The sequence below is a fragment of the Pan troglodytes genome, chromosome X, assembly GCF_028858775.2.
Source record: "Pan troglodytes isolate AG18354 chromosome X, NHGRI_mPanTro3-v2.0_pri, whole genome shotgun sequence".
NCBI classification, from domain to species: Eukaryota; Metazoa; Chordata; class Mammalia; order Primates; family Hominidae; genus Pan; species Pan troglodytes.
Window position 1 is genome coordinate 52,618,488 of NC_072421.2, and position 72,089 is coordinate 52,690,576.

The 72,089-nt window shown below is 43.2% G+C and overlaps 1 protein-coding gene and 3 pseudogenes across 1 annotated transcript; 3 read left to right on the forward strand and 1 right to left on the reverse strand.

Annotated features, from left to right (window-relative positions):
- Nucleotides 1–29,939: 29,939 nt before the first annotated feature.
- LOC100610058 (protein SSX7-like) lies at nucleotides 29,940–35,234 on the reverse strand (annotated as a pseudogene).
- Nucleotides 35,235–35,400: 166 nt separating this feature from the next.
- LOC100610152 (ornithine aminotransferase, mitochondrial-like) lies at nucleotides 35,401–37,231 on the forward strand (annotated as a pseudogene).
- Nucleotides 37,232–48,850: 11,619 nt separating this feature from the next.
- LOC465644 (putative protein SSX8) lies at nucleotides 48,851–56,741 on the forward strand. The gene is given in 7 exon segments (XM_024353049.1): nucleotides 48,851–48,919; nucleotides 49,357–49,471; nucleotides 50,145–50,240; nucleotides 52,096–52,145; nucleotides 54,120–54,209; nucleotides 54,211–54,256; nucleotides 56,641–56,741. Coding segments are annotated over 7 exon segments (567 nt in total).
- A 14,142-nt stretch (nucleotides 56,742–70,883) lies between these two features.
- The window catches only part of LOC100609787 (eukaryotic initiation factor 4A-II-like), a 1,265-nt pseudogene continuing 59 nt past the window's right edge, over nucleotides 70,884–72,089 (forward strand).

The following is a 72,089-nucleotide window of genomic DNA, read 5'->3' on the forward strand; positions in this document are numbered from 1 at the left end:
CTCACAAAGCCTTTCATAGAGCTCACTGGGGCTTTCGTCTGGTTTTTAATGGACCTCTGAGACTTTTCCAATGTTTGTTGCTTTTTTCCCTCCAGCTTTTATTCCTTGTACTAACACTTCTCGATATCTCAACAAGTTCTGCAGTCCTTGAGCCTGATTTGGGTCCCAGCCAGGCTCTATTTCAGTTGGTAAAGCCTGCTGCGCATACTGCTTAACATTGGCTGTGCCCACAGGGGCGTTGCTCTCTAGCCACTGATGAGCCGTTTGTATTACTTGGCAGCATTCGTCTGTATTAAACAGTGACAGGAAAAGTTGTTTGCAGTCTGCCCAAGTTGGGTTGTGGGTTAGAAGGATGGACTTCATTAGGTCAATGAGAGCCTGGGGCTTCTCCGTATAGGAGGGAGTATGTTGCTTCCAATTGAAAATGTCAGTAGTGGACAAGGGCTGATAGACATAAATCTGCTCCCCTCCCTGAACTTCATTTTGTGCGTCTAAATAGATTTGCCCTCTGGTCTCTTGGAGGGGCATTTGCGTGGCTCGGGCACGTCCGGACCAGAGCCAGCCTGCCCCATCCTGAAACTCCTCCTTTGATTTATCTGGCAGTGGTTCCGGTCCTTCCCACTGTGGGGAAGTTTGGGGAGTACTCTCTTATGAATCCGACCCTCCAGAGGTGGCTACCGGAGCAGCCTCTTGCCTAAGCCTCTCCAGAGATGGGTAGATTGGAATGTAGTGGGGTGGAGTTTCCAACTCTTTGGGCGGGGCTTGTAGGACAGGTTTTTCTCATTTTCCTTGCTGCTCCTTCTCCTGAGTCAGCGCTTTGTGGGTTCTACAGTGCCCTGATTTGCATGAGCCACTAAAGTCTTACAATCATCTTCAAAGCAGGCCTGTAGCCATTTTGGGTGGTTCTGAATTACGCTCAGCCAGGAGTCTACATGTGGAAACTGATCAGGGTGCCCAGGTTGTTCCCCGACTCTGGTTACCACCCAGAACACTCGGCCAATTGTTTCCCTATCTATGGTTCCCTCGGCAGGCCACCCTACATTAAAAGAGGGCCAGTCAATTTCAAAAAGTGTTCTCAGCCTCTGTGGTGTTAACTTCATTCCATAATCACCATCAAAGCCTTTCCTAAAGTTCTTCAACATACATTCTGATGGAGCTGGCTTCCATGCATTTCCTCCCATTTCTTCCCTTTCGGTGCACTTTCACTCTCAGAGTCACCAGACCAGGTCCTATTATGGGAGGTTCAGATGCTGCTTGGCCAAGTCACAGCCAACTACTGCTGTGAAGCTATAAACCTGATCCTGTCGGCCTTATGCAGCGACCTAGGTCTGGCTCGTCCCACACTCACTTCCGAGGACACAGTCTGCGCTGAGAGACTTGTGCCTCCCAACATCACTCCCCGCATTGGCCTCTCACAAGACTGTCTCTTTCATGCTTTTTCACACACCTCCCCCTTTCTCCCAAGAACCAGTGTCCTGAGACTGGCTCACGAACTTTGTTCATGCCCAATGCCGATCTGGGCATGAGTTTTGTCTGAGTCAACAGGCCCCTCCCGTTGATTGCTCTCTAGAGTAGGACTAATCGCCGCACCCTGAGAGGTGATCAGGCTCCCCTTCTGTCCTTATGGGACGGGCTTTCCTAGGGCCCAAATATAGCATGGTTCAGTAGTCTGCCTGCATGCTGCTCCTGTGACTGTCCTGCAACTCCCGAGTCGGTTCCGTTTGCGCTGTCAAGTGAAGGCTTCAAGACACGAGAGAGCCGTTCTCCTTCTGGGTAACTTCACCCAGTGGCGCCAAGGGTCCCAAATCTCCCGCGTCCTGGGGCTCAAGCCCATAGGTAAAGGAGACAAAAACCTACCATCTCCAATCCCGGATGAGCCCCCAGAAATGTTGCAGGACAAATGAGAGATGGGAGAGACAGAACAGAGTTCAGGAGAGCCCTTTATTATTAAGGTGATCACAGGCTCAGTCGGACTAGGGTCCAGAAAGTCTGAGCCCTGAACAAAGGGATCAATCACCTTTTAAGTAGTTTGTGGCGGGAGTTACGTGCTGCAGGAAGCGTACTTGTGGAAGCGAGAACAAAGGCAGTTAATCTTTTTTTTACATTTGTTGCACCACATGTCTTACATCCTTGGGAATACATGTTTTTGTAGCATTTGCTTATCAACCTTGTGACTTCACAGCCGCGCTAGGGAGGGAAGAAAGAACTCGCTGTGCCTCAAGGAATGTGAAACGATGGAACACAGATAAGCCTCTCTGAGCATAGAGGAGAAATAAGCAGTTAATATTCTCTTTCAACCCAGGCCTCTGGGTTGAGGGGCTATATTAAATTCTACCTTTAAGGAAAAGAATAAATTTCTTGACTATTACACTCATAAAATTCATTAATTCCCCCTTCAAGAGTACACAGTTTGTATATAGTTGACTAGGCAAATAAATATATGTATGTGTATGGGGATGTGCACTGTATTTGTATATTCTATATGCAGTGAATGCTCTTTAGTAATTTATTTTATCTCCTTTCTTTAAAATGCTGTTGCTGGCTGACAACATTAACCTTATGATCCACCATGGATTAAAAACCAGTTTAGAAACGACTAAAACCTTTTCAGAGAACATCCTTATGTTGCTATAGAATATATGCAAATACACGTGAGAACCCATTTTTGTCCACCTCCTTAGCAATTCAGTGTTTTTAGACAAAAAGTTCTTCTTTGATATGGGCCACAAAGACAACAACAAAAGGTTCAGTTACTGATGAAATGTTTGTCAGTTATCAGTGTCTGTTTTGCACAGGTGAAGTCTTACTTGCACAGACAGGAACTCACAGGCAAAAGGGACAAAAAATACATGTGACTTCTTGTCCTCTTGGTATCACATGCAGGCTTTGCCTAGGCTGCAGCATAGCTGAATGTCATCTATGGCATCCATTCACAGGGGGACCTCCATTTCCCTACTGTGCTCCCATGTTATGAGACAAGCAGGAGAGTTGCACTGAACATGGTAGGTAGTAAATAATTTGGCCTCAACCACAAAGCAATCTGAGCTCACATGTCAGTGTTTACCCTGTACCCTGAAACTTGCCAGCTGCTCAGAATCTGTAGACTTTGTCCCACCCACCAAACATCCTGTGGAAATCTAAGTTTGGTCATAGATTCCCGTGCATGGAAGATGGGAAGCTCTGCTCATGTGGGAAATTGAGCCCTCCCACAGGTAGACTGGCTGTGTTGGTCCCAGCTCTGTTTCCTCCCTTAGCAGCTAGAGAGTTGCTAAGGTCATGTATCAGGCAACTCTTCTCTCTACAGTGTCTTTTATACTTTCTGTTGCAGCCTGTGAGTCACAAGGGCTCCTTCACAGCTTCCCTGATCCCAATCCTATTATGATCCTTTGAACTCATCCAGCAAGTCTGGAGTTATATTCCATAGGAATGGCAGCAGGAAGTTCAAATTTGACATGAAATTCAAGCCTGCCCTTTGAGCTGGAGTGAGGCCACTCAGGAATCATTAAAGTCCAGGTCTGTGTGTGATGGTTAATATTAGGTGTCGAGTTCATTGGATTGAAGAATGCAAAGTATTGTTCCTGGTTGTGTCTGAGAGGGTGTTGTCAAAGGAGATTCACATTTGAGTTGGTGCGCTGGGAGAGGCAGATCCACCCTCAATCATGGAGGGTACCATCTAATCAGCTTCCATTGTGGGTAGAATAAATCAGGCAGAAGAAGGTGGAAAAACTAGACTTGCTGAGTATTCCGGCCTTCCACTTTCTCCCATGCTGGATGCTTCCTGCCCTCTAACATTAGGCTTCAAGTTCATCAGCATCTGGACTCGTGGACTTCCACCAGTCATCTGCCAGGGGCTTTGGAGCCTTCAGCCATAGACTGAAGGCTGCACTGTTGGCTTCCCTACTTTTGAGGTTTTGGAACTCGGACTGGCTTCCTTGCACCTCAACTTGCAGATGACCTCTTGTGGGACTTCACCTTGTCATCGTGTGAGTCAATACTCCTTAATAAACTCCACTTCATATTTACATCTATGCTATTAGTTCTATCCTTCTAGATATCGCTGATACAATACAGCGATATATATATTGTATATATACATATACAATATATATATTGTGTATATATACTATATATAATATATTAATATATTATATATAATATATTAATATATATTATATATATCTATATATAATATAGATATCAATATATATTATATATAATATATATATCTATATATAATATAGATATCAATATATATTATATATAATATATATATCTATATATAATATAGATATCAATATATATTATATATAATATATATCTATATATAATATATATAGATATAGATATGTATTGTGTATATATATATATAGAGAGAGAGAGAGAGACGGAGACTTGCTCTGTCACCCAGGCTGGATTACAGTGGCAAGATCCCGGCTCACTGCAATCTCCGCATCCCGGATTCAAGTACTTCTCCTGCCTCAGACTCCCTAGCAGCTGGGATTACAGGCACTCATCAGCTCACCAGGTAATTTTTGTATTTGTAGTAGAAACGGGGTTTTGGCATGTTGGCCAGGCTGGTCTCGAACTCCTGACCTCAGGTAATCTGCCCGCCTTGACCTCCCAAAGTGCTGGGATTACAGGCATGAGCCACCACGCCTGGCCTCCCTCACTTTAAAAGACCCACTTTACACCAATTTCAAAATCAGAATAAATATACTTAAATCCCTTTGACCTCTAACATACTAGTGCCCCTGTCAAGGTAGTGCTCTCCCTTACGGCATTATGCAAATAATGTCAGCCCTGCCTTATGAACAGGCTACTTGGCTGATACTTGAGGAGTACAGTATATGATGCAGATAGTCACCACTGCTGTGCATCATGTCACAGTAGACTGCGCCTAGATCCTGTCATCAATATCTATGAATATTTCTGAACCATAATACACAGTGTGAATGACCTACAGGTATATTCAGGTAAATCAGTTACCATTCCACAGATTTAAACGTGCAATAACACAATCTAAAAAAAAGTAAACACGTGTGAATATATTTAGTCTGCAGAAGAGTTTATTCCATTACATTCATTAGAAGCATGGCAGAAAACTGAAAACCAGAGGAAAAAGTGATTAATCAAAGCATGTATAAAAATTGGCCAAGGTGTGAGGACCACTTGAGCCCAGGAATTTGAGACCAGCATGGGCAACAGAGTGAGGCCCCCCTCTAAATATAAATTAATTGCCCAGGTGTGGTGTTCTCATCTGTAGTACCACCCACTTGGGAGGCTGCACCATGAGGATTGTTTAAACCCAGGAGATCAAGACTTTAGTGAGGTATAGGACACATCCTCCATTAAAGGTGACATGAGACTGTGTGTTCACAATGTTTCTCAATGCATGAGATTGTTTGGGCAAACAAAAACAAAAGCTCTCTTTAGTCTCTCTTTCTTTCTTTCTTTCTTTCTTTCTTTCTTTCTTTCTTTCTTTCTTTCTTTCTTTCTTCTTTTTCTTTCATGGAGTTTCACTCTTGTTGCCCAGGCTGGAATGCAATGGCGTGATATTGCCTCACTGCAACCTGCGCCTCTGGGTTCAAGCGATTCTCCTGCCTCAACCTCCTGAGTAGCTGGGATTACAGACATGTGCCACCACGCCCGGCTAATTTTGTATTTTTAGTAGAGATGGAGTTTCTCCATGGTGGTCACGCTGGTCTTGAACTCCCGACCTCAGGTGATCTGCCCACCCACCTCGGCCTCCCAACGTGCTGGGATTTCAGGCATGAGCCACCGCACCCAGCCTAGTCCCCTTCTTTCTACTATAAGCACCCCGTGGATGCGGGTATGAGAACAGCAGGAAAACCATGGCCCACCCTGCAAGTCCTGCAAGTGCCTGACTCAATGGGCATGCCCCTTGCTATGTAAGTTCCCGCTGCCCATGCGCCTTGCTGTCTGCCTTCTGTCCCTGCAGAGCTGTGGAAGGAAACGTCGTGACTCTTTCTTGCCAACTGTGACACAGCAGGTAGGTCTGCAGATCAGTCCTCCCAGAAGTTGAAGTGTCAGTGAGTGTGAGGGAAAGCAGAGGGCTTCCCATGGGTTGGACCACTTGTTCCATGGCCTCATAGAGGTCGTCATCCTTCAACTAAAAGGCAGCAACACCGCCATGGCCTTGCTGTTGTGGGGTCCCGGGCAAGGGAGGAAGGAGGGCCGTAGAGGGGAGGAAGGCCAAGTAAACATGGAATTAGTTGAAGCATGACATTATCTGAGGTATTTCAGTCTCGAAGGCATAAAAAACCACAGAGAAGATGGATTCCAAAGTCCTTAGTGGGGACCTTGGAAGGGGCAGAGGACAGGGCAGGACCGGAGGAGGAAGGGCAGTGCAGCCCTTAAGGCAAGAGAGGACCTCACTGTGCATGCTCCTCGGGTGCCCACCTCAGTGCACATGTTCACTGGGCATCTTTCCATCTGCCCCTTTGCCCATATGGTGAACGCTACGGGGTTGTCAGCCTGCAGCTCGGGACCCTGAGGTCTGGATTCTTTCTCCACTACTGAGACGCAGCCGGTAGGTCCACAGGCCAATTCAACTGGGAGTTGAAGTGTGAATGAGGGTGAGGAGGAGCCAGTGGGCTTTCGGAAGCTCGGGCATCATGGTCGGTGACTCCAAAGAAGGGCTTTGAGGTCACCATCCTTCTCATGCCGCCTGGCGACTAAGGGAGAAGGAGGGCCTCAGAGTGGGTTGGGGGGTGGTGTAGGTGAAGCCAGGGTGATACTGGGGTGCTGTTGGTGGTATCCGAGTCCCAGAAACACCTGAAAACCCCAACAGAGGACAGATTCCAGACTCCTCAAGGGGGATCAGGGCTGGGATGGCTTGGGCGGTAAGGAAGGGGCCTGGAAAGTGGGAACTCTTCGGGGTGGTGACCTTGGCTACAAGGTGTGTATAGTGCCCTGCAGAGGTGCCCAACCAGTGAGGACCACCCAGCGCTGTGTGGCAACTTCTCAACTCCATCTTGGAAGTTCCAATGGGTGGGGCTCTGCGTTCCAACAAAACTTGATTTTCAGGGGGAAATGGGCCTAGCAACTGGGTGTGTGACAAAAGCCATGGTCACTTTAATTTTAATTCTCAAGGTGTATTTTCCTAAATGCGTCATGATGGAGAGTCCAGCTGTGAAACTAAACCTCATCGGAAATACCATGTGTCTTGCCATGAGCATTAAGACATTGCTCAGCTAGCTTGATCAAATTAAGTGGCTGTGCAAGCATTCGATTCAGAAGGCATGCACATTGATACAAGCCCTGTGTCATACTTTTCAATATATTACCAACTTTTTAAAAAATAACAAGTTAACATTTAGCCATGGAAATGCTCAAATATAGTATCCTCTTACGTGCATTTTCCCACAGTATTCTGTTTGCAGAGTGAAATATGAGTTGGCGAGGAAGATCAACATGTAGATCAAGACAATATTTACAGCCTGTTCAGCCGATTGGGCCTCTGCTTGTGAATGTCTTACCATTCGATGTTTTCTATTTGCAGAAAGTTATTTTTCTGATAGTGTTGTTGGACTCGTATAGATACACTGATAAAGGCCTCCCATGTTGATAAAAAATGATTGTGGCATCTCATGAAGGAAAGACTAACCCAAGAAGACTAAGTACTGGTTTTGCGTGGATTTTGCTGATGATTCCTTCCTCATGCTTATCCATAGCACATTACATACATTCAATCCAAGGTAAATTAAAATGGCTTCCAAAGCCATTGAGGATAACTGCCTTAGAGTAACCTCTCTATGGGAAGAGTAACTTTATGAAGAATAAGTATGTGGAATAGTGTTGGGATAGTGTTGGAGCATGTCTTTCGACATGCTTATGATCAGAAGTACCTATGTAATCTGTATATTCATATTATTGACATGTATTGATAAAACTTTGCACACACACAGACACACACACACACACACACCTCGTCCCAGGAGCCCAGTGTGCCAGAGCCTTAACAAGAGGAACCACAAGCTGAAAGTCAGAATGGTACACCTGGTCAGAAGACAGAAGAAGATCAGGGTGCAGCTGAGATTCGAGGTGGTGGGAAGGGAAAGAAAGAATGTCTATGGGGGGAGGAGGCCTGTATGTGCATCATGCCCTATGCCATGACCAGTAACAGGAGGAAAGAAAACATTAGGAAAGGATCTAAAACATTTGCTGAGAGTTGGCTGGAAACGTGACAGGCATAGTTTGCAGCTTCCTGCAGTCCCTGGATATGATGATTCTTCTCTTTTTCTTCGAGATGCATTTTGTAGGCTTGAAAATACAGTTCTTCCTAAATCAGATGAAACTGTTTAATTGGTTGTATAAAAATGTACATTATTTCACTCATTTAATTTGATCTTCTTAGGATGTTGCAGTGTGACCTCCTCAGCCATGCTGTCCACAGTGTTGTAAGCACCCTTTAATAGCATGTGGAGTGCCAAGTCACCCTACCTTTTAACATCCTGAATAAAGACCATTTGCAAAGGGATGTTAGCCCCATTTTATCAATAAGAAACCTGAGACTTGGAGATAGAGGTTTTCCAAGACCACTTGACTCATGGAGAAGGAATTCATATTTTGTTCCAAGGTTTGCATTCTTTCTACCATCTATGTTTTTAGAAAATATGAATGATTTTGCTTACGAATGTTTAATACTCGGATGTCTCTGTACTATAAGATACTTCAATATTGGCTCAGGACAAAACACAGTTCAGTGAAGCAGGATAGCAACCCCAGAAAAGAGCTCAGTGAATGAAAGCCACTGTTGCGTTTTCCTCTGTATTTTTGACAGTATATTTGGCAAAAGCTGGATAATTCAGGACACTAGCATACAGGTAGCTATATTAGTAGGATTTTGAAAGGGCTTTTAAAAGTTGTTTAAATACTTTTGTAATTAGAAACCCCAAAGTACGATAAGATTATCATGAAACAGAAATAATTTCCTCAATGGATAGCATTTTAAAACTAAACATAGACCGAATTTGGGCCATGTATTATTTTAGCAATTCACTGTTGAGGGATTTCCAGAATATGAGTCAACAATGCCCATTAATTTCTTTGCACTTCAGTTCCAGTACTCTCACTGGAAGACAGTGATTTTGCTATTATATTTTGTACTGTTTCTTAATGGCAATCAAGTATGGAAAGTCACATAGAGGGCCTTTGGACCTAAGCATCGCTTTAATTAAGTTTAACTCCAACATTTTCAAGGTACTTCAACACGGGAGGAGTGTCAGGAGTATAAGATTTGTCATAGGGCCACCAATACATTGATCTAATTCTTCAGAAAATTACATTTAAGGTATGATTTAATTGCTTTCCATGGGGCAGTCTTCAGAATTCCTAGATAGCAGATACTCACTGTTTATAATACACAAGGTTAAAGTATAGGAAACAGAGGTGTGGTGTGATTTATCCTCAGATTGTCATTTAAGATAAGGTATCATAATACAGGAAAACAAAGGCGTGGCATCTTTGCATCACATTTATAACCACAGTTGCCTACAGGCTTTTATTGCGTAACACTGAGGAAAAGAATATTATCATTTCCTTAGTTATCTCCTTGTTTGCCTGCTTTAATTAATAACCTTTGTGTTTTTCAGCGCCTGACCTGGCAGCTGATTTCCAGGAGCTGTCTCAGTCAAAGACTGGGGTAAAGGCAGAGATGGTCCTGATGTCCAGGGGAAGATTCTGCCAAAATCAGAGCAATTTGAAATCTCATAAGGAGGTATGTTATCCATTAAGATTCAGAATTATATGCTTTCTGTTTTCCATAAAATTATATTTTTGATAATAAAAAGAGAGAACATCACTGCCTCTTTAAACAGTTCAAATGCAGACCTTTCTTGGAAGGTAGTTCAGACCCAACATGCCTGACTGCAAGACTGAAACACTATCAGATACAGAAACAAACAGGCTCAAAGCCATATTGAATCATCAAATAGGAAAGCATTTTCTTACTTCTGAGTATATCCAACAGCTAACAATTTTCAGATTATTTTCTAATTTCTGCTTTTCATGAATGCATAATACAGTTGTAATGCCATCTTACATGAAATATGCTGATCCCTGAAGGAGATCCTAGTACCAGCTCTAACATAATTTGTGAGATTCTGGACAAATCACATAAATCCTACACCCATTTTTGCTTTTATTGAAAGTAGTGAATGCACATCAGATAGATTAAAATCCATTTCAATGCTGATTTCTGCATGCTCTGGTTCTGTTGGAGAGAAAACAAAGATACTCTGATTTTCATGATTTGTTTTTCGTAACAATCATCTTCAGTTCAATTGTAATATCTGAGTTGAGATTTCATTGCTCCTAAGAAAATGAGTGGGGACTCTGCTTGATCTTTGTTTTTGTGAATGGAGACTTTCATGAGTGTTCTTGGATTTTGTCAGATTCTGAATTCTCAGGCTCTTAAACAATGATTGCATTTTAAATCTTTCCCGCAGTGAAGGCTCGAATGACTGAATAATAACATGGCAAGAGACAGTCAGGTTTCTGTGGCCGATAAGTAGGGAGCATGCATGTAGGTCAGTGATGCTCAAAGTGGGTGTAAGATGCCTGTGCTAAGCATGATCCCTGCCCTCCAGTCCCTTCATGAGCTACTGTGTGTAATTAGATTGAAGACACATATGATAGGATCACCTCTAACCGTATCAGAGGTTACATATTAGAGGTTTCTGCCTTCAGTCATCAGATGATACGATGTAAAGTTCAAAGACTGTAATGTACCAAATCCTGTGTAGTAGACATAAATATCTTTTATACACATTTTCAAAATTGCTGACTTAATTAGAAGAACTTCTGAATTTAAAGGAAGCATTGCATGTTCAACGGAGAAATTACCTAAATGTTTTTACTCTACACTGCAGAACCCTTCCATTCGACTATTTATATTAAAAGATAGTTTTTCAGATGATTTTCAGGAGCCTATTGAAAAGGCATCAGTTGAATTCTTCAGACAGTCATAGCCTTAAATGCACATCTTATTAAAATAGATAGCAAATTACATGATACAAGAAAATAATACCAAGAAATAAAAAAATTATAAAAGAGTCACAGAATGAACTTAAGGAAGAAGGAAGCAGGCAGTAAATAAAAGGTACAAATCATTAACAAAAGGAAAACTAATCCAAAATTAATAAATTTAATAGATTGTTCTTTTGAGAAATAGCTGTGAAGAGAGCATCTAGTAATTTACACAATCTTGAAGAAAATGGATAAAGCACAGCACGGAATATGAGCAAGACACAGATATTGAGTGTAGGGCATAATTGAAAGTGAATACACTCTTGAATACTAATATTTTCAGAGTATGGATGAAATATTTCGCATGCTAGGAATGCCTACATTATTCAATCTATCCTTGTAATACCTGAATATCTGAACATCACAAAGACTCTGTATGAGCTTGTGAAATTTGCCAGTTGTCCCTCACAACAATTACTTTTAGAAGCAAATATTTAGCTTTCCCAGTTGTCTTTCTCTCCTTTTTCATTTCCCTCTCCATTTCTTTTTTTTGCCACACTGTTTATGATGCGTACCTCTTTCATAGTGTAATATCAATAATGATAGTGACAGCTTAAAACTTGTATGACCATTTAATTAATTATACAAAGAGGAATACTTTCTGGTGAAAAAACTATCATTATTCATATTAACATGAGGTCTGCAGGTGAAAACTAGATGCAAATGGTTACTGTATGTTAAAACACACACACACACACACACACACACACACAGAGAGAGAGAGAGAGAGAGAAGAGTAAACTAGCCCAAAGCAATATTTTTACACTTCTGCATAATAGAGAAAAAACAAATGCAATACTGGCCTTTCTATTCATTTCACTTATGTATTTCCTAATGTAACATTAACTATTTTCTCAAAACATAGTTTTCTGAGTATTTGCAGGAGCCCATTGGATATCCAGACCATAGTTTCAAGCCAAAACATTAAATTATACATTTTTCACAAATTCCTTCTGTTTCTTAGGTTTTTTGTGTTCTGGTTGTATTTTGAGTAAAACCCTACACAATGTTTACTATCTAATTTAACCTCTTTCAATAGGTTCACTGGATTTAATGTATTCTGACCTCGGACTGTCTTTTGGTTTCCTTCTAGCACCAAAAGCAGGTTGTGTTTAAAACATGTTGCTAATGTATATGCTTGGAAGTGTATCTTCAAAGTCTCTACAGAGATCTAGTTGAATGCGCTAGCCATAGGGTGACTTTTAGGCTTCTGGTTTTAGTCCACTGTATAAAACTAAAACTTTGGTGTCCTTTGTATACGTTTCATTTCATCTGAATACAGTTCTGCTAGTAATGTTCCCTCCTGTTATATATCTGTTGCAGGTAAAGGGCAACCACAGGTTTAAACGAAGACAAGCTGAAAGAATGCAAGCTGAATTTTTCTGAGATATTTGGCTTTAAAAAAATCTCAATAAAGCTTTACAGCTTTCTCCAAAGAAGTCTTGCACATCTTTTGTTCATTTATTCTCACATATTAGACGCTAATGAAAATTGTGGCTGGGTGCAGTGGCTCACACCTGTAATCCCAGCCCTTTGGGAAGCTGAGGCAGCAGGATTGCTTGAGCTTGGGAGACTGAGATGTGCCTGGGCAACATGGGAAAATACCCTCTCTGCAAAAATAAATGAATGAATGCATGAATGTATTCATGTATGGATGTAGCTGTAGTCCCAGCTACTCTGGAGGCTGAGGTGGGAGGATCCCTGGAGCCCAGCAGGTCGAGGATGCAGGTAGTCACGTTCATGCCACTACAACTCCAGCCTGGGTGACTGAGACTCTGTTTGAATAAAAAATAGTACAATTTTTCAAACTTTGCATTCTCATTGATCTGGTATCCACAGATGTGGTATTGTGAAATATATATTTGGTCCCACACCCCACTTACTGATATACAACTCCTACAATATTTAGAATCTCCACATAGTGATGCCAGTGAGTTGCCTGAAGGCTAGCAGTTCCTAGGTAGCTCTAGGATGGGGGATTAGAGCATTGGGACTTTCAGCCCCATCCCCAACATTCAGGGCAGGGAGAGGGGCTGAAGGTTAAGTTGATTGCCAATGATTGGCCAACGGGTTAATCAATTATGCCTATATAATGAAAACCTCCATCAAAACCCAAAGTATAGGGTTCAGAGAGCTTTAGGCTAGCTGAACACATGGAGGGTAGCATGCCCATAGAGGGCATGGAAGCTCCCTTCCCCTTCCTTCATTCCTTCCCCTATGTAGGTCTTTATATGCATCCTTTGTTAGGGTATCCTATTTGCCACAAAATATGTGAGCATTCCCTAGGCCATATAGCTGGATGAAAGAATTAGGGCCTAGGTAGAAGAAAGGGGAAAGCAACTAGGGCAACTTCCTGAAGCAAAATTACTTCGGTCCTACCTACACTGTCTCTTATAAGTTATGATAGCCATGGGTTTCTATCCTGCCTCTCACACACTGGCCTTGACATGGTGGGCAAGACACATCCTGTGGGACTGTTTACCCATTTCTGAAGTTGAAATTACAATATTTACACTAAACAGTGGCTATGAAGAATAAATGAAATAATATAGGAAGCAGGTATTACATAACACATAAATTTATTAGTTATATTTCCTTAATCCCTTTAAAATTTTAAATAATGTTCTTTCATTTTGCATTATAATTACATCTCTAGTATGTTACCGATGCTTTGGAATTTCAAGTAGGAATATCAATCTACCTTCTTAAATGCATTTGACTTCACAAGCATATTTTATTTAAATAAGTAAATAAAATAGCAATGTAGCTGGTATCAGACATGGCATTGATTCTGAAGCTGATTTGTAAATAACTGAGGTGTGACAAGGCCAACCCTATGGCAGCAGTTTGGGCCAAAAAATTTCTTTGTTGTGTGTGATGCCATGAAGAATAAGTCAATATTCTGGTCAGGTAACACCACATAACTCAAAACAATAGTGTGTCAGTTGCTCAAGCAGTCCCTAAGCAGCCCTGTGGTGGCTAATGGGGCCACAAGGATCACCAGTGCAGTTGCTTTTGGCTTGTCATATATTCATAGATTTGCTGGGTAAAAAGACAATGAACTCAAATTGATCCAAGTGGTTGAACACTTGCAGACGCAGCTAATGCAGATCGACACTGTCTCAGCACTGTGTCCCTACCCCCGCAATACCACACTGAATCAGAGATACTCAGTGATAGCATAGATGTTGGGTCTCTGCCTGGGAGTAGCCCACAGTCATACCCTAAGGCCAAATTGGAAACCACACTGAATCCTGAACCCAAGATCACCCCTGACAGAACTGCGACTATGGGACAGCAGGGGTGACCCAGCTCCCAAACATCCCACACAGAACACTTAGTGATGTCATCCACGCTTGTGAAGAGGAGAAACTGGTCTCAATGAGTACCCTGAACTTACTGCCTTCTAACAGTTTGCCTAAATCAAAGACCCAAATGAATTGTTTGGACTGGAAGAGGAACCCTAAAGGGAAAGGTCCCTCAGTGGGAGGCCACACTGGGGGCCTTGGCCAGCTCCTGCCTGATGAATGTATGACCTGCTGGGGGTGCCCTAACAAGAGTAGATTCTTGGTGCCCAGGAGTACCACCTATGCCCTCTGGGATTGTTTTTACGTGTGTGCACTCACTATCCATCACTGCCTTATCCCTGGAAGGCATTCACATCAGCTTCATCTTCCTGGCCAGAGTTGCGCTGAGCCTGAAATGGTGGCTCGGGCTGGACAAAAATGGTTAACACAGAATCTTAGGAAGGAGGTCCCCTGCCTTTCTAAGATAGACCTTCATCATTAATAGGATTTGTATAAGACGGCTATTATGGGAAATCTGATGTGTCAACTGTGTTATGCCATAAAGCACAAAAAATGTTCACTTTGACCATGGTAGATGTCTCTGTGAAAAGTTTTCTCCACATAAGAACTAACATGTACATTGGCAGACTTTGGGTATACCTAATTGCCCCCCTCTATAATGTCGGTGGGCCTCATCCAGTCACTTGAAGGCCTTCAGAGAAAAAGACTGGGGTCCTTTCAAGATGAAGAATTTCTGCCTCCACACTGCTCTTGGATTTGAGCTCTCATATCAGCTCTTCCCCAGGTCTGCAGCCTGACATCCTGCTCTGCAAGATTTGGACTTGCCAGCCCACACAGTTGCATGAGCCAGTACCTCAAAATCAATGTCTCTCCTCAAAATCAATGTCTCTCTCTCTGTCTGTCTCTCTACACGCATGCAAACACACACACACACACTCACATGAACACAGAGTAACTCTAACCAATAGGCTGCTTACATCTGGGACCCTTAAGGGGCATAACTGAGATCACTACTGCAGGTTGGTCTCACTCTGCTGCATGGCTCCTAAGGTAGAGGCCTGTGGCATTCCCCTCACATCCTCTGCAGACTGACATCCAAATGGCTTATCACTGTGAGTCTGGGTTTGGTTATCCAACCATGTAGAGATCACTACAATTCCACAGGTGTTCCCTGCCCTCCTTCTGCCTGTGAGTTCTTCTGTTCTATCCTGAGGACACACAGATCTACTGGGTATGTTTCCAAACTTCCAGGAAGGACCTGGGAGCCTGGTGAGGGAGATACACCTGCGAAGGGAACTTCAGTGCAGTAACAGCAATGGGCATAACCGGTGTGTTCACCAAATCATGAGAGATCACACTACCAACATCGCCCACTTGATTTTCCCCATCAACTAACAGCTTATCTTGGAAACGATAGTTTTGGTAGCTAAGTTGGACTCCCCTTATTCTGTTTTCCACAGGAATCCACAGATTCAAAGCAAACTGATACTGAAATGTTGTGTCAAATTGGAATGCAAGAATGGAATGCCCTGTAGTGGTATGATTTCTGAAGCAGTCAATAAGTCTTTATAAGTTCCCAGATGAAGCAACATACAAGCATTCCTCAGTTTACAGGGAGTGACATGTTTGGAAAATCCAGTTACAAGCTTAATTTTTTTTTAACTATAGACTCCATTTTTTTAAAAATTTAGTATAATTTTCTAAATTTTGTATTCTGACTCAGCTGGTATGCACAGTTATGATATTATGAAATACATATTTGGTCCTAGACCATGCTTCCTGGTATAGAACTCCTACAATTTTTAGGATCTCTACAAAGTGGTGTCTTTTTGTATGCTAGTGAGTTGACTGATGGCTGGCAGCACCTAAGTAGCTCTAGGCTGGGGAATAAGAGGGTTGGGACTTTCAGCCTCACCCCCAAACATCAGGGAAGGGAGAGGGGCTGAAGGTTAAGTTGACCACCTGTGGCGGGCCAACGGTTTAATCAATCACGCCTACAAAATGAAAACCTCCATGAAAACCCAAAAGGACAGGATTCAGAGAGGCTCCAGCCTAGCTGAACACATGGAAAGAAGCATACCCGTAGAGGGCATGGAAGCTCCCTGCCCCTTTCCCCAGACCTCACCCTATGTGTCTCCTCATCTGCTTCCTTTCTTAGGGTATCCCATTTGCCACAAAACATGTAAGAAGTCCCTAAGCTACAGAACTGGATGAAAGAATTAGGGCCTAGGTAGAAGAAAGGGGCAAGCAACCAGGGCAACTTGCTGAAGCAAGATGACTTGGGTCCTACCTACACTCTCTCTTTACAGGTTATGGCATGAAATAGTCACGGGTTTCCATCCTGCCTCTCACATACTGGCCTTGAGATGGTGGGCAATATGCTTACAACCTTTGGGACTGTTTCCCTTCTTCCAAAGTAGAAATTACAATATTTACACTAAATACTTGCTATGAAGAATGAAGGAAATAACATACCAAGTAGGCATTACATTGCAGATAAATTTGGATTACTACTTAGATTTCCTTTTTCCCTTTAGATTTCAAACATTTTCATTTCATTTTTCCTTATAACTGCATCTCTAGTATGTGATAAGTGCTTTTGAATTTCAATTTGGAATGTCAAGTTACTTTTAATCTGCATTTGACTTCAGAAAATTATTTGATTTAAATAAACGTATTAGTGAAATAGCAGTGTAGCTGGTGTCAGACATGTTATTGATTCTGAAGTTGATTGGAAAATAACCGAGGTGTGATAAAGCCAACCCCAAGTCAGTACTATGTACCAAAAACCTGTTTGCTATGTGTAATGCCAAGAAGAATAAGTCAATATTCTGGCCATTCAGCACCACACAACTCAATACAGTAGTGTGTCAAGTGCTCAAGCCATCCGTAAGCAGCCCTGTCGTGGCTAACAGGGCCACAAGGATCACCACTGCAGTTATTAGTTTACCTTGTCACATATTCATAGATTTGGCCAATAAGGAGATAATGAGCCCAAATGGATCCAAGTGGTTGATTGCTTGCAGACACAGCAAAAGCAAGATCAGCATTGCTTTGGCACCATGTTCCTAGTCCCATAGAATGACAGTGAATTGGGGGTTCTCAGTGACAGCAAAGATGGTTGGTCTCTCCACCTGTGAGGAGCCCACAGCCGTACCTTAAGGCAGTGGGCACTTTTATACTCCATAACTGTACCCTAAGATGAGGAAAGGTCTGTGCTTACCTGAAACTAGGGAGATGGATGAAGAATGGCCTTGTTTCAGCCTCCAACCAGATAGGGAACTGGTGAGAAATAACCTGTAGCAGTTCCCCCACCATGCTTCCTATCTCCCCTTGCTCCAAGGGCATTCAATGTATTCTGCCAAGACTCAGGTTAGCCTGGAATCTAGTTTTGCATATGTGCCCTATGTGGTGACCTGTTAGAGCTCCAGGGCACCGTGGCAGATGCATTACCCTAGAGTGTCCAGCACAAAATCAAGGATCATATGTAAGGTGCCTAGAAACATATCATCTACAATAATGTCTCCTAAACAGAGGCGATGCTTTTCTGTTAGGATCATTACAGAAGATAGATTATTCAATTCAGTAGACATGCATTGATGGCCTGCCATGTTACAGGAAATATCTGGGGTGCTGGAAATTGGAAGACCAACCAACAACACGTGGTACTTTCTGTGGGGGCTGTCACACTGTGGTGGGGTGGAGAGATCCTTAAACAGAAGAGCAGCTGAAGTGCAAAGGAGAAACACAGGGAAGGGAGCCATGGGAATAAAAAACAATGAATGTAGTGGCCAAAGGGAAGGAAGAATACATCCTTAAGGTATGTGCCTTCTATGCCGATTTTGCTGAGGGATTTAATCATAAAGTGATGCCGGATTTTGTCAAATGCACTTTCTGCATCTGTTGAGATGATCATGTGACTTTTGTTTCTAATTCTGTTTATGTGGTGTATCACATTTATTGACTTGTGTATGTTAAACCATCCCTGCATTCCCGGTATGAAACCCACTTGATCATGGTGGATAGTTTTTTTGATATGCTGTTGGATTCAGTTTCCTAGTATTTTATTGAGGATTTTTGCATCTATGTTAATCATGTAACATAAACCTATAATGTTTGATCAATTCTCCAAAGGAAAGAATAAAGAGATAAGCCAAGGAATACATGAAAACTGACAGAGAGAAGCAAGTACAACAAAATAGAGTAATGTAAATCCAGAAAGACAACTAAAGTACAATGGCATCCCCCAAATAAACACATAGACTGAGAGAAAAAAATGCAGAGCCCAGAAATAAATCCATGCACTTATAATCAAATGAATTTGACAAAGGTGTCAAGCACACACAGTGAGGGAAGGACAGCCTTCAATAAATGGTAATGGAAAAATGGTATATCCACATGCAGAGGAATGAAATTCAACCCTCATCTCTCACCATATAAAAAGTCAACTTAAAGTAAATTAAAACCTTATAATGTAAGACCCGAATCTATGAAATTACCAGAAGAAAACATAGGGAAGAAGCTCCATGACATTGGTCTGGGCAATGATTTTTTTGGGATATGATTCTAAAAGCACAGGGAACAACAACAAAAGTAAACAAATAAAATTATCTCAAACTCAAAAACTTCTGCACAGCAAAATAAACAATCAACAGTGTGCAAAGACACTTTGTCTCCTCCTCCTTAATGCCTCCTCCTTAATGCCTCCTCCTTAAGGCCTCCTCCTTAAGGCCTCCTCCTTAATGCCTCCTCCTTAAGGCCTCCTCCTTAATGCCATGTTATTTCCTTTGTACTGACCACAATATTTCTATTCTTTTGATGTAAATAAGAAGTGTGACTATACTTCTTTTCAATCATAAACTTGTGGTTAATAGCCAGAATATCATCGCCTACTTTGGGATATTTTCGACGTTTCCAAGTGCAGCTGTGGTTGTTGGAATGATTGGTAGGGGCTACTGGCATTTGGGGACTCAGTGTCACAGGGAGGCAAACATCTTTTGCCAGAGTCTTCAATAAACCGGATTTTCCATACATGTCACTTCACTGTAAACTGAGGGAGGCTGGTATGTTGCTTCATCTGGGAAGTTATGAAAGACTTACTGACTCCATTGGAAGATCACATCACTTCAGGTCATTCCATTCTTGGATCCCACTCTGACACAACATGCCAGTATCAGTTTGCTTTGTAGCTCTGCATGCCCGAGGGAAACAACGAAGGGAATCCATCTTACCTACCAACAGGATCTTTTCCAGGATAAGCTTCACCACACACCCCAGCTGGCCCCAAACCACTTGTTATTGTTGTTTCAGAAGGGGTCTGTTGCTCTGCCTGGAGTGCAGTGGAGAAACCATGGCTCACTGCAGCCTTGACCTCCCAGGCTCAAGTGATCCTTCCATCTCAGCCTCCCAAGTAGCTGGGAAAACACACAGGTTCCACCACCCCTGGCCATTTTTTAATTTTTTTGTAGAGGTGGGGTATCCTTATGTTGCCCAGGCTGATCTCAAACTCCTGGATTCAAGCAATACTTATGCCTCAACCTCCCAATGTGCTGCAGTTAGGGGCATGGGCCACCTCACCTATCCCTGAACCACTTTTTTTTTTTTTTAATCACAGAAACCAAGATAGAGGAAGAAGGAGCCTGCAAGCCCTCCTGGGGAAAATTGTGTCCTTCTTCATGCTACCCTGCTATTTCCTCTGCACCAACTCCAACATTCCTATTTTTTGATGTAAATAAGAAGCTTGAGGATACTTTGTTTCAATCATAAACTTGTGGTTTATTGCCCCAATATCTTTGCCCACTTTGGGTCATTTTGGAAATTTTTGAGGGCAGCTGCAGTTGTTGGAATGATTGGCAGGGGCTACTGGCATTTGGGGACTGAGTGTTACAGGGAAGTAAACGTCTTTTCCCAGAGTCTTTACTAAACTGGATTTTCCATACATGTCACTCCCTTTAAACCGAGGGGGGCCTGTATGTTGCTTCATCTGGGAACTTATAAAGACTTATTGACTGCTTGAGAAATCACATCACTGCAGCGCATTCCATTCTTGGATTCTACTCCGACACAACATTCCGGTATCAGTTTGCTTTGTATGTGTCCATTCCTGGAGAAAATAGAAAAAGGGGAATGCAACTTACCTATGAACGTGACCATTTCCAGGATAAGCTGTTAGTTGATGGGGAAACTTAAGTGGGAGATGTTGGTAATGTGATCTCTCATGAGTTGGTGAACACACTGGCTATGCCTGTTGCTGTAACTGATGTTGCATATGTATGTCCCTCACCAGGCTCCCAGTGCCTTCCTGAAGGCTGGAAACATACCCTATAGATCTCTGTATCCTCAGGATGGAACAGAGGACCTCACATACAGAAGGAGAGCAGGGAACACTTGTGGAATGGTAGTGATCTGTACATGGTTGGGTGACCAAACCCTGAGTCACAGTGATGAGCCCCATGGATGTCAGTCTGCAGAGGGTGGGAGGAGAATGCCATGCAGCAGAGTGAGACGAACCTGCAGTACTAATCTCAGTTACGCCCTTTAAGCATCCCAGATGTAAGCAGCCTATTGGTTAGGGTTCCCGTGTGTGTGTGTGTGTGTGTGTGTGTGTGTGTGTGTGTGTGTGTAGAGATTGAGAGAGAGAGAGAGAGATTGAGTTTGAAGACCTAGCTCATGCAACTGTTGTGAATGGCAAGTCCAAATCTCACAGAGCTGGATGTCAGGCTGGAGAGCCTGGGCAGAGGTGATATGAGAGCTCAAATCCAAGGGCAGGGTGGAGGCAGAATTTCTTCATCTTGAGGAGGACCCCAGTCTTCTTCTCTGAAGGCCTTCAAGTGACTGGTTGAGGCCCACCCACATTGGGGAGGTTTACCCAAAGTCTGCTGATTTGAATGCTACTTCTCTTGTAAAGAAAACCCTACACGGAGACATCTACCCTGGTCAAAGTGAACATTTCTCATGCATTGTGACCTAGCAAAGTTGACACATCAGATTTCCCATCATAGCCATCTTATACAAATCCTATTAATGATGAAGGTGTATCTGACAAAGGCAGGGGACTTCCTAAGATTCTGTATTAACCATTTTTATCCAGCCCAAGCCAGCATTTCTGGCTCAGCACAACTCCGGCCAGGAAGCTGAAGCTGATGTGAATGCCTTCCAGCGATAAGGGAGTGATGGGCTAGTCAGGGCGCACAGGCAATCCCAGAGGGCACAGGTGGTACCCCTGGACAACAAGAGTTTACCCTTGTTAGGGCACCCCCAGCAGGACATACAGTCATCAGGCAGGAGCTGGCCAAGGCCTCCATTGTGGCATCCCACAAAGAAACCTTTCCCTCTAGCGTTCCCCGTTCAGTCTAAAAAATTGATTTGCATCTTTGGTGACTCTCAGTCCATTCTGGAAGGTGGGAAGAGAGCCAGCCAGCAGCATTAAAGCCCTACTGTGTGGCAGGGGAGAAGCTAGGGAAAGTCCCTCATTTTCTGTCAGTTAGCCATGGCATCAACCAGGACAGATTATCACTCCCACTTCCCAGATCCAGCACACAGGAAGCAGCTCCAGCTGAATGGCAGAGATGCCTAGCTGAGTACTGCCAGAATTCCCTTTTTATCTTTTCCCAGGCCTTCAATGATACTGCCAAATACTTCTCTGAGAAAGAATGGGAAAAGATGAAAGCCTCAGAGAAAATCATCTATGTGTATATGGAGAGAAAGTATGAGGCCATGACTAAACAGGGTAACTGAAAGTTCTAGGTACAGACAAGTCTGGGGACACATGAGTATCCCTTTTCCTGCTTTGGCTACTTCTTAGGCTGCAGAAAGTACCCCACATTTTCCTTTTGTGCAGGGAAAAATCGCAAGGCAGCTTCTGGGTGCTCTGCTCTTCTGTATTCTGTCAGGGCTGAGGGCAGGGACTGGCCACAGTGGAGCTCATACCTGGATCCTGCACGTTTCTCTCCCTTAGGAGTCTGTTGTGATGAGCCCAACTGTCTCTGTGGCATCCCAGGCCTCCCCCACCCCGCCACCGCCCCCAACACACCCACCCTACCTTCCTTCTCTCGGCTTGTCTCTCTCTCTCTCTGTCTTTTTTTTTTTTTTTTTTTTGAGTCTGAGTCTCACTCTGTCACCTAGGATAGAGGGCAGTAGTGCAATCACAGCTCACTACAGCCTTGAATTCATGGCCTCAAGCAATCCTCCAGCCTTAGCCTCCCAAAGTGCTGGTACTACAGACATGAGCCACCATGGCAGGCCTAAGCGTGTCTCTTAAGGAATAAATGTTTTGCTTCTTACTAGGTTTCAAGGCTACCATCCCAACTTTCATGGGTGACAAAGGGGCCGCAGACTGCCAGGGGAATGATTTTGATAATGACCATAACTGCGGGAATCAGGGTGAGTAGATGGGAAGGGGCTGGAAAGGGTCTCCTCAAGCCCAACTGCTTTTCAGCTCAGCTACCTGGGAAAGACCCTCAAGCACTTGTTCCCTCATACACATCAGGGCTGAGTGAAAAAAAAAATTGCAGGCGGAAAGTTAACTACAGAGGCCATTCATATAAAACTTTAAAACATGCAAAACAAGAATATATATTTTTATGGATAATAAGTAAATGGTAAATGTATACAAACATGAATGTGAATAAAAAGCCATCAAATTAAGGTGACTGGCTGTAAGTGGAGGAGGGAGGGAGGGCAGGGATTGCTGAGTGCTGCACACACAGCTTCAGCTGTGACTTGTCGATAGTGTGTTTTGTTTGTTTTTGTTTTTGAGATGGAGTTTCACTCTTCTCGGCCAGGGTGGAGTGCAATAAGGCAATCTCAGCTCACTCTGACTTTCACCTCCTGAGTTCAAGTGACTCTCCTGTCTCAGCCTCCAGAGTAGCTGGGGTTACAGGTGCCCGCCCCCACACCCAGCTCATTTTTTAATGTTTGGTAGAGACGGGGTTTCACCATGTAGGCCAGGCTGGTCTCAAACTTCCTGACCTCAGGTGATCCACCCGCCTCAGCCTCCCAAAGTGCTGGGATTACAAGTATGAGCTACCACGCTCAGCCTGTTTGCAGTATTTCTAATATTCTGAATAAATAAATCAGACCTAACATAGCTGGGGGTAATGTTGAGATCCGACCAGACTCAATATTATTCCCCATACTTTTCTGTGTGTTTGAAATATTTCTTTTTAAAGGACATGTTGTTCTTCCTAAGCACTGTTAATGAATCAAAGGACAGTTAAGAAAATGTTAAAAGTGACAAAAAAAGAAAGAAAGTATTAAAACTGTGGATCCGCCAAAAACTTCAAGAGGTTGTTTCATTAACAGCAAGTAGGTATTGGATAGTTATCTTAGGAGTGAGGGTGATGAACATATTATGTAATAAAGATCGCTCTTTTTCTGTATCTTATCAAAACCAAATACTCTTCTCATTCCCAAACAACCCCAATTCTCCGTGATGAGCTTGGAAGAGAGTTTGAAAGAGTGATCCCTCATCCAACACAGAGAGAGATTTCCCACTTGTCAGTGAGCAGAGATAACATGGGGTGAAAAAAAGACAGGTTCTTGGCTAGACATCTTTGTACATTTCAGGAATATAAAGGGGACATATGTGTTTACTGGCTCTTCTGCTCTGACAACACAAATATACAAGGTCAGAATGTCCAAACCGTCTCCAATAGACCGATAACTCCCCAACTAAACAGGCCAGATTCTTTCAACTCCCACAATCACTATAAGAGATCTGAAATCAGGTAGCGTGATGCTTCCAGCTTTGTTCTTTTGGCTTAGGATTGACTTGGCGATGCGGGCTCTTTTTTGGTTCCATATGAACTTTAAAGTAGTTTTTTCCAATTCTGTGAAGAAAGTCATTGGTAGCTTGATGGGGATGGCATTGAATCTACAAATTACCTTGGGCAGTATGGCCATTTTCATGATATTGATTCTTCCTACCCATGAGCATGGAATGTTCTTCCATTTGTTTGTATCCTCTTTTATTTCACTGAGCAGTGGTTTGTAGTTCTCCTTGAAGAGGTCCTTCACGTCCCTCGTAAGTTGGATTCCTAGGTATTTTATTCCGTTTGAAGCTATTGTGAATGGGAGTTCACTCATGATTTGGCTCTCTGTTTGTCTGTTATTGGTGTATAAGAATGCTTGTGATTTTTGCACATTGATTTTGTATCCTGAGACTTTGCTGAAGTTGCTTATCAGCTTAAGGAGATTTTGGGCTGAGAGGATAGGGTTTTCTAGATATACAATCATGTCATCTGCAAACAGGGACAATTTGACTTCCTCTTTTCCTAATTGAATACACTTTATTTCCTTCTCCTGCCTAATTGCCCTGGCCAGAACTTCCAACACTATATTGAATAGGAGTGGTGAGAGAGGGCATCCCTGTCTTGTGCCAGTTTTCAAAGGGAATGCTTCCAGTTTTTGCCAATTCAGTATGATATTGGCTGTGGGTTTGTCATAGATAGCTCTTATTATTTTGAGATACGTCCCATCAATGGTACTGGTACCAAAACAGAGATATACATCAATGGAACAGAACAGAGCCCTCAGAAATAACGCCGCATATCTACAACTATCTGATCTTTGACAAACCTGACAAGAACAAGAAATGGGGAAAGGATTCCCTATTTAATAAATGGTGCTGGGAAAACTGGCTAGCCATATGTAGAAAGCTGAAACTGGATCCCTTCCTTACACCTTATACAAAAATTAATTCAAGATGGATTAAAGACTTACGTGTTAGACCTAAAAACACAAAAACCCAGAAGAAAACCTAGGCAATACCATTCAGGACATAGGCATGGGCAAGGACTTCATGTCTAAAACACCAAAAGCAATGGCAACAAAAGCCAAAACTGACAAATGGGATCTAATTAAACTCAAGAGCTTCTGCACAGCCAAAGAAACTACCATCAGAGTGAACAGGCAACCTACAAAATGGGAGAAAATTTTCGCAACCTACTCATCTGACAAAGGGCTAATATCCAGAATCTACAATGAACTCAAACAAATTTACAAGAAAAAAACAAACAACCCCATCAAAAAATGGGTGAAGGACATGAACAGACACTTCTCAAAAGAAGACATTTATGCAGCCAAAAAACACATGAAAAAATGCTCACCATCACTGGCCATCAGAGAAATGCAAATCAAAACCACAATAAGATACCATCTCACACCAGTTAGAATGGCGATCATTAAAAAGTCAGGAAACAACAGGTGCTGGAGAGGATGTGGAGAAATAGGAACACTTTTACACTGTTGGTGGGACTGGAAACTAGTTCAACCCTTGTGGAAGTCAGTGTGGCGATTCCTCAGGGATCTAGAACTTGAAATACCATTTGACCCAGCCATCCCATTACTGGGTATATACCCAAAGGATTATAAATCATGCTGCTATAAAGACACATGCACAAGTATGTTTATTGCAGCACTATTCACAATAGCAAAGACTTGGAACCAACCCAAATGTCCAACAATGATAGACTGGATTAAGAAAATGTGGCACATATACACCATGGAATACTATGCAGCCATAAAAAATGATGAGTTCATGTCCTTTGTAGGGACATGGATGAAATTGGAAATCATCATTCTCGGTAAACTATCACAAGAACAAAAAACCAAACACCGCATATTCTCACTCATAGGTGGGAATTGAACATTGAGAACACACGGACACAGGAAGGGGAACATCACACTCTGGGGACTGTTGTGGGTTGGGGAGAAGAGGGAAGGATAGCTTTAGGAGATATACCTAATGCTAAATGATGAGTTAATGGGTGCATCACACCAGCATGGCACGTGTATACATATGTAACTAACCTGCACATTGTGCACATGTACTCTAAAACTTAAAGTATAATAATAATAAAATAAAATAAAAGAGATCTGAAAATCCAGTGCTTGAATATCTGCCAAGTTTTTGACATTAAAGGAGTGTCTTTATACTGAAAATATTTCAGAGCCACTGGACTAAATCATCCATGGTTCATCACACATTTAACAGCTTAATTCACATACCACAGTATTCACCCATTTTAAGTGTACAATGATTTTTAGTTGTTGTACATTTGAGTGAATATAGTTCAGATTCCCAACCAATCAATTTAATTATTTGGGTAAAAGTAAAACATATGTAATGGAATAAGATGAGACTGTGATGGGGTTTAGTCCAATGTGATGAACCATGAGATGGAAAATTCTGAATTGATGCCACCGATAAATGAACCAACCATGACTAAACATAATTCAGAAGCGAATCTCCAATAACTCCTCAACAATGAGTGGACTCATAACCCTCTGCTGCAGAATGCCCTCATGCAATAGAAGTCTCTCTAGAGTTTGGAAATCTTTACCAACAGAGAAAAATTCTGATGTATTCTCTTTCAGTTGAACGTCCTCAGATGACTTTCAGCAGGCTCCAGACTTCGTGATCTGCACACCTCGGCCTCCCAAAGTGCTGGCTTTACAGGCATGAGTCACCATGCCCGGGTGATTTCCCATGCTCTTTCTACTCCCTGTCCTGTATATCTAAGGGATCCTCCCTACCCAGGATGCTGTGGGCTCCCAAACCCCAGGTCAGCCCTGATATGCAGGCCACACCTTCCTCTAGCCTAGAAATTGATAACCCAGGCGAGGAAGTCACTTTGACATGAGCAGATGGTTCACTTCGAGGAACCGTGGAAGGCGTGTGCAGGTCCTGAGGTAGGGCAGAATCGGAGTGTGCCGGGTCTGCAGGTCAGGAGGAGTTGAGATTGAGTTATCAGGCAGTGGGAACTCATGCCACTTACTTTCCTTATCTCCTCTTGCCTCAGCCTCGGGGATATGACACATGCCCATGATGAGAAACAGAACATGGTCACCATTCACAAATGTGGGCATGGCTGCGGACCCCTCGTCATCAGGTGCATAGCAAGTGAAAGCAAGTGTTCACAACAGTGAAAAGTTGAGCGTCATTTTTCTTAGTGTGCCAAGAGTTCGATGTTAGCGTCTCCATTGTATTTTCTTACAGTGTGCTGTTCTGTTAGATATTATCCTTTTCATTGATGAGCAAGACATACTTAATGCATATTTCGGTTTGTGTATCCATGCACCTACCTTAGAAAACAGGTATTGTCAGGTATTCTCTGCATAGAACAGTACTACCCTCCTCTCTCCCCAGATGTGACTACTGAGGGCAGTTCTGAGTGTTTAATTTCAGACTTTTTCCTCTGCATTTACATACCACACCACACACACACACACACACACACACACACACACACCAAGTACCACTATGAGCATCTCACATCTCCTTTTCTCCATTGCCATGTGTCCTGGTCAAGCCCAGCTCACTCTGTTTCCTGTTCAGCATGTACTCCCCTCATCAGATTCCCCTGTATCAGTCACTGACGTTTAAGAAACCTTTGCAACATTGCATCCAGTTTTTCACATTCGCTGGCTTACAGAGGCTGACAGCTTAGACCCACACCAATACAGGCCAAATGCCAATGAAAGTTTTAGCTTCTGGCTCCTTCCGCTGTCAGGTTTAGATTCCCAACCTCTTCACTTAAGGGAACATTCACCTATACCTCCTTTCATTCAGCATGTATTTAAGGGCACACAGGCATACCTTGTTTTATTGCACCTCATTTTTATAGTGCCTCACAGATACCGCAATTTTGTTTTTGAAATTCTCACCAATTTTACACTTTTCCATTATTATTATTTCTGGTATGGTGATCTGTCATCAGTGAGCTTTGATATTATGATTGCAATTGTTTTGTTGTTCTTTAGTGTTTTAAATCTTGGTTTTTTATTTTTGTGGGTACACGGTAGGTGTATATTCTTATGGGGTACATGAGATGCTTTGATACAGGCATGCAATGCGTAATACTCACATCATGGAAAACAGGGTATCCATACCCTCAACCATCTATCCTTGTGTTACAAACAATCCACTTACACTCTTTATTTTTTTTAATGTACAATTAAGTTATTATTGACTATAATCACCCAGTTGTGTGTCATGGTTTTGGGGGTAACAGGAACTGCGCCCATAGGAGATGACGAACTTAATCGACCAATGTTGTGTGTGTTCTGACTGCTCCACAGATGAGCTCTTCCCTGCCTCTCTTCCTTTTCTTGGGCCTTCCTAATTCCTGACACACAGCAACACTGAAATTAGGATGACTAAGAACCCTACAATGGCCGCTAAGTGTTCAAATGAAAGGAACAGTCACATGTCTCTCACATTAAATCAGAAGCTAGAAATGGCTAAGCTTAGTGAGGAAGCATGCTGAAAGCCAAGGTAGGCTGAAAGCTAGGCCTCTTGCACCAAACAGCCAAGCTGTGAATGCAAAGGAATAGTTCTTGAAGGAAATAATAGTATATAATGCAAAGGGAAAGTTCTTGAAGGAAATAATAATACTAATACTCCAGTGAACACACGAATAAGAAAGCAAAACTGCCTTACTGCTGAAATAGAGAAAGTTTAGGTGGTCAGGATAGAAGATGAAACCAGCCACAACATTCCCTTAAGCCAAAGTCTAATTCAGAGCAACACCCAAACTCTCTTCAAGTCCATGAAAGCTGAGAGAGGTGAAGAAGCTGCAGAAGAAACGTGTGAAGCTAGCAGAGGTTGGTTCATAAGGTTTAAGGAAAGAAGCCGTCTCCATAAAATAAAAGTGCAAGGTGAAGCAGCAAACCCTGATGGAGAAGCTGCAAGTTATCCAGATCTAGCTAAGATCACTGTTGAAGGTGGCTACAGTAAGCAACAGATTTTCAGTATGGATAAACTAGCCTTCTAATGGAAGGAGATGCCATCTAAGACTTTCATAGCTAGAGAGGATTGACTCCAACTTTGAAAGAAGTTCTACTGTGGGTAAAATGCTATCCAATAGCACCACATACTACAGAGATATGCTTCATGAAAGGGAGAGCTAATCGATGTGGCAAATTTCACTGTGTTCTTTTAAGAACTGCCACGGCCACTCCAGCCTTCAGCAACCATCACCTTGATCCACCAGCAGCCATCAACACCGGGACAAGACCCTCCACCAGGAAAAAGAGTGTGACTCACTGAAGGCTCAGAAGATTGTTAGCATTTTTAACAATGAATTATTTTAAAATTAAGCTATGTACATTTTTAGACATAATGCTATTGCACACTTAGTAGACTACAGGATAGTGTAAACGTGTTTTTATGCACTACGAATTCAAAAAAGAAAAATGTGTGTGACTCTCTTTATTGCAGTGGTCTGGAACCGAACCTGCAATATCTCTGAAGTACACCCGTATTGGGTATCAGGCATTGAGCTGAGTAAGAAATGATCCCAGGTAATCACCGACAGAATTGCTTGAGCACCTTCCATATCATCAGACCTTCTAGATTTAATTTAATACCTCCAAACGATTTATGAACTATGATTCTTTATTTCCATCTTATGGACTAGGAATCTGGAGCTGAGAAAATTTGGAAGACTTGCCCCAAATCATGTGGTTTTTTATATGGATGACAACTCCAGTCTGTGTTTCTGGAAGTCACGTTAGACATGGCTTCATCTGGAGCTGGGCAAGCTCCTCTGCCCAGCCTGGACCCAGGCTTGTCTGGGATCAATGCCACACACCCAGTCCACACACCTGAAAATAGCCAGAAAAGCCAGAGGGGTTGTTCCCGAATTCTTTCTTCTTACCAGATCTCTTGTGAATCTTCTCAGAAGTATTTGCTTTTCTTGGGGGGCACGGCTGTTTCCCATCGTTTTGTGGGCCAGATGCTTCTGGCACTCCCTTCGAATCATTTCCTTCCTCTGCTGTCTTCTTGGGCATGATCTTTATAATGTGAAGGTCACAGATAAACAGTATCAGTGACATTTCTATAGTGCTTCAGAGCTTACAAAGTGTCTTCACATGCATTACCTTAATCAATGTTCTCAATAACGCTGGGAGAGTTACACTTGCCTAAATTAGGAGAAACCTGGGAGGTCAGAAGGGAATGGAAGGGCCCAAATGAATGGGGTTTCCAGGGCTAGAATGCTTATCTTCACACTCTTTTAAGACTGACATTCTTGCAAACAGCAAAAATCTCCATGTAGTTGAGAGTTTGGTATACAGGAGATTTGGAGAAAAATAGCATTCTAAGAATTCACAAGGTCTACAAGGGGAAGAGGTTCTGTAAAATACAAGGGATCCCATATAAGCTTGTAGACAGCTGCTGGGAGAGTAAATGTAAAGACATAGAGAGGGGACAAAACACTGCTGGGAAAGATGGTGTGGGGAGATTAATACAGGGAAGGGAGAGGGAAAGAAATGGTTTGCTGAAATTAATCCAGGCAGCAAATAAAGCAGTATCACATATGGCATACCACCCTACCGAGGCATCAACATTGAATGTGGAATTAAGTGAGGTGGTTCCCATAACAATTCTGGTTGCTTTGGGATGTGTCACTGACAAAGCTATTTTTTTTTTTTTTTGACGCAGTCTTGCTCTGTCGCCAGGCTGGAGTGCACTGGTGCAATCTCAGCTCACTGAAACATGCAACTCCCGCGTTCAAGCGATTCTCCTGCCTCAGCCTCCCTAGTGTCTGGGACTACAGGCAGGTGCTATCACGCCCCACTAAGTTTTGTATTTTTAGTAGAGAGAGGTTTCACCATGTTGGACAGGTTGGTTTTGATCTCTTGACCTCGTGAACTGCCCGCCTCGGCCTCCGAAATTGCTGGGATTACAGTCGTGAGCCACTGCACCTGGTCATTAAGCTACTTTTTATTCAGCTCCCTCACTTATGAAATAGTGAACAATACATGTAAAATAGGCTAAGGGAAAGTCCTCTCTGAGCTTGTAAACACGGTTTAAATGTAGTAATAATAACAATTAATACCTTTCTGAATCCTTCTTTGAATTCGGTCTCCATACTGGCAACCCAACTCCTAGATCCCTTTACCCTCTAAACAAGAGTTGAATCTGCAGTTGTGGGGTCACTCATTCAGGGGCCTCCGAGGTATCCCCTGGGCTGGGACTGGGGATTCCCGGATGTCCCAGGTGCAGGCAAAGCCCTCAAGGAGCTCACAGTAGGGAGGGGCCAACAGTCAAAGCGATTCTTAAGCCATGCGAGTGGCCCCAGTAACAGAGCTGAGGCCAGCTGGTCCTTCCTGTTGTGAGAGTGGGTGTCTCAATGGAAGCACCAGCAGGCCCTATGGGGTAAAGCCCTAGTGAGCAACATCTGAACTTCATAACAAATGCAAACGTGAATGAGCTTTAAATGGCTTGGAGCTCTGGATTAGACTACCACTGCCACTGCGCCTCAGGAAAATTCTTTAACATCTCTGTACCCCGATAGCCTCATTTTATTATTATGCTGCTGATAGCTATGATCTAAAACATGAACTGTGATTCTTTACTTCCATTTCATGGACCAGGAATCTGGAGCTCAGAGAACTTAGAAGATTTGCGCCAACTCACATGACTTTTATATGGATGAAAACTCAACTGTGTGACTCGTTATTATTTGGAGATAATAACAGACATAACGTCACAGAGGTCTTCTTAGGGATTAAATAAATTCATCCATGTGAACTGCTTAAAATAGTATCTGGCATCACTATGAAGACAAAAGAAGTAATAAGGATCACAACTGTTAGTATTATCAAACCGTTGGTGCTACACCAGGTTTTGTGATAGATATGGGGAGAAGGAGGCAATGAGGGCATTTTTGATATTCTCCCACTCTTACCAGTGTTCACATCCATGAAGGGACAAAGGTTCTCTGGTCCATTAGATTTGAGAGATACTCACCTTCGGGAAGATTCTCTGGAGCCTGCTGAAAGTCATCTGAGGACATTCAACTGAAAGAGAATACATCAGAATTTTTCTTTGTTGGTAAAGATTTCCAAACTCTAGAGAGACTTCTGTCGCATCAGGGTATTCTGCAGCAGAGGGTTATGAGTCCACTCATTGTTGAGGAGTTATTGGAGATTCGCTTCTGAATTATGTTTAGTCATGGTTTCCATCTCATAGTTTATCAAATGGGGACTAAACCCCATCACAGTCTCATCTTATTCCATTACATATCTTTTACTTTTTCCCAAATAATTAAATTGATTGGTTAGGAATCTGAACTGTATCCACTCAAGATGGGCAACAGCTGAAAATCATTGGGTGATTTTCAAATGGGTGAATACTGTGGTATGGATGAATACTGTGGTAAATGGGTGAATACTGTGGTATGTCAATTAAGCTGTTAAATGTGTGATGAACCATGGATGATTTAGTCCAGTGGCTCTGAAATATTTTCGGTATGAAGACACTCCTTTAATGTCAAAAACTTGGCAGATACTCAAGCACTGGATTTTCAGATCTCTTATAGTGATTGTGGGAGATGGTAGAATCTGGCCTGTTTAGTTGGGGAGTAATAGGTCTATTGGAGACAGTTTGGACAGTTTGACCTTGTCTTGTAATTGTGTTGTCAGAGCAGAAGAGCCAGTAAACACATATGTCCCCTTTGTATTCCTGAAATGTACAAAGATCTCTACCGAAGAACCTGTCTTTTTTTCACTCCATGTTATCTCTGCTCACTGACAAGTGGGAAAGCTCTCTCTGTGTTGGATGAGGGATCACTCTTTCAGACTCACTCCCGATCTCATCACAGAGAATCAGGGTTCTTTGGGAATGAGAAGACTATTTGGTTTTGATAAAATACAGAGAAACAGCGATGCTTATTACATAATGTGTTCATCACCCTCACTCCTAAGATACTTATCCAATACCTACATGCTGTTAATGAAACAAACTCTGGAAGTTTTTGGCGGATCCATAGTTTTAACACTTTCTTTCTTTTTTTGTCACTTTTCACATTTCTTAACTGTCTTTTGATTCATTAACGGTGCTTAGGAAGAGCAACATGTCCTTTAAAAAGAAATATTTCAAACACACAGAAAAGTATGGGGAATAATATTGAGTCCAGTCAGATCTCAACATTACCCCACAGCTGTGTTAGGTCTCATTTTTTCATTCAGAATATTAGAAATACTGCAAACAGGCTGAGCGTGGTAGCTCATACTTGTAATCCCAGCACTTTGGGAGGCTGAAGCGGGTGGATCACCTGAGGTCAGGAAGTTTGAGACCAGCCTGGCCTACATGGTGAAACCCCGTCTCTACCAAAAATAAAAAAATGAGCTGGGGGTGGGGACAGACACCCATAACCCCAGCTACTCCGGAGGCTGAGGCAGGAGAATCACTTGAACCCGGGAGTTGAAAGTTGGAGTGAGCTGAGATTGCCTTATTGCACTCCACCCTGGCCGAGAAGAGTGAAACTCCATCTCAAAAATAAAAACAAACAAAGCACACTATCGACAAGTCACAGTTGAAGCTGTGTGTGCAGCACTCAGCAATCCCTGCTCTCCCTCCCTCCTCCACTTACAGCCAGTCACCTTAATTTGATGGCTTTTTATTCAAATTCATGTTTGCATATATTTACCATTTACTAATTATCCATAAAAATATATATTCTTGTTTTGCATGTTTTAAAATTTTATATGAATGGCCTCTGTAGTTAACTTTCTGCCTGCAATTTTTTTTCACTCAGCCCTGATGTGTATGAGGGAACAAATGCCTGAGGATCTTTCCCAAGTAGCTGAGCTGAAAAGCAACTGGGCTTGAGGAGACCCTTTCCAGCCCCTTCCCATCTACTCACCCTGATTCCCGCAGTTATGGTCATTATCAAAATCATTCCCCTGGAAATCTGCGGCCCGTTTATTATGCATGAAAGGTGAGAGGGTAACCTTGAAACCTAGAAAGAAGCAAAATGTTTATTCCCTAAGAGAGAAGCTTAGGCCTGGCACTGTGGCTCACGTCTATAGTACCAGCGCTTTGGGAGACTGAGGCGGGAGGATTGTTTGAGGCCAGGAACTCGAGGCTGCAGTAAGCTATGATTGCACTACTGCACTCTAGGCTAGGTGACATGGTGAGAGTCTGACTCAAAAGAGAGAAAAGCCAAGAGAAGGAAGGTAGTGTCGGTGAGGGGTTGCCAGGATGCCACAGAGACAGTTGGACTCATCAGAACAGAGGCCTAATGAAGAGAAACGTGCAGGATCCAGGTATGAGCTCCACTGTGGCCAGTCCCTGCCCTCAGCCCTGACAGGATACAGAAGAGCAGAACACCCAGAAGCTGCCTTGCGATTTTTCCCTGCACAAAAGGAAAATGTGGGGTACTTTCTGCAGCCTAAGAAGTAGCCAAAGCAGGGAAAGGGACGCTCACGTGTCCCCAGACTTGTCTGTACCTAGAATTTTCTGTTACCTAGTTTAGTCATGGCCTCATACTTTCTCTTCATATACACATAGATGATTTTCTCCGAGGCTTTCATCTTTCCCACTCTTTCTTAGAGAAGTATTTGGCAATATCATTGAAGGCCTAGAAGAAAAAAAAAAGGAATTCTGGCAGTACTCAGCTAGGCATGTCTGCCATTCAGCTGGAGCCGCTTCCTGTGTGCTAGATCTGGGAACTGGGGATGATAATTCTTCCTGGTTGATGCCATGGCTAACTGACAGAACATGGGGCACCTACCCTAGCTTCTCCCCTGCCACACAGTAGGGCTTTAATGCTGCTGGCTGGCTCTCTTCCCACCTTCCAGAATGGAGTGGGAGTCACCAAATGAAGTGCAAGGTCAGAGACTTGTCTCTAGGGATGCTAGGTGATGACAGAGCGAGGGTGGGAAGTTCCCAAGGATCCAGATCTCCCCCGAGACCCTGCTCCTTGTCTCCAGTGTCTCTGTTCTCCCCTCCTCAGAAACCGGGTCACCCCACACTGTCCCCTGGGCCACTACTATGCCCCCTCCAGGTCACCTCAGCTTTTGTATCTTCTCTGGTATTTGAGCATCATCCCTAGCTCTCTTTGCACAGTCGTTGTCTCCGTTCATGGCACCGGGAGTAGTCTCACCTGCAAGAGAAACAGAATGAGACTTTCCAGCCACAGGACCTTTGGTCTTGTGGAGGGAGAAATCAGTGAAGGCCGGCCACACTCAGTCACCTGGAATCAGGTGCTGCATTTCTCCATCTGGGGCTTATCTGTTCCTGAGTAAGGCCATGGGGAGAAGTCAGATGAAAACAGGAAACCAGGGATCTCTGGGAGAAGTATTGATTGGGGATAACAGGTTTCCTATGGGCAAAGCAGCCTTGAGTCTTTAGGAGGGGGTTGGCTACTCTTGTTAGTAGTTTCCCTGGAGCTAGGCTTACCCCGAAAGATGTACAGACCCTTTTTGGAGAGGCAGGGACATGACTATGTAATTGTATTGAGTGAGGGAGTTCTGACACCCTCACTCAATAAAAAAAGGAAGGGAAGTGAGTCCCAGAGATAACATGGTCTCTGGTGATGGATCTGATCAGGCAGAGGGTTGGGAGGTTCTGTTCTGTTGAAGAGAAATGAGCATGGCTATTGTGAAGGGATTTAGAGGCTATTACTGGGTGATTTGTAAATTATTAGAAGGAAGTGAGCTAGAATTTCTGAGACTGCAAGAGCCCACCAACACTTAGAGAGAATATGGGGTATTTCAAGATGTAGCAATCAGCCAGGAGCGGTGGTTCACGCCAGTAATCCCAGCACATTGGCCAATCCTCCCGCCTCGATCTTGGGACTACAGTACAGGCATGCACCACCCAGCCCCCACTAATATTTTTATTTTTGTTTTTTTTAGTGGAGAGGGTTTTGCTATGTTGACCAAGTTGGTCTCGCTCTCTTGGGCTCAAGCGATACTCCCGCCTCAGCTTTGGGACTACAGGCATGCACCACCCTGCCTTTTGCTATGTTTCCAGGCTGGTCTTGACCTCCTGGGCTCACTCAATGACTTGAACCCGGGAAGCAGAGGTTGCATTGAGCCGACATCACACCACTGCACTCCAGCTTGGGCAACAGTGTAAGATTGTCAAATAAATAGATAAATAAATACATAAGAAAGAAAGAAAGACCAGCTGAATCTCCATAAGAATAGTAGTAAGGTTTGTGGTATTTTTACTTACCCTCGTCCCATCTCATGCTCCCAGCTTGGTTCTGTTCATTGCTGATGAAATACAGATAGGATTGGCCAGAACTGGTAGAGGGCTGGCTGTTGATCATGAAAATGTCAGACCTGATATAGTCCTCCTTGGAAAGGCCCTTTCTAGGGGCTGATACTCTGTGTCAGTGGTGCTGTGAGACAATGACATAATGCTGACCATTAAGCCAGGGGAACATGGGTCCACATATGGTGGCAATCCACTAGGCTGCTGAGTGACCATCGCAGCCCTTGAGGTTTTAGAAGAAGAAAACCTTGCTGAAAATGCAGGAAAAAAATGGGTATTCTCTTGAGAAATGAACCCATGAAGCTACCTTCTGATGTTGTGACTGCTGTAAGAGGAAAATGATTGTTTTATTTATTCATTTAGTTATTTTATTGAGTCAGAGATTCACTCCGGTTGCCCAGGCTGGAGTGCAATGCCACGATTTTCGCTCACTGCAACCTCTGCCTCCTGGGTTAAAGGGATTCTCCTGCCTCAGCCTCCTGAGTAGCTGGGATTACAGGGATGTGCCCCTATGCCCGGCTAATTTTTGTATTTTTAGTAGAGATGGGGTTTCGCCTTGTTGGCCAAGCTGGTATTGATCTCCTGACCTCAGGTGATGCACCTGCCTCGGCCTTCCAAAATGTTGGGGTTACAGGCGTGAGCCACTCTGCCTAGGAGGAAAAGAATTATTAAATGCTATTGTTATTCAAGACAACAAAGACTGTGATGCTTGGAAGGTGTATCTACAACTTCGAGACTATGGATTTCTGGCCCAGCCAATCCATGGTGACATCATCAGTTTTTGCCTCTGCTAGTGGTCAAGGAGGATGAGATTCGAGAGTCCAGCGAAATCAATAACAAGACCATCTTGTCGTTCTGAGTGTAGCAGCCATTTTCAGTGGTCCCTGGGAGCCGACTAGAGAGAGGTGGTCCTGTAAAAGCTCTGCTCTTAATGTGGGCACATTCCACTCCCATGTGTCTTCAAAACCTTTTTCTGGAATATATGTTTTTTTTTCAGTTGATACATAATAGAATAGTGTTTATGAAGCTGCCTTTTGCTTTGTAACATAAGTAAGAGAATGTAATGGCATCTATATTCAGTGAAAGTGTTTTGATGTGCAGAACATGGCAAGGTGCAGTGGTTCATGCGTGTAATTCCAGGATTTTGGGAGGCGAGGTGGGCAGATCACTTGAGGTCAGGAGTTTGAGACCAGCCTGGCCAACACAGAGAAACCCTGTCTCTACTAAAAATACAAAAATTAGCTAGGTGAGGTGGTGGGTGCCTGTAGTCCTAGCTACATGGGAGACTGAGACAGGAGAATCCCTTGAACCCAAGAGGCAGATGTTGCAGTGAGCCAAGATCATGCCACTGCACTCAAGCCTAGATCACAGAGTGAGAATCCCTTTGGAAAAAAAAGGTACATAACACTTCCATCACCACAATGCTATTCCTTGTGCTAGTCATTTTTAGTAATACTCACTCTCCTCCCACCCACCATTCCTAACCCCTGGCAACCACTAATCTGTTTCCCACTTCTACAATTTTGTCTTTTCTAGAATGCTGTACAAATGAAATCTTATAGTATATCACGTTTTAAGGGCTTATTCCACTCAGCATAATTCCCTGGAGATTCATCCAAGCTATTAATATCTGTGTATCAATAGCTCATTGTTGCTGTTGTTGTTGTTGAGACAGAGTCTCACTCTGTCACTCAGGCTGCAGTGCAGTGGAATGATCTCAGCTCACTGCAACGTCCGCCTCCCTGGTTCAAGTGATTTTCCTACCTCAGCCTCCTGAGTAGCTGTGACTACAGGTGCATGCCACCACACCCTGGTAATTTTGGTATTAGTCATAGAGACGGGGTTTCAACATATTGGCAAGGCTGGTCTTGAACTCTTGACATCATGATCTGCCTGCCTCAACCTCCCAAAGTGCTGGGATAACAAGGTAAGCCACTGTGCCTGGCCAATAGTTCATTTTTATTACTGAGTAGTATTCCATAGGATGGATGTTCCACAGTTTGACCATTCACTTATTGTAGGACATATTGATTATTTCCAGCTACTGGCTATTACAAATAAAGCTGCTATGAACAATTATGTACAAGTTTCTGGATAGGCATACATTTTAACTTCTCTGAAGTGTAATTGTTGAAATGTATGGTCATTGCATGTTTAGTTTTGTCAGAAACTACCAAACTGCTTTCCAGAGTGGCTGTAAGATTTTACCTTCCCAACAGCATTTAATGAGGTGTCCAGTTTCTCTGCATCCTCGTCACCATTTGGTGTTGTCACTATGTGCTTTATTTCATCTATTGTAATAAGTGTGTAGTGATACCTCACCATGGTCTTAACTTGCATCTAGTGAAGGAAATGAGGGTTGAACATCTTTTCATGTGCCTATTTGCTTATTTCCTCTTCAGTGAAGTATATGTTCACATCTTTTCATGATTTTCTAATTGGATTATTTGTTTGTATTTTTTACCATTGAGGTTTATTATTATTATTATTATTATTATTATTGAGACAGAGTCTCGCTCTGTTACCCAGACTGCAGTGCAGTGGCACGATCTTGGTTCACTCCAATTCCCGCCTCCCAGGTTCTAGCGATTCTCATGTCTCAGCCTCCCGAGTAGCTGGGATTACGGGCACGCATCATCATGCCTGTCTAATTTTTGTATTTTTAGTAGAGATGGGCTTTTGCCATGTTGCCCAGACTGGTCTTGAACTCCAGGCCTCAAGGGATCTGCCCTCCATCCACCTCGACCTCTCAAAGTGCTGGGAATACAAGCGTGAGCCACCACACTCAGCATACCATTGAGTTTTGAGAGTACTATACATATCCATTATATATTCTGGATGTGAGTCCTTTCTTGGATATGTGGTTTGCAAACATTTTCTCCTAGTCAAGACCCAGTTTTTTCATCCTTTTAACAGGGTCTCTTGCAGAGCACAAGTTTTAAATTGGATGAAATCTAATTTATTTGTTTTCCTTATGGATTATGCTTTTTGAACCATTCACTATGCCCTAGATCTCAGACGTTTGTCCCATGCTTTCTTGTAAAAGATTTTTTTTAGTTTTATATTTTAGATTTAAATCTATGATCCACTTGAGTTATTTTTTGTATAAAAATATGAAGATTAGGTCTTTTTTTTTTTTTTTTAGCCTATGGCTCTGCAACTGCTCCAGCACCATTTGTTAAGCAGATGACCCTTCCTTCTTTTTGTCCCTGTAAAAAATCATTGTGGGGCTATTTCTAGGTTCTCTATTTTGTTCCAGTGATCTATGTGTCTATTCTTCTCCCAGTACTACACAGACTTGATTCCTGTAGCTATATAAGAAGTATTGAAATATGGTAGAGCCATTCCTCCCACCTTATTCTTCCTTTCCAAAAATTGTCTTAGCTACATATATATATATTGAGATGCAGTCTGACTTGTGTTGCCCAAGCTGGAGCACACTGGGGTGATCTCGGCTCACTGCAACCTCCACCTCCAGGGTTCAAGTGATTCTCCTGTCTCAGCTTCCTGAGTAGCTGGGATTACAGGCATGCGCCACCACACACGGCTAATTTTTTTATTTTTAGTAGAGAGGGGGTTTCGCCATGTTGACCAGGCTGGTCTTGAACTCCTGACCTCAAGTGATCCGCCTGTCTTGGCCTCCCAAAGTGCTGGGATTACAGGCCTGAGCCACTGCGCCCAGTGTTGTCTAAGCTATTGGAAACTTGTTACAGCAGCAATCAAAAATGAAAACACATGGAAACATTTATTAGTGAAACAAAATAGAAAGTCAAGAAACAGACTGATCTATATGCAAACTTCAGCATGCATTTCCAAACAGTGGGCAACAGATGATGGGTTGTATAATAAATGATTGCTTGACAAGTGTCTATCCATTTCAAAAACTAAAGATGAAATCCTTACTTTGAAGCACATAAAATAATAAATTCTAAAAATTCAGTGACTTAAATGTGAAAACGTGAAATCATAAAGAACTAGATGAAAATTTAGGAAAATATTACAGTGTAAGACATCCTGAGTTGGCATAGGAACTTCCTGACATTACTCCAAGGCTATAAACAATGAATCTGACATAAAGATGCAAAAATTAAAGTATCATCTAATTCAAAAGACACCATAAACAACTGTTTAAAAAGGCAAATGTTGGGGAAATTGGTGAAGCATCCCCAATAAACTAACAGTAACTATCTCTAATATACAACAAAGCTTTTGCATATCGATAAGAGAAACTGGAACAACTCAATGAAAAAATGTGTTCAGGCATGGCACTACTTCACTGTATAGCACAAAAGGATTATGAAATAGAAAGTATAAAAGAAAAATAATAAAGGAAATGGAGAATAGATCCCAGAAGTTTCAAAGTTCATCCAATAGAAGTTCCAGAGATAGGCCAGGCACGGTGGCTCACGCCTGTAATCCCAGCATTTTGGGAGGCCGAGGTGGGCGGATGAACTGAGGTCACAAGTTTGAGACCAGCCTGGCCAACATGGTGAAACCCTCTGTACTGAAAATACAAAAATTAGCTGGGCATGGTGGCACATGCCTGTAATCCTAGCTGCTAGCAGTGCTGAGGCAGGAGGATCACTTGGACCTGGGAGGCAGAGGTTGCAGTGAGCCAAGATTGTGCCACTGCACTCCAACCTGGGCAACAGAGCAAGACTCCGTCTTAAAAAAAAAAAAAAATTCCAGAGGTAGAGAATAGAAAGACTGGGCTGGGCGCCATGGCTCATGCCTGTAATCCCAGCATTTTGGGAGGCCGAGGCAGGCAAATCACCTGAGGTCAGGAGTTTGAGACCAGCCTGATTAACAGGGTGAAACCCCGTCTCTACTAGGGTTTGGTGGTGGGCCCCTGAAATCCCAGCTATTTGGGAGTTCAGAACAGTCCCCAGTAACAAAACCCTTGATGGTTTGGCCCCACTGGGGAGTGAGATGTCTTCGAGTGGGAAAAGGTCAGAGGCCACAGATGGAGGATCAGCCCAGTTGGAGCTTTCTAAGTTACATTCTTTTTTTCTCCTTGTTTTCTAGATGGCTTATTACCTGTTCTGTAAACATACAGAGCAGACACTTGGCAGGGCTGGCCCAGTGGCAGCCGAAAGTGGCGTGATAACATTAAGGAATAGGGGGCTTGGAAAGCTCCTAGAGAAAGTGCAGACTCATCAAAGCTGGCCAGTAACTGAGCATTCCTTTCCTACCTCTTCCTCTGCCCTCTGAGCTAGGCAATTACAACCAATATCACCCATCCATAGACTCCCTCCACACTGTAAGGCAGAAATCCTATAAGCGTCTCTGGGGGCTCATAGGCTAGGGACTGGAAAGAAGAATTGGCTCAGCTCAGCTCTAGAGGCTCTATATCCTACGACCTATCAATCCAGAAACCCTGAAACTCATATAGAGTGTCTGGGCTGACACATCTTCCCAGGAACAAAGAGTTATACAGAAAAACTATCGGATAGGCTCATGCCTGTAATCCCAGTATTTTGGAAGACCAAGGTGGGACGATCACCTGAGGTCAGGAGTTTGAGACCAGCCTGGCCAAGATGGCGAAACCCCATCTCTACTAAAAATACAAAATTAGCTGTGTGTGGTGGTGCACGCCTGTAATCCCAGTTACTCAGGAGGTTGGGGCAGGAGAATCACTTGAACCTGGGAAGCAGAGGTTGCAGTGAGGCAAGACCACACCATTGCACTTCAGCCTGGGCAACAATAGTGAAACTGTCTTAACAACAACAACAAAAAAAGGCCGGGCATGGTGGCTCACGCGTGTAATTCTAGCACCTTGGGAGGCTGAGGCGGGCGACTCACCTGAGGTCAGGAGTTCAAGACCAGCCTGGCCAACATAGTGAAACCCTGTCTCTACTAAAAAGACAAAAATTAGCCGGGCGTGGTGGTGGGCACCTGTAATCCCAGCTACTCGGGAGGCTGAGGCACAAGAATCACTTGAATCTGGGAAGTGGAGGTTGCAGTAAGCAACCTTGCTTACTACAGTGGCTGGATCCCACCACTGCACTCCAACCTGGGCGACAGAGGAAGACTCCATCTCAGAAAACAAAAACAAAAACCTAATAAATGCAGTTAGGAAACTATCTTAAAACACAAAATCCCCGTTTTTTTAGACTGATTGTTTAAAAGATAAAGAAAAACAGATCAACATGTTAAGAAAACCTATTTCAAAACGAGAGGAGTAGACGTGCCCTGCTGCAGCGCACCCTTGACACTAATGGTCGATTTTTAGATAAACTGATAAACAATTTATTTTCAATCACAACCAATCTGATCATATATAAGACTCCATTCCCAAGGCTCATCCTTCATAAACCCTTAGAAACTTGCCTAGAGATTCCATCATTTTTTATCCCCAGTCTTAGTCCCATAATTTTTCATTTTTATATTGGACTCCAATTCAACTTCTAGTAAAATGTTAGAGGAAAAGGATAAACTGAGGAAAGGACTGTTAAGCAAAAAAAGGTCCAGGGAAATTCTCAGCCTATCAAGAATGCAAAAGACACTAAAATTAGGAGAGGCACTGTCAGGAAGGTATGCTCTAGAGAGAAAGTCAAGAATGTGGCCATGTTTGCTAGTGCTGAAGAGATCAGGCACATGACTCAAGGAGCTCTTCCACTATGCTCAGCCATAGCTGGTAATAGAAATGATATTATCTTGGAAGCTACACAAAGGACCTGCTGGCCTAAAGGTGTGAATCACTATGACATACATTCTGAGAGGAGGGCTATGGGAGAGGGGAGAGCTTCAAGCTACAGAGGATTATTCTGAGTCCTTGAAACCAAATGGAATTTGTCCTGCTAGATTTCAAAATGGTTGGAAGCGGTGACTCCTTTCTTCCAGTTTCTCCCATTTGAAATGGAAGTATCTGTAACTATTATCCTACACCTGTCTCGCCACTTTATTTTTGGAACAGATAACTTGTTTTCTAGTGTCACAAATTCACAGCAGGAGAATTTTGCCCCAGGATGTTTCATAACCAGAGTCTCACCCATATCTGTTTTAGATGAGGAGATTTGGTAATTTTGAGCTGATCTTATATGGATAAGATGTTGGACTTCAGCTAATGTTGCATGGTTTGAGACATTTGAGGATTTGGGGATGGGGTGCATGTATTTTGCATGTGGGAGAGATGTGAATCCTTGGGGGCCAGAGGGCAGGTTGTAGTAGACTGAACAACGCCCCTCCAAAAGATAGTGACATAGTAACCCCTGGAACCTGTGAGTGTTAGCTTACAACAAAAAAAGTGATTATGTTGGCCAGGTATGGTGGCTCACGCCTATAATCCCAGCACTTTGGGAGGCTGAGGCGGATGGGTCACGAGGTCAGGAGTTCAAGACCAGCCTGGCCAAGATGGTGAAACCCCGTCTCTACTAAAAAATATATATAAAAATTAGCTGGGTATGGTGGCGGGCACCTGTAATCCCAGCTACCCAGGAGCCTGGGGCAAAGAATTGCTTGACCTGGGAGGCAGAGGTTGCAGTGAGCTGAGATCACGCCACTGCACTCTAGCCTGGGTGACAGAGTGAGACTCCGTCTCGAAAAAAAAAAAAAGTAATTATGTTAAAGCTCTTGAGATGGGGAGATTCTCCTGGATTATCTGGGTGGCCCCTAAATGTAATAATGAGTGTCCTTATCACATTGAGGCAGGGAGATCTGACACAGACAGAAGAGAAGACGGCAGTATGCCTGCCATGGTTTGAACGTCCCCACCAAAACTTGTGTTGAAATGTAATTGCCATTGTAACAATATTAAGATGTGGGGCTGTTAGGAAGTGATTAATGCCATTATCATAAGAGTGGATTAGTTATCACGAGACTGGGTTTGTTATAAAAGGGAGCTTAGCCACATTTTCTCTGTCTGTCTCCTGCACTTGCTTTTGCCTTTCATCCTTCCATCATGACACAACCCTCACCAGATGCCAGCGCCATGTTCTTGGACTCCTAGCCTCTAGAACTGTATACGTAATAAACTTCTATCCTTTATAAATTACCCAGTTTGTGGTATTCCATTATAGCAACAGAAAACAAACGAAGGCAATGACCATGGAGATAGAGATTAGAGTGATGCAGCCATGTATTAGTCCGTTCTCACACTGCTATAAAGAGCTGCCCGAGACTGGGTAATTTATAAAGGAAAGAGATTTAACTGACTCACAGTTCCGCATGGCTGGGGAGGCCTCAGGAAACAATCATGGCCAAAGGTGAAGAGGAAGCAAAGACTTTCCTCACATGGTAGCAGGAGACAGAAGTGCAAGCAGGGGAAATGCCAGATGCTTATAAAACCATCAGACCTCATGAGAACTCACTGTCACAAAAACAGCATGGGGAAAACCACCCCCGTGGGGATTTGTAATCTGTGGGGATTACAATTGGAGATGAGATTTGGGTGGGGACACAGAGCCGACCCATGTCAAGCCACAAGCCAAGAAATGCTGGCAATCACCGGAAGATGGAAGAGGCAAGGAACAGATTCTCTCCTAGAGCCTCTGGAGGACTACAGCCCTGCTGACAACTTGATTTCAACTCAGTGAAACTGATTTCAGATTTCTGGGCTCCAGAATTGTGAGAGAATAAATTGACGTTGTTTATGCCACAAAGTTTGTGGTAATTTGTTACAGCAGCCAGAGGGAATTTGGGGTGATTGTAAGGAGTTATGTAAATTATGTTAAAGAACCATTGCAGTTGTAAGATGCATTCATTCATTCAACAAACAGTCGAGGCAATATAGAAGAGTAATTAAAAGCACTGACTTTGAGGCCGGGTGTGGGGTGGTTCACTCCTGTAATCCCAATGTTTTGGGAAGCCAAGGCAGGAGGATTGCTTGAGGCCAGCAGTTCCTTCCAGATCAGCGGGGGCAACATAGCAAGACCCCATCTCTAAAAAATATTATTTTAATTAAAAATAAATAAATACATAAATAAAAGCACAGACTTTGGACTCAATTCATCTTGGGGGTGAATCCCAGCTCTGTCACCCACTGACTATGTGAACTTGAGCACACTGCTTAATTCTCTGAGCCTCAGTCTCAACATCTGCACACTGGGGATGATAATAGTATTTAACTCAAGAGAAGATTGTGAAAATTAATGGGAAGATGCACATAAAGGGCTTTGTGCTGGGCTCAAGGGCCATTGCCCTGTCCCTGCCCTAACAGAGCTTGCTGTCATCCTGGGAGGATCTTAGAGAGATCAGGGCTGTAGATGGAAAGCCCAGAGAAGAAAGGGGACTTGTTGGAGGTACTAGGGATGGGGGTAGGGGAAACTTCTTAGACAAATTGACTTATGAGCTCCCTGATGAACACAGTGGGCCTTAATTACATACTCTTTTTAAAACTATTATTATAAATATTTTTAATATCAATGGGTAAAATATATTTCTGCTTCTTTGGTCTTTTAGAAAAAAACATACATAGAAGTGTAGAAGTGGTTTTTTTTTTGTTTAAATTTCTTTTTTAAAAAATTTTTTATAGAGACGGGGGTCTCACTATGTATCCCAGATTGTTCTGGAACTCCTGGCCTCAAGTGATCCTTCCACCTCCTGCCTCAGCCTCTCAAAAAGTGTTGGGATTACAGGCATGAGCCACTGGGACTGGCTCACTGAAATTTTTCTTTCTTTCTCTCTCTCTCTCTCTCTCTCTCTCTTTTTAAAGACAAGATCTCTCTCTGTGGCCCAGGTAGGCAGCAGTAGCCAGATCATGGCTCACTGCAACCTCGTACTCCTGGGCTTAAGCTATCCTCCTACCTCAGCCTCCTGAGTAACGGACTACAGGCACACCACCCCACCTCGCTAATTTTATTTATTTTATTTTTTTGTAGAGAAAAGAGACAGGGTATTGCTGTGTTGCCCAGGCTGGGGTGCAGTGGCATGATCGTGGCTCACTGCAACCTCTGCGTCCCAGGTTCAAGAGATCCTCCAGCTGTGGCCTCCCAAAGTGCTGGGATTACAAGCGTGAGCCACCGCTCAGGCCCAAATTTCTTACATCACTACAGAGTTCCTAGGAAAAATTCCATACCTGAAAAAGTTAGGAACTGACAGGAAGGATTTGAGATGATGACCTGCTTCATATACACTCCTTATTAAAACTGAACAACAATCCACCACTGGGGGGGTAAGGGAGATAGGAAAAATGAAAAGAGAAAATCAGCACATGCATACTCTGATTTTGGAAGAATCTAAAGAGAAAATCAGAGCATGCGTACTCTGAACTTGGAGTAGCCAATCCCAGGGGATGCTTTAGGCGGGAAAATCAGAGTCTCTGCCTCCATTTTGAGAAGGTTCTGTCCCTGGAGCCTGGACTGATAGACCCCACATCAGCTTGGCTTTTCCCACCTACTGTTCTGACTTCTGATTGGCCAGATGGTGAACTCACTAACTGCCCTGATTGGTCCATCATCCTGGGGCAGTGACATTGCAGGATATTTTCTCCTCCTCCAGCCACACTTTGTCACCAAATGCTGCCAACTCGCCACCACTGCTGCTGACCTCGCCACCACTGCTTTGTCTCTGAAGTAGGTTCTCTTCAAGGGACACCCTAGATGGGCTAATCGGGGCAGATAGAAAAGGAGGAAGCTTCTGTAGGGCCGTCAAGTGCTTTGTCACCAAATGCTGCCAACTCGCCACCACTGCTGCCGACCTCGCAACCACTGCTTTGTCTCTGAAGTAGGTTCTCTTCAAGGGACACCCTAGATGGGCTAATCGGGGCAGATAGAAAAGGAGGAAGCTTCTGTAGGGCCGTCAAGTGCTTGGGGTTCCGAAAATCTTGAGGACTGAAAGACAACTAATGCCTTTCAGGACGATCATCATGGAGGATTCTCCCGCCTCGGCCTTGGGTGTACAGGCCTGTATCATCCCACCCCTGGTATTTTTTTGTGGGGGGGTATTTTAGTAGAGACAGGGATTCGTTATGTTGGCCAGGCTGGCCTCAACCGCCTGGGCTCAAGCAATCCTCCCACCTTGGCCTTGGGACTGCAGGCACGCACCACCCCACCCTCACTAGTATTTTTTATTTATTTATTTATTTTAGTACAGATGGTTTCGCTATGTTGGCCAGGCTGACCTCGACCGCCTGGGCTTAAGCAATCCTTCTGCCTCGGCCCCAGGACTACAGAAGTGCACCATCCTGCCCACGCTTTTTTTTTTTTTTTTTTTTAGTAGAAACCGGGTTTCACTATGTTGGCCAGGCTGGCCTCAACCTCCTGGGCTCAAGCGATCCTCGCACATTGGCCTCAGGACTACAGATGTGTGCCATTCTGCCCCTGCTAGTTTTGTTGTTGTTCTTTTTACTAGAGACAGGGTTTCGCTATGTTGGCCAGACTGGGCTTGACCTCCTCAGCTCAAGTGATCCTCGCACCTCAGCCTCGGAACTACAGGCAAGAACCACCTCGCTGATGTTATTTTTTTGTTGTTATTATTAGTAGTAGAAATGGGATTTTGCTATGTTGACCAGGCTGGCCTCGACCTTCTGGGCTCAAGAGATCCTCTTGCCTCAGCCTCCAGACTACAGGTGAGCACCACCCCGCCCCCACTAATACTTTTTATTTTATTTTATTTTATTTTTTTTAGTAGAGGGTTTCGCTAGGTTGGCTAGGCTGGTACCGACCTCGTGGGCTCAAGCAATCCGCCCCCCTTGACCAAAGTGCTGAGATGCTACAGGCCTGTGCCACTGCCCCCAGCTAAATTTTTGTGATTTTTTTTTTTTTTTTTTTTTTTTTTTTTGTAGAAATGAGGGGTTTGCTATGTTTCCCAGGCTGGTCTCATCCTCCTGGGCTCAAGAGATCTGCATGCCTCGGCCTCCCAAAATGCTGGGATTACAGGCATGAGCCACTGTGCCTAGCTGATTGCTGCAAATTGAAACACCCCACATTTTCTGTAAGTGATGGCAGGCTCATCTAGTCTCAGAGATTCTAGCTGTCTTCCTTCTAATAATTTGCAAATCACCGAGTAATAGCCTCTAAATCTGTTCATATTAGTGAAGGTCATTTCTCTTCAACAGAACAGAACCCCTCAACCCTCTGCCTGATCAGATCCATCACCAGAGAGACCAGGTTATGTCTGGGACTCACTTCCCTCCCTTTATTTATTGAGTGGGGGTGTCAGAACGCCCCCACTGAATAAAGTTACACAGTCACGTCCCTGCCTCCCCAACAAGGGTCTGTACATCTTTCAGGGTAAGCCTAGCCCCAGGGAAACTACTAACAACATTAGCCAAACGCCTCCCAAAGACTCAAGGCTGCTAGGAAACCTGTCATCCCCAAGCAATACTTCTCCCAGAGACTCCAGGCTCCCTGTTTTCGTCTGACTTCTCCCCATGTCCTTACTCAGGGACAGATAAGCCCCGAATGCAGACATGCAACCCCTAATTCCAAGTGACTGAGTGTGGCCGGCCTTCACTGATTTCTGCCTCCACAGGACCAAAGGTCCTGTGGCTAGAAAGTCTCAGGCTGTTTCTCTTGCAGGTCAGACTGCTCCTGGTGCCATGAACGGAGACGACGCCTTTGCAAAGAGACTCAGGGATGATGCTAAAACATCAGAGAAGAGAAGCAAGGTAAGGTGACCTGGAGGGGGCATAGCAGTGGTCCAGGGGACAGAGTAGGGTGACCAGGTTTCTGAGGAGGGGAGGACAGAGGTACTGGGGACAAGGAGCAGGGTCTCGGGGGAGATCTGGACCCTTGGGAGCTTCCCACCTGCACTCTGTCATCACCTAGCATCCCTGGAGACAAGTCTGTGACCTTGCACTACATTTGGTAACTCTCAGTCCATTCTGGAAGGTGGGAAGAGAGCCAGACAGCAGCATTAAAGCCCTAATGTGTGCCACGGGAGAAGCTAGGGTAGGTCCCCCATGGTCTCTCAGTTAGCTATGGCATCAACCAGGACGGATTATCATCCTCACTTCCCAGATCCAGCACACAGGAAGTGGCTCCAGCTGAATGGCAGACATACCTAGCTGAGTCGCTGCCAAAATTTCTTTTTTTTTTTTTTTAGGCCTTCGATGATATTGCCACATACTTCTCTAAGAAAGAGTGGGAAAAGATGAAATACTCGGAGAAAATCAGCTATGTGTATATGAAGAGAAACTATGAGGCCATGACTAAACTAGGTAACAGAAAGTTCTAGGAACAGACAAGTCTGGGGATACATGAGCATCCCTTTTCCTGCTATGGCTACTTCTTAGGCTGCAGAAAGTACCCCACATTTTCCTTTTGTGGGGGGAAAAATCACAAGGCAGCTTCTGGGTGTTCTGCTCTTCTGTATCCTGTCAGAGCTGAGGGCAGGGACTGGCCATAGTGGAGCTTGTACCTGGACCCTGCACTTTTCTCTCCCTTAGGCGTCTGTTCTGATGAGCCCAACGGTCTCTGTGGCATTGCAGCACACCTCCCACCCTACCTTCCTTCTCTCGGCTTGTCTTTTTCTCTCTCTCTCCCTTTTTTTTTTTTTTTTTTTTTTGAGTCAGAGTCTCACTCTGTCACCTAGGCTAGAGTGTAGTAGTGCAATCATAGCTCAATGCAGCCTCGAACTCCTGGGCTCAAGCAATCCTTCTGCCCAGCCAATGGAATAGCTGAGGCTACAGGCACATGCCACCATGCCCAACTAATTTTATTTTATATTTTGTAGATATGGGGGTCTCTCTATGTTACACAGTCTCATCTTGAACTCCTGGCCTCAAACAATCCTCCTGCCTCAGGCTCCCAAAGTGCTGGTACGACAGACATGAGCCACCGTGCCAGGCCTAAGTTTGTCCCTTAAGGAATAAACATTTTGCTTCTTTCTAGGTTTCAATGTCACCCTCCCACCTTTCATGTGTAATAAACAGGCCACAGACTTCCAGGGGAATGATTTTGATAATGACCGTAACCGCAGGATTCAGGGTGAGTAGATGGGAAGTGGCTGGAAAGGTCTCCTGAAGCCCAGTTGCTTTTCAGCTCAGCTACCTGGGAAAGATCCTCTGGCATTTGTTCCCTCATACACATCAGGGTTGAGTGAAAAAAAAAATTGCATACAGAAAGTTAACTACAGAGGCTATTCATAAAATTCTAAAACATGCAAAACAGTAATATGTATTTTCATGGATAATAAGTAAATGGTAAATGCATAAAAACATAAATGCGAATAAAAAGGCATCAAATTGAGGAGACTGGCTGTAAATGGAAAAGGGGCGGGGGCAGGGATTGGTGAGTGCTGCACAGACAGCTTCAGTCATGACTTGTTGATAGTGTGTTTTGTTTTGTTTTTGTTTTTGTTTTTGTTTTTGTTTTTGTTTTGAACTGGAGATTTGCTCTTGTCGCCCAGGCTGGAGTGCAATGGCACAGTCTCAGCCCACTACAACCTCTGCCTCCCGGGTTCAAGGGATTCTCCTGCCTCAGCCTCCTGAGTAGCTGGGATTACAGGCACCCACCACCATGTACACCTAATTTTTGTATTTTTAGTAGAGACGGGGTTTCACCATGTTGGCCAGGCTGGTCTCAAACTCCTGACCTCAGGTGATCCACCCGCCTCAGCCTCCAAAGTGCTGGGATTACAGGTGTAAGCTACTGCACCCAGGCCGTTTCTAGTGTTTCTAACATTCTGAATAAACAAATCAGACCTAACATAGTCATGGGGTAATCTTGAGATGCGACTGAACTTAATATTATTCCCCATACTTTTCTGTGTGTTTGAAATATTCCTTTTTTAAACGACATGTTGTTCTTGCCACACACTGTTAATGAATGAAAGGACAGTTAAGACAATTTTAAAAGTGAAAAAAAAGAAAATGTTAAAAGTGTAGATCCGCCAAAAACTTCCGGAGATTGTTTCATTAACAGCATGTAGATATTGGATAAATATCTTAAGAGAGAGGGTGATGAACACATTAGGTAATAAAGATCGCTGTTTCTCTGTACTTTATTAAAACCAAATAGTCTTCTCATTCCCAAACAACCCCAATTCTCCATGATGAGCTTGGAAGTGAGTTTGAAAGAGTGCTCCCTCATCTAACACACAGAGAGCTTTCCCAATTGTCAGTGAGCAGAGATAACATAGGATGAAAAAAAGACAGGTTCTTCGGTAGAGATCTTTGTGCATTTCAGGAATATAAAGGGGACATATGTGTTTACCTGCTCTTCTGCTCTGACAATACAATCATAAGACAAGGTCGGAGTGTCTAAACTGTCTTCAATATACCTATTACTCCCCAACTAAACAGGCCAGAATCAACCATCTCCCGCAATCACTATAAGAGACCTGAAAAGCCAGTGCTTGAGTGTCTGTCAAGTTTTGACATTAAAGGAGTGTCTTTATACTGAAAATATTTCAGAGCCACTGGACTAAATTATCCATGGTTCATCACACATTTAACAGCTTAATTCACATACCATAAGATCCACCCATTTGAAGTGTACAGTGATTTTTAGTTGTTCACATCTTGAGTGGATACAGTTCAGATTCCCAACCAATAAATTTAATTATTTGGGAAAAAGTAAAAGATATGTAATGGAATAAGATGAGACTGTGATGGGATTTAACCCCCATTTGACAAACCATGAGATGTAAAATTCTGAATTGATGCCACAGATAAATGCACCAACCATTACTAAACATAATTCAGAAGCAAATCTCAAATAACTCCTCAACAATGAGTGGACTCATAACCCTTTGCTGCAGAATGCCCTCATGCGACAGAAGTCTCTCTAGAGTTTGGAAATCTTTACCAACAAAGAAAAATTCTGATGTATTCTCTTCCAGTTGAACGTCCTCAGATGACTTTTGGCAGGCTCCAGAGAATCATCCCGAAGGTGGGTATCTCTCAAATCTAAAGGACCAGAGAACCTTTTTCCCTTCATGGATGTGAACACTGATAAGAGTGGGAGAATATCAAAAATGCCCTCATTGCCTCTTTCTCCCCATGTCTATCACAACAACTTATGTAGCACCGACGGCTTGATAATACTAACAGTTGTGATCCTTAATACTTCTTTTGTTTTCATAGTGATGCCAGATACTATTTTAAGGAGTTCACATGGATTAATTAATTTAATCCATAAGAAGACCTCTATGATGTTGTTTCTTTTATTATCTCCAAATAGTAATGAGTCACACACTTCGGTTGTCATCCATATAAAAGCCATGTGACTTGGCACAAATCTTCTAAGTTATTGGAGCTCCAGATTCCTAGTCCATGAAGTGGAAGTAAAGAATAATAGTTCATGTTATAGACCATAATTATCAGCAATATAACAATAAAATGAGGCTATCATGGTACAGAGATGTTAAAGAATTTTCCTGGGGCGCAGTGGCAGTGGTAGTCTAATCCAGAGCTTCAAGCCATTTAAAGCTCATTCACGTTTGTATTTGTTTATGAAGTTCAGATGTTGCTCACTAGAGCTTCACCCCATAGGGCCTGCTGGTGCTTCCATTGAGACACCCACTCTCTCAACAGGAAGGACCAGCTGGCCTCTCTTCTGTTACCAGGGCCACTCCCATGGCTTAGGAATCGCTTTGACTGTTGGCCCCTCCTTGAGCTCCTTAAGGGCTTTGTCTGCACCTGGGGCATCCGAGAAGCCCCAGTCCCAGCCCAGGGGATCCCTCAGAGGCCCCTGAATGAGTGATTCCGGAAGTGCAGATTCAGCTCTGGTTTAGAAGGTAAAGGGATCTGGGAGTTGGGTTGCCAGTATGGAGAACGAATTCAAAGAAGGATCCAGAAAGGTATTCATTGTTATTATTATTACATTTGAACAACGTTTACAAGCTCAGAGAGGACTTTCCCTTAGTCTATTTTACATGTATTATTCACTATTTCATAAGTGAGGAAGTTGAGTAAAAAGTAGTTTAAGGGCCGGGCGCGGTGGCTCATGACTGTAATCCCAGCAATTTAGGAGGTCAAGGCGGGCAGATTACGAGGTCAAGAGATCGAGACCGTCTTGGCCAACATGGTGAAACCTCGTCTCTACTAAAAATACAAAATTTAGTGGGGCCTGGTAGCGCCTGCCTGTAGTCCCAGCTACTTGGGAGGCTGAGGCAGGGGAATCACTTGAACCGGGGAGGAGGGGAGGAGGAGATTGCAGTGAGCCGATATCGCGCCACTGCACTCTAGCCTGGTGACAGAGCGAGACTTTGTCAAAAAAAAAAAAAAAGTAGCTTAATATTGTTGGTCAATGACACATCCCAATGCAACCAGAATTGGTATGGGCACCACCTCACTGAATTCCACATTCAATGTTGGTGCCTCAGTAGGGTGGTATGCCATATCTGTTACTGCTTTCTTTGCTGCCTAGATAAATTTCAGCAAACCATTTCTTTCCCTCTCCCTTCCCTGTATTCATCTCCCCACACCATCTTTCCCAGCAGTGTTTTGTCCCCTCTCTACGTTTTTATTTTTACTCTCTGAGCAGCTGTCTACAAGCTTATATGGGATCCCTTGTATTTTATAGAAGTTCTTCCTTTTTTAGACGTTGTGAATTCTTAGAATGCTATTTTTCTCCAAATCTTCTGTGTACCACACTCTCAATCACATGGAGATTTCTGCTGTTTGCACGAATGTCAGTCTTAAAAAAGTGTGAAGATAAGCATTCTAACCCTGGAAACCCCATTCATTTAGGCCATTCCTTTTGCTTCTAATCTCCCAGGTTTCTCTTATTTAGGCAAGTGTAACTCTCCCAGCATTGTTGAGAACATTGATTAAGGTAATGCATGTGAAGATGCTTTGTAAGCTCTAAAGCACTATAGAAATGTCACTGATTCTGTTTATCTGTGACCTTCACATTATAAAGATCATGCCCAAGAAGCCAGCAGAGGAAGGAAATGATTCGAAGGGAGTGTCAGAAGCATCTGGCCCACAGAACGATGGGAAACAGCTGCGCCCCCCCGGGAAAAGCAAATACTTCTGAGAAGATTAATAAGAGATCTGGTAAGAGGAATCAATTTGGGAACAACTCCTCTGGCTTTTCTGGCTATGTTCAGGTGTGTGGACTGGATGTGTGGCATGGATCCCAGACAAGTCTGGGTCCAGGCTGGGCTGAGGAGCTCGCCCAGCTCCAGATGAGATGTTAGACATGACTTCCAGAGACACAGACTGGAGTTGTCACCCATATAAAAAACCACGTGACTTGGGGCAAGTCTTTCAAATTTTCTCAGCTCCAGACTCCTAGTCCATAAGATGGAAATAAAGAATCATAGTTCATAAATTGTTTGGAGACATTAAATTTAATCTAGAAGGCCTGATGACATGAAAGGTGCTCAAGCGATTCTATCAGTGATAACCTGGGATCATATCTTACTCGGCTCAATGCCTGATACCCAATGCAGGTGTACTTCAGAGATATTGCAGATTCGGTTCCAGACCACTGCAATAAAGTGAGTCACACACATTGTTTTTCTATTGTTTTGCAGTGCATAAAAACATTATGTTTACACTATAGTGTACTCTACTAAGTGTGCAATAGCATTATGTCTAAAAATGTACATACCTTAATTTTAAAATAATTCATTGTTAAAAAATGCTAACAATCTTCTGAGCCTTCAGTGAGTCACACTCTTCTTGTTGGTGTGGGGTCTTGCCTCAGTGTTGATGGCTGCTGGCTGATCAAGGTGGTGGTTGCTGAAGGGTGGAGTGGCTGTGGCAGTTCCTTAAAAGAACACAACAGTGAAATTTGCCACATGGATTAGCTCTCCCTTTCATGAAAGATTTCTCTGTAGTATGTGATGCTATTCGATAGCATTTAGCCACTTTAGAACTTCTTTCAAAGTTGAAGTGAATCCTCTCTAGCTGTGAAAGTTTTAGATGGCATCTACTTCCAATAAAAGGCTATTTTATCTTTATTGAAAATCTGTTGTTTAGTGTAGCCACCTTCATCAGTGATCTTAGCTAGATCTTCTGGATAACTTGCTGCAGCTTCTCCAACAGGGTTTGCTGCTACACCTTGCACTTTTATGTTATGAAGATGACTTCCTTCCTTAAACCTCATGAACCAACCTCTGCTAGCTTCACACGTTTCTTCTGCAGGTTCCTCACCTCTCTCAGTTTTCATGGACTTGAAGAGAGTTCGGGTCTTGCTCTGAATTAGACTTTGGCTTAAAGGAATGTTGTGGCTGGTTTCATGTTCTATCCTGATCACTCAAACTTTCTCTATTTCAGCAGTAAGGCTGTTTTGCTTTCTTATTCGTGTGTTCACTGGGTATTAGTATTATTATTTCCTTCAAGAACTTTTCCTTTGTATTATATACTATTCTTTCCTTCAAGAACTTTTCTTTGCATGCACAGCTTGGCTATTTGGTGCAAGAGGCCTAGCTTTCAGCCTATCTTGGCTTTCAGCATGCCCTCCTCACTAAGCTTAGCCATTTCTAGATTCTGATTTAGTGTGAGAGAATGCAACTCTTCCTTTCATTTGAACTGTTAGCGGCCATTGTAGGATTGTTAATTGTCCTAATTTCAGTATTGCTGTGTCTCAGGGAATAGGTAGGCCCAAGAAAAGGAAAAGAGTCGGGGAAGCGCTCATCAGTGGAGCAGTCAGAACACACACAACATTGATCAATTACGTTCGTCATCTTCTCTGGGTGGAGTTCCTGTTACCCCCAAAACATTTACACACAACAGGGTGACTATAGTCAATAATAACTTAGTCATACATTTAAAAATAACTAAAAGAGTGTAACTGGATTGTTTGTAACACAAGGATAAATGCTTGACGGGATGGATACCCTATTTTCCATGATGTGATTATTACGCATTGCATACATGTATCAAAACATCTCACATACCCCATAAGTATGTACACCTACTGTATATCCACAAAAATAAAAAAAATTATTTTAAAGACTAAAAAACAACAAAAACAATTGCAATAATAACATCAAAGCTCACTGATCACAGATCACCATAACAGATATAATAATAACAGAAAAGTGTAACATTGGTGAGAATTCCCCTCAAAAAATTACAGTATCTGCAAAGCACTATAAAAATGAGGTTCCATAAAACAAGGTATGCCTCTGTGCCCTTAACAAATATGTGCAGCATGAAAGGAGGTATGGGTGAATGTTCCTGTAAATGAAGACGTTGGGAATCTAAACCTGACAACGGAAGGAGCCAGAAGTTAAAACTTTAATTGGTATTTGTCGTGTATTGGTGTGGATCTAAGGCCTCAGCCTCTCTAAGCCAGAGAATGTGAAAAACTGGATAAAGAAGGCCCATGGGCACTTGGGAGGGGGGAGGCATCTCCTTTTTTTGAGAAAACAGAGCCTAACATTCTTCAACCTACCCAGCCCTCATCTTCCAACTCTTCTTCATCATAGGACCCAAAAGGGGAAGACGTGCCTGGACCCACAGACTGCGTGAGAGAAAGCAGCTGGTGATTTATGAAGAGATCAGCGACCCTGAGGAAGATGAGGAGTAACTCCGTAAGTGAACCTTTGGCTCATCCCCCACATCCCTGCAGATGTGCTATTCTGTTATGGTACTGGTATCCCATCTTGTCATTTGTTTCCCAAATCATTCCTGTCTCATAATTTTCTAGTATACAGCATTGAGGCTGAATGATGAGATTTCCCATGCTCTTTCTACTCCCTGCCCTATATATCCAGGGATCCTCCCTACCCAGGATGCTGTGGCTTCCCAAACCCCAGGTCAGCCCTGATATGTGGCCACACCTTCCTCTAGCCTAGGAATGGATAACCCAGGCGAGGAAGTCACTGTGGCATGAGCAGATGGTTCACTTCGAGGAACCATGGAAGGCGTGTCCAGGTCCTGAGGTAGGACAGAATCAGAGTGTGCAGGGTCTGCAGGTCTGGAGGAGTTGAGATTGAGTTATTGGGCAGTGGGAACTCGCTGTCACTTACTTTCCTTCTCTCTTCTCGCCTCAGCCTGGGGGATATGACACATGCCCATGATGAGAAGCAGAACGTGGTGACCTTTCACGAACATGGGCATGGCTGCGGACCCTCGTCATCAGGTGCATAGCAAGTGAAAGCAAGTGTTCACAACAGTGAAAAGTTGAGCGTCATTTTTCTTAGTGTGCCAAGAGTTCGATGTTAGTGTTTCCATTGTATTTTCTTACACTGTGCCATTCTGTTAGATACTATCCTTTTCAATGATGAGCAAGACATACTTAACGCATATTTCGGTTTGTGTATCCATGCACCTACGTCAGAAAACAAGTATTGTCATGTATTCTCTGCATAGAACAGCACTATCCTCATCTCTCCCCAGATGTGACTACTGAGGGCAGTTCTGAGTGTTTAATTTCAGACTTCTTCCTCTGCATTTACACACCACACAACACACACACACACACACACACACACCCCAAGTACCATTATAAGCATCTCCCATCTGCTTTTCCCATTGCTGTGCATCCTGGTCAAGCCCCCCTCACTCTGTTTCCTGTTCAGCATGTACTCCCCTCATCCGATTCCCCTCTATCAGTCACTGACAGTTAATAAACCTTTGCAAACGTTCCCCAGTTGTTTGTTCCTCTCATTATTATACACACAGCTCTGTGCACATGTGTGAATATTTCTTTAGAAAGATTCTTAGAAGTGGAATTGATGTGTCAAAGGAGTCATTTATTCAACAAAACCCTAATGAGTGTGTCCTCGTGCTGAGCGCTATTCTAGGTGCTGGAGAGACATCAGGGAACAGGGCAGACAGATGTTCCTGACCACCATTCTAGAGGAGGATGTTTCCAGTTATTCGTTTTCTTGATTTGTTTGTTTCTTCTAGAGATGGGGTCTTGCTCTGTCCAGGCTGGAGTGCAGTGGCATGATTATAGCTCAATGCAGCCTTGAACACCTGGGCTCAAGCAATCCTCCCACCTTGGCCTCCTGAAGTACTAGGATTACAGGCATGAGCCACCGTGCCTGGCCTCCAGTTTTTATTTTGATAGAGACTATACACTTGAGTCCTGGAGCAGGATTCTGTAGCAGGTGGTTGGGCAATTTGGCCTTCGCTCTCTGAACAATTTTCGGGTTCTAGGGCTGTGATGGTCCATTTGAGAGTATGTGGGAGGAGACACAGATGAAATCATCATCTGGGGAACGTGGAGGAATGAGGAAGATGCATGCACTGTAGACCCTGTGATGGCCAGGAAATAGAAGAGTCCACTTAGTCTCCATGCAGGGGATCAGCAGTGGGAAAGTCCCCTGGACAGAAGCATGAGACTGCCCATCAAGGGTCTCACCAACCAAGGTCCTGGGGGCTGGGGTGGAGATGATGATTTGGGAATGGGACAGTTCTTTCTCACAGGTACCATTGCAAGGTGCAGAGGGGAAACAGTTGTGGGGAAGGGAAGGGAAGAGGGGAGTCTATTTTAGAACGAACCATTGTGTGTCAATGGAGACATTAAGGTTCCATTTACACACAGCGGACTTGAAACACCAGCCCCAGGTGGAGGCAGGATTGGAGCTGTTTTGACCGTCGGTAACCCATCACCTTGGCCTCCTGGTTCTCCCCAGCCTTAGAAGGAGGACACTATCATCATTATGCCTTTGTAATAGATGAGAGACGGAGTCCCAGAGAGATGGTAGGTGTCTTGTCACGGGTCCTACAGCTGGCAGGTGCAGGAGGGGCTGAGTTTGGAGTTCGCTGACTCTAGAAACATTAAGGAGGACAAGCGTGTGTGGTGGAGGGAGGGAGAAGTGAACAAGCCCCGGGTTCTGTCCCCAGTCACAAGGTAGATATTGTGGGTTCATTCACCCAAGACAAGGGGCCCTAGGAGAGAGAGAGTGTGGGGAGGGAGAGGCAATCGTGGATATAGTGGGGACAGTGGGAGACAGAGATATTCAGGGTGGGCAGAAGAGGGGCAGGCAAAGAAGCAGGGGATACCCAAGACCAAGTGTGGGCTGTCACAGCCACCAGAGGGAGAGGATGCCAGGAAGGAGGTTGTGGGGCTCCAGGAGCAACAGAGTTTCCCCAGATCTGTGAGCATGCCCTGCCTGGCACTGCAGGAAGTGGTGGCTGCCACCCAGGTCAGTGTGGACGTGCCTCTACCTGTGTCTCAGAGGAAACAAATTCTGTTTTATCCCAATATCATTCTGTATTACACAAATGTAACATTCAGCTACTAGATATTGGGTGCCTTATCCTCCATGCAAATAGAGGAGAGGATGCCCTAAAGGAGATACTGAAGGATTTGATTTTTCTTTCTCCCTGGGAAGATGGGATCCATAAGTGGGGTCCCCCAGCCCACAAGACAGGTGCAAGGAAGGGTGGCTGGAAGATTGTGAGTCATGACAGGGAACATTTTTCCTTAGGTTCCATGGGTATATAAAGCTCCCGACTATCTGTCTATCATGAATAGATAAAGAGTGAACATGGTCCCCTCTCCACAAATGTGTTTCTCTCCTTCATTATTACAGTGAAGGTCTGAAGTTCCGTCAAGTTCTGATACATTACTTTTTTTTTTTTTTTTTGAGACAGAGTCTCACTCTGTCGTCCAGGCTGGAGTGCAGTGGCGAGATATCGGCTCACTGCAACCTCTGCCTGCCAGGTTCAAGCGATTCTCCTGCCTCAGTCTCCAGAGTCGCTGGGAACACAGGCGCGTGCCACCATTCCCAGCTAATTTTTTGTATTTTTAGTAGAAACAGGCTTTCACTGTGTCAGCCAGGTTGATCTTCTGACCTCGTGATGTGATGGCCTCAGCATCCCAAAGTGCTGGGATTACATGCGTGAGGTACCGCGCCCAGTGATGCATTACTTTTTTTTTTTTTTTTGAGACAGAATCGCAGTCTGTCGCTGAGGCTGGAGTGCAGTGATGCAAGTACGGCTCACTGCAGCCTCAATCTCCCAGGCTCAAGGGATTCTCCCACTTCAGCTTACGAACTACCTGGGACTACAGGCACACACCACCACACCCAGCTAATTTTTGTATTTTCTGTAGAGACAGGATCCCACTATGTTGCCCAGTCTGGTCTCAACTTCCTGGCCGCAGGCAATCCTCCTGCCTCAGCCTCCCAAAGTGCTGAGATGACAAGTGTGAGCCACCTCACCAGGCCTTCACTTTCTTCAATGAACAATTATCAGAGTTTCATCTTAGAGGCAAAAGTGGCTACTGCCAGCCAATCTGAGTGTGGTGTTGGAGGGGAATCTGGCTGATTCAGACGTTTCAAATGAACTTTTAAATTAACCTACCTGATGATTATCCTAAGGCCCTTTCTTGCTCCATGTTTTTTTGATTCTGGGTTTGGAGTTTTTCAGAAGCTTTCCAACAAAGAGCATCTCCTGGTCGGGCACAGTGACTCATGCTTTAGTGCCAGCACTTTGGGAGGCTGAGACAGGCAGATCACTTGAGATCAGGAGTTCGAGACCAGCCTGGCCTACATTGCAAAAACTCTGCCTCTACTAAAAATACAAAAATTAGCCGGCTGTGGTGGTGGGCACTGGTGACTTCCAGTTCTTGCGGGGGCTGAGGCACGAGAATCACTTGAACCTGGGAGACACACCATGCAGTGAGCCGAGATCACGCCACTGCACTCCAGCGTGGGCGACAGAGTAAGTCTCTGTCTCAAAAAACAAACAGCATCTCTCGCCTACACTCATTTGAGCTGTGGTCTTGTCTCCTCGGGTTTCTCTGTCAGTCTGATCCCATCTACTCTATCTACCAGGAATGTCTCAATATTTCTGGTGGACCACTGACACGTCTTCCTATTTTCCTCTACTGTCAAGGATTGACTCTTGAAAACATTTTCTTCCTACTTTGATGGAATGTTGAGTGGGGCACGGGATCTAGCTGCCATCTTGTTCCAATCACCTGTTATTAGATATTTCATGTATTTTTGTCACAATATAAGTGTAATTTTTCTCAATTTGGTTTTCTAAATGGCTATTATTAGCATGTAGAAACCCTATCTATTATTGTTAATAATATTTTGTTACCTGTCTGGGTACAGCTTCCCATGCATTTTGGCACAAGACTCAATCTATTTTATTCTTCAAAACAAAACTGACAGGCTGAGTGTGGTGGCTCACACCTGTAACCCCAGCACGTAGGGAGGCCGAGGCATGTGGATCAACTGAGGTCAGGATTTCGAGACCAGCCTGGCCAAGATGGTAAAACTCCATCTCTACTAAAAATACAAAAAAAAAAAAAGAAAGAAAGAAAAATTAGCCGGGCATTGGTGGTGCACGCCTGTAGTCCCAGCTACTAGGGCAGCTGAGGTGGGAGGATCATTTGAACTCGGGAGGCGGAGATCGCAGTGAGCCAAGGTGGCACCACTGCACTCCAGCCTCGTGGACAGAAACTCTATCTGTAAATAAAAAGAAAAAGAAAAAAAGAAAATTCACTTCACTGGCAATAGATAGTTATAAAAGGATAATTTATGGAAGATTTCATAGGGGAGACTGATGGAAAGAAAGGAAGTATACATTTTACAGAGCTGAGCAGAACTCACTGCAAAAATCACCAGAACTGCCTTTTTCTCCAAAAGTGCTACCCATAAGCTATTCTACTACTGGTTCTTCTAGTCCTTTTCTCTATTCCAAATCCTCAAATTGTCCATTTCCTTATTGGGGTAATTTTCCTCTGCCCAGATCTGGGTCCCCCACAACACTTAACACTGTCTGCGAGTGTGTGAATTCCCATTATTTTAGCTCAGGTTCCCAAGGAAACAGGCTTTGGGCCATACAGGACACCTCTAGACAGACTATACTGAGAAGCCATGCATGGAACGGTGCATGGGGAGAGGAGAGGGAATTTACGTACCTGGCTCTCACTCATGGTTTTTTTTTTTTTAATTGGTCAAAATTTACCACATAGGCATGAACTCCCCCACACTTCCAGATTGCATCATCTGCCCCTTTCACAGCTATCTGGGAAGCCAGATCCCACACTTTGAAGTGTAGTGTTTCATACAATCCAAAAGTGGTCATAGAGGCCAGGTGTTGTGGCTTACGCCTGCAATCCCATCACTTTGGGATGCCAAGGCAGGCAGATCATGAGGTCAGGAGTTCGAGTCTAGCCTGGCAAGCATGGTGAAACCCAGTCTCTACTAAAAATACAAAAATTAGCCCGGCATGGTGGCACACACCTGTAATCTCAGCTACTCGGGAGGCTGAGGCAGGAGAATCGCTTGACCCTGGGAGGCAGAGGTTGCAGTGAGCTGAGATTGCACCACGGCACTTCAGCCTGGGCGACAGAGCAAGACTCCATCTGAAAAACAAAACAAAACAAACAATCAAAAAAGTGGTAGCAGAAACCAGAAAGTCCACGTAGGTAGCTAATTGCTTTGGTTGTATAGCAGCAGCCAAGGGTGAAAACTAAATACTCCCAGGCAAGTCCTGAGTTCACCAAGGAATTGGAGTACCCATCTGTGCTAGTTAATTGCCTTTATCTGAAGGAAAAATAAAACTCGTATCTCTATGACAAGCAGGTGCTTACAGCTTGGAGCAAGGCACCTAGGCAAACTCCCCTGGTGACAGGGAGACTGGGACGTCATCTTCCTCAATGTTCACGTTTCAAAGAGATGGCTCAAGGCCCTGAAGAAAGACCTTTCTAGGGACTGGACATGGTGACTCACACCTGTAATCCCAACACTTTGGGAGGCTGAGGCTGGAGGATCACTTGAGGCCTGGAGTTCAAGTCCAAGACATTCCTGGGATATACGGGGCCAGAGGCTTACATATCAAAGGAAGAATTTACCACCACAAATTTTCTGAAGGAAATGCTCTAGGGAAAGGGAAATGGGAAAAGGTATCTTCTTCCCTTTTGGCAACAGGAAAATCTCAATTTTATGTGTAGTTAACCTTACAATTTCCCCCTTTTGTTATTTTATAGTAACATTACAATTTTCCAATTATCTCCACTGCTGTTTCTATCTTTCTCTGGGTAGTGTACAGCCACATAGATATCCAACAAGTCCATAGTAAGATGCAAAGCAAAGCAATTATCAGGATTATAATAGAATGACTTTTTGTTTTTCAGGACAGAGTTTCGCTCTCGTTGCCCAGGCTGGAGTGCAATGGTGCGATCTTGGCTCACTGCAACCTCTGTCTCCTGAGATCAAGCGATTTTCCTTCCTCAGCCTCCCAAGTAGCTGGGATTACAGGTGTGTACCATCATGCCCAACTAATTTCTGTATTTTTAGTAGAGACAGGGTTTCATCATGCTGGCCAGGATGGTCTCCAACTCCTGACCTCATGATCTGCCTGCCTTGGCCTCCCACAGTGCTGGGATTACAGGCGTGAGCCACCACGCCTGGCCTCTGCTAACACTTTTGGATTGTATGAAACACTACACTTCAAAGTGGGATCTGGCTTCCTAGACAGCTGTCAAAGGGGCAGTTGATGCAATCTAGAAGTGTAGGGGAGTTCGCACCTGTGGGGTAAATTTTGACCAATAAGAAAAGGAACCAGGAGTGAGAGTCAGGTACGTAATTCCCTCTCCTCTCCTCTCCTCTCCCCATGCACCATTCCAGGCATTGTTTCTCAGTATAGTCTGTCTAGAGGTGTCCTGTATGGCCCAAAGCCTGTTTCCTTGGGAATCTGAGCTAAAGCAATGGGCATTCAAACACTCGAAGACAGTGTTAAGTGTTGTGGAGGACCCAGATCTGGGCAGAGGAAAATTATCCCAATAAGAAAATGGACAATTTGAGGATGTGGAATAGAGGGAAGGACTAGAAGAACCAGTAGTAGTATAGCTTAGGGGTACTATTTTTGGAGAAAAAGGCAGTTCTGGTGATTGTTCCAGTGAATCGCTCAGCTCTGTTTTATATATATAAATATACATAAAGGATATATATATAAATATATATGTGTGTATATATATGTGTGTGTATATATGTGTATATATATGTGTGTATATATATATGTATATATGTGTGTGTGTGTATATATATATATATACACATCATTCTTTCCATCATTCTCCCCTATGAAATCGTCCATAAAGTATCCTTTTATAACTACCTATTGCCTGTGAAGTGAATTTTCTTTATCTTTTTTCTTTAGAGATAGAGTCTCTGTCGCCTGGACTGGAGTGCTGTGGCACGATCTCGACTCACTACAATCTCCACCTCCCGAGCTCAAATGATCCTCCCACCTCAGCTGCCCTAGTAGCTGGGACTACAGGTGCGCACCACCAATGCCCGGCTAATTTTTTAATTTTATTGTATTTTTAGTACAGAAGGAGGTTCACCAGCTTGGCAAGGCTGGTCTCGAACTCAATTGATCCACCAGCATCAGTCTCCCAAAGTGCTGGGATTAGAGGCGTGAGCCACCACACCCAGCCTGTCACTTTCTTTTTGGAGAATAAAACATATTGAGTCTTGTGCCAAAATGCAGGGGAAGCTGCACCCAGACAGGTAACAAAAAATTATATATAGATAGATAGGTTTTCTACATACCAATATTAACCATTTAGAAAACCAAACTGAGAAAAAATACACTTATATAGTGACAAATATACATAAAATATCTAAAACCAGATGATTGGAGCAAGATGGCAGATAGATCCCATGCCCCACTCAACATTCCATTGAACTGGGAAGAAAATGTTTTCAAGGGTCAATTCTCAAGAGTAGAGGAAAATAAGAAAACGTGTCAGTGGTCCACCAGAAATATTAAGGCATTCCTGGGAGATAGAGTAGATGGGATCAGACTGATAGAGAAACCCAAGGAGACAAGACCACAGCTCAAATCACCGTAGGTGAGAGATGCTGTTTGAGACAGAGACTTACTCCATCGCCCAGGCTGGAGTGCAGTGGCGTGATCTCGGCTCACTGCACACTCTATCTCCCAGGTTCAAGGGATTCTCCTGCTTCACTCCCCACTGTAACTGGAATTCATAGAGACCTGCCACCACGGCCAGCTGATTTTTGTACTTTTAGTAGAGATGGAGGTTTCACCCTGTTGGCCAGGCTAGTCTCAAACTCATGACCTCAAGTGATCTGCCTGCCTCGGCCTCCCAAAGTGCTGATATTACAGCGTGGGACGCCGCCCAGGTGATGATCTTTGTAACAAAGCCTCTGAAAAACTCCAAACCCTGAATCAAAAAAACACAGAGCCAGAAAGGGCCTTAGGATAATCATCAGGTAGGTTAATTTAAAAGTTCATTAGAAACATCTGAATCGGCCAGATTCCCCTCCAACACCACACTCAGATTGGCTGGCAGTAGCCACTTTTGCCTCTAAGATGAAACTCTGATAATTGTTCATTAAAGAAAGTGAAGGCCTGGCGAGGTGGCTCACACTTGTCATCCCAGCACTTTGGGAGGCTGAGGCAGGAGGATTGCCTGAGGCCAGGGGATCCAGACCAGCCTGGGCAACAAAGTGGATGCCATCTCTACAAAAAAATACAAAAACTAGCTGGGTGTGGTGGCGTGTGCCTGTAGTTCCAGCTAGATCAGAAGCTGAAGTGGGAGAATCCCTTGAGCCTGGGAGATCGAGGCTGCAGTGAGCTGTACTTGCATCACTGCACTCCAGCCTGGTCCACAGAGTGCGATCACGTCAAAACACACACACACACACACACACACACAAAAGTAACATACCAGAACTTGGTGTAACTTCAGCCCTTCACAAGGAGAGAAACACATGCCGTGGCAATGAACCAGAAGTTTACCATAATAAAGTAAATAGCATATTGCTATTTATTTCATTAAGGATTTGTAGTTGTATATTCTCTCTAAAGGAATTTAATATTAATTTTCTTGATGTAAGATATTATTTCTTTTCTGATTAAAAAGTAGTAGATGATTTTTACAGAAAATTGTAAAATATGGAATAGCAGAATAAAAACAGCCAAAATTTCACAGTGTGAGGTAAACATTTGTTGCACTTCTAGCCAATCCCTTTTATAACTCACTCATATCTTAAATTGTATACATATATTAAATCATCAAATTGTACCCCATAAATATATATAATTATTAGTTGTTAAGTAAACATTTTTAAAGAAGAAAAAATAATAAAAATCATCAACAATTTTGAAACAATATATCAACAGAAAAGTTATTCTTTGTATAACGTGACAGAGTTAATACTCTTTGTACACACAAACAAAAACCCTTGAGATGAAAAAAATTAAAACAGTATGGATATAACATGATAAATAAAAATAAGAATAAAATGGAAAATTAGCACCAAATCAGTTCAAATTATAAAGATATAGAAACACTTATGCACCTTCTAGTAATTTTGGAATGAAAAATAAAGCAAAATTTAAATGGAAACTTTCTCCATCAAATTAGAAAACACTTATTTTTGAATAAACAACGAATACCCATGGATATTCTTCATAATGCTGCAGTTAAATGGGCACTATTATAAATCTCCCATTGCTGAGATTTTGTTTATGATTTTCTGTGTTTTGTAATTTTTATTTTTTAAATTTTTTTTATTATACTTTAAGTTTTAGGGTACATGTGCACAACGTGCAGGTTTGTTACATATGTATACATGTGCCATGTTGGTGTGCTGCACCCATTAACTCATCATTTAACATTAGGTATATCTCCTAATGCTATCCCTCCCCCCTCCCTCCCCCCCACAACAGGCCCCGGTGTGTGATGTTCCCCTTCCTGTGTCCATGTGTTCTCATTGTTCAATTCCCACCTATGAGTGAGAACATGCGGTGTTTGGTTTTTTGTCCTTGCGATAGTTTGCTGAGAATGATGGTTTCCAGCTTCATCCATGTCCCTAAAAAGGACATGAACTCATCATTTTTTATGGCTGCATAGTATTCCATGGTGTATATGTGCCACATTTTCTTAATCCAGTCTATCATTGTTGGACATTTGGGTTGGTTCCAAGTCTTTGCTATTGTGAATAGTGTTGCAATAAACAAACATGTGCATATGTCTTTATAGCAGCATGTTTTGTAATCCTTTGGGTATATACCCAGGAATGGGATGTGCTTCCTGACTTTTTAATGATCGCCATTCTAACTGGTGTGAGATGGTATCTCATTGTGGTTTTGATTTGCATTTCTCTGATGGCCAGCGATGATGAGCATTTTTTCATGTGTCTTTTGGCTGCATAAATGTCTTCTTTTGAGAAGTGTCTGTTCATATCCTTTGACCACTTGTTGATGGGGTTGTTTGTTTTTGTCTTGTAAATTTGTTTGAGTTCATTGTAGATTCTGGATATTAGCCCTTTGTCAGATGAGTAGATTGCAAAAATTTTCTCCCATTCTGTAGGTTTGCCTGTTCACTCTGACGGTAGTTTCTTTTCCCGTGCAGAAGCTCTTGAGTTTAATTAGACCCCATTTGTCAATTTTGGCTTTTGTTGCCATTGCTTTTGGTGTTTTAGACATGAAGTCCTTGCCCATGCCAATGTTCTGAATGGTATTGCCTAGGTTTTCTTGTAGGGATTTTATGGTTTTAGATCTAACATATAAGTCTTTAATCCATCTTGAATTAATTTTTGTATAAGGTGTAAGGAAGGGATCCAGTTTCAGCTTTCTGCATATGGCTAGCCAGTTTTCCCAGCACCATTTATTAAATAGGGAATCCTTTCCCCATTGCTTGTTTTTGTCAGGTTTGTGAAAGATCAGATAGCTGTAGATGTGCGGCATTATTTCTGAGGGCTCTGTTCTGTTCCATTGGTCTATATCTCTGTTTTGGTACCAGTACCATGCTGTTTTGGTTACTGTAGCTTTGTAGTATAGTTTGAAGTCAGGTAGCGTGATGCCTCCAGCTTTGTTCTTTTGGCTTAGGATTGACTTGGCGGTGTGGGCTCTTTTTTGGTTCCATATGAACTTTAAAGTAGTTTTTTTCCAATTCTGTGAAGAAAGTCATTGGTAACCGAATCCAGCAGCACATCAAAAAGCTTATCCACCATGATCAAGTGGGCTTCATCCCTGGGATGCAAGGCTGGTTCAACATACGCAAATCAATAAACGTAATCCAGCATATAAACAGAACCAATGACAAAAATCACATGATTATCTCAATAGATGTAGAAAAGGCCTTTGACAAAATTCAGCAACGCTTCATGCTAAAAACTCTCAATAAATTGGGTATTGATGGCACGTATCTCAAAATAATAAGAGCTATTTATGACAAACCCACAGCCAATATCATACTGAATGGGCAAAACCTGGAAGCATTCCCTTTGAAAACTGGCACAAGACAGGGATGCCCTCTCTCACCACTCCTATTCAACATAGTGTTGGAAGTTCTGGCCAGGGCAATCAGGCAGGAGAAAGAAATAAAGGGTATTCAATTAGGAAAGGAGGAAATCAAATTGTCCCTGTTTGCAGATGACATGATTGTATATCTGGAAAACCCCATCGTCTCAGCCCAAAATCTCCTTAATCTGATAGGCAACTTCAGCAAAGTCTCAGGGTACAAAATCAATGTGCAAAAATCACAAGCATTCTTATACACCAATAATAGACAAACAGAGAGCCAAATCATGAGTGAACTCCCATTCACAATAGCTTCAAAGAGAATAAAATATCTAGGAATCCAACTTACAAGGGACACGAAGAACCTCTTCAAGGAGAACTACAAACCACTGCTCAATGAAATAAAAGAGGATACAAACAAATGGAAGAACATTCCATGCTCATGGGTAGGAAGAATCAATATCGTGAAAATGGCCATACTGCCCAAGGTAATTTATAGATTCCATGCCATCCCCATCAAGTTACCAATGTGTTTTGTGATTTTTCAACAAGCAAAATTAAAAACATGATACAAATGAATGTTTTTCACTATGTTTACCAAGAATTTGTATCAATATAAAGACATATTTATGTTATAATGTATACATTTATATAAACATGGGTCTAATCAAGAAGAATATAACATTCTTCCGGATATTTTCTAACTTATGTATGCTCTTTTTTTTATTGAACTCTCAATCTATTTCCCAATTACTCATCTGAAAGTAATTGGGATAACATGATAACCATAACTCCAAATGTTATGGTTTGTTTATAGTACTGGTGATGTAGTATTGGTTAGATATGATGGTCACATAAGAATTATCAGGATCACAAAGTAGTATAGGGATGCCAGAAATCTTGTTGGCATAGAATTTGGCTACTTTGTCTTCCTAATTATCCTAAGCTGAAACTGAAGCTGAATAGAAAATTTAGGCCAAATATTTGTGAAAAAGCAAACTTTGAATGGCTGCATGCAATAAAAAATATGCTTGGAATGATTAAAGGGACACCTGATTTTAATAAGAAAGAAAACCCTGCATTCTCTTGTAGTTTTGAAGTAGAAGACACACGGCACTTAGTTCCAGGTCCTGACAGGACTTAATTCACGGTCCTCACAGGATAGGGTGAAGAAACCCTCATGAACCCGCAGACAGAGATGACCGTGGATGATTGAGGAATCTCTAGCTGCCTTCATTGTTCACTAGCACATGACACTGTCACCAGCACCATGACAGTTTACAACCGCCATGGCAATGAACCAGAAGTTCACCCTCCCCTGCCCCCCTGCATTACTAGACAGTTCTAAGTAACTCGCCCTTCAATTTGCATTAACCTACCCCTTCATTTACATGGAACTGAAAGTGGGTATAAATGAGTATAAATACAGTTGTCAAGAGCCCATAGGTTGCTGCCTCCTGGCGCACTGCCTGTAGGTTAGCCCTGTTCAGAAAGGAGCCGTACTGTTCTATAAAAGTATTGCTGTCTAACACCACCAGCTCATGCTTAAATTCTCTCCGAGGCAAAGCCAAGAACCCCCCTGGAATAAGCTCCAACTTTGGGGCTCGCCTATCCTACATGAGTTTCAAGGCAATAATTTTCCTGATAGTCCACAATTGTGTATTTCTCAAGTTGATTTGTTAATAATGTCAAAATCTCAGAATCTTTCATTCTATGTCTTGGTCAATATGTCATTTAAGCATAATGGTGACGTAAAAGCTGAAGTGTAATAATTGTCAGTCTGACTAGAAATGCAGTAGGATTATTGCCCTGTAAGATCTTTTATTGTTACATTCACTGGAAGCATGGCATAAAACCCAGAATCACAGAAAAAAGTGATTAATCAAAGCATGTATAAAAATTGGCCAAGGTGGGAAGATCACTTGAGCCCAAGAATTTGAGACCAGCATGAACAACATAGTGAGACCACTCTCTAAAAAATAAATGAATCAATTGCTCAGGTGTTGTGTCCACACCTGTAGTACCACCCACTTGGGAGGCTGCAGGATGAGGATTGTTTGAGCCCAGGAGTTGTGCCACTGCCCTCCAGCCTTGGCAACAGAGCAACATCCTTAGGAAAAAGCACGTGTAAATACAGACATAAAATTCCTTATTTCTGTCACAAAAGAAATACATCCTCCACTAAGGGTGACACGGGACTGTGTGTTTCCAGTGTTTCTTGATGCAGGAGATTGTTTGGGCAAAGAAACAAAAGCTCTCTTAAGTCCCTTTCTTTTTACTAAAAAATGCCCTGTGGATGCGGATACAGGTGTTATGGGATCTTTGGGGTGTCGATTTTCTGGCTGGAAACCTCTGTGGCTGGTGGCACCTTTGTTCAAGTTCTTGTCCTGCATCCAGGAAGTATAAGGTACACAGACAAGTGGAGGGTAAACAAGACAAAGAGGACTTTTCAGTCGGGCACTGAGTGGTTTTTTGGATCATGCCTGGTGGCTCCATGGATTATAACAGAGAACGTGGCAGCCCAGAGGGAATGGACCCTGATGGTGCCATTGAGAGCAACTGTAATGAGATCGTTGATAACTTCGATGATATGAATTTAAAGGAGTCTCTTCTTTGGGGCATCTATGCTTACGATTTTGAGAAGTCTTCTGCTATTCAGCAGAGAGCTATTATTACCTGTATGAAAGGGTATGATGTGATTGCTCAAGTTCAGTCAGGTACTGGCAAGACAGCCACATTTGCTATTTCCATCCTGCAACAGTTGGAGACCCAAGCACTAATGCTGGCCCCCACCAGAGAACTGGCTCCACAGATCCAAAAGGTAATTCTGGCACTTGGAGACTATATGGGAGCAACTTGTCATGTCTGCATTGGTGGAACAAATGTTCAAACTGAAATGCAAAAACTGCAGGCTGAAGCACCACATATTGTTGTTGGTACACTTGGGAGAGTGTTTGATATGTTAAACAGAAGATATCTTTTTCCAAAATGGATCAAAATGCTTGTTTTGGATGAAGCAGATGAAATGTTGAGCCGTGGGTTTAAGGATGAAATCTATGAGATTTTCCAAAAACTAAATACAAGTATTCAGGTTGTGTTGCTTTCTGCCACAATGCCAACTGATGTGTTGGAAGTGACCAAAAAATTCATGAGAGATCCAATTTGAATTCTGGTGAAAAAGGAATAATTGACCCTTGAAGGAATCAAACAGTTTTATATTAATGTTGAGAGAGAAGAATGGAAGTTGGATACACTTTGTGACTTGTACGAGACACTGACCATTACGCAGGCTGTTATTTTTCTCAAGGCCCAAAGTGGACTGGCTGACTGAGAAAATGCATGCCAGAGACTTCAGTTTCTGCTCTGCATGGTGACATGGACCAGAAGGAGAGAGATGTTATCATGAGGGAATTCTGATCAGGGTCAAGCCGTGTTCTGATCACTAGTGACTTGTTGGCTCGTGGGATTGATGTGCAACAACTGTCTTTGGTTATAGATTATGATCTACCTACCAATCGTGAAAACTATATTCACAGAATTGGCAGAGGTGGTCTATTTGGGAGGAAAGGTGTGGCTATAAACTTTGTTACTGAAGAAGACAAGAGGATTCTTCATGACATTGAGACTTTCTACAATACTACAGTAAAGGAGATGCCCATGAATGTGGCTGACCTTATTTAATTCC